The following is a 71,716-nucleotide window of genomic DNA, read 5'->3' as shown; positions in this document are numbered from 1 at the left end:
CAGATCAACTTCGATACTCAATATACAAATTACACATTTACAAGTTACAAATTACACTATAAGTACCATTTCTATACAATATAAAGATGGGGTAAGATACGATAGATACCAGTCTGGATGGATTGTGTACATGCTACATATGGATATAAATAAATAACTCACCACCATCTCCTTTGTCTTACTGACGTTCAGATGGAGGTTGTTTTCCTGACACCACTGGCTCAGGAGCCTCACCTCCTCCAGGTAGAACCCTCTCATCATTGTTGGTGATCAGGCCTATCACTGCTGTGTCGTTGGCAAACTTGATGATGGTGTTGGAGTCATGACTGTATAGTCGTGTGTGTGTATAAGGAGCACAGCAGTGGGGACAGAACAAGGCCCCTATACAATTTTCAATGTTCAATAAATCTTAAAACAGCCCAATAGGTCTGAACAAATAGGTCTTACCACTTTGAAAATCTAATTTCTTCCACCCATATATGTGCTTCAACCTAATTGAGATATGAATGTATAAACTGAGGCTCAATGGCTAATAATTGGCATCGAGCTATAGGGAAAGTGCTTTAAAAAATCAAAAATGAATGATGAAGTAATTATTCTCTTGGACACAGTGTAACAGTGAGGTTAATCACTTTATTTATTTTATTGGATCCTATAAAATGTGCTGTTCCTCCTGCCTCCTTTTGCATAGCAATCCTTTATGTTCATTGTCTCTGTCATCTTGTATGCATCAAAACTAAACACCAATGTAGATTTTATTCTCCACCAACCATATTGGTACATAATATATATATTTTCTTAATTTACATTCAGTTCTAAGTATGCAAGGCTGGGTCATGATTAGTGTCATGGTTATATGCCAACTACAAACAGAGGGACTTCTAAATGTACGTAAAGGACCATGGAGGGTCTCTGAACAGTTGTCTTTTACAGGGCTGAGGTGTCTATGGCGACTGTTGCTCTAGGTGTCTCTGAGCAGTGCTTGGCTGTCTCTTCGCTGCTTCCTTAGGGCTCTCTCCAGTTGAGTCATCACCAGCAGAGGGCCCTCGTACTTATTTGTCTCGATGGTCTTCAGCTTCTCCTGGTAGTCCCTCGGCAACCCATTCTGCTCTGCCCCCATTACCATGACCTACAGTAGGACCAATGAGACAAACAGTATATACTTCATGTTTAAATGTATATGCCTGGGGCATAGAAACATACTTTATCTACCAGACAGTCGCGCTGTTTACCTCAGATAAACAATGAAGGCTGAGAGCTGAAAAGTTGGTTAAATAAATACCTACAACTATTCACTGAAAAGGGATGTGCGGACAGAGTGTTCTTCTTAATTCTATTTTTCTTAATTTCAATACCTCCTTTCCACCAACGTGAATGTAGTTCTGGCTCTGGGTGGTACTGTAAACTGCAAACCTTGTGTAAGAAGTTTGCTTTTCCACAGGCTTGAGAGCCACTTCATTATGTCACTGTGTAGACCCTTTCAATTTGAATCAACCCAACCTCTTGGTCTAAGTAAGCTGCATGGTAAACTGTGTTACTGTATTATTGTTTTGAATATGAACATTCCATGGAATGGTCAATATACCTCTGCTTTTTCATACTGACTATGCTGACTAGCTGAGTTAGACAACTACAGTACCAAGCTGTGTGGCATAACATGACTGTTTCTATATTTTTCTAGCATCATCACTGCTGAAGATACATGTTCCAGAATAGCATCAATGATCACACTGTCTATTATCAGAATAAACCAAATCAAGTCCTGGTCTGTGGTGCCTTTAGCCATGAATGATACAGTTCTGCCCAACACTAGTCACGAATGATGGTCCCAGTTTATAGCTTCAGATGAACAAATTTATTTTTATTTTTTTTACCAACTATTCTAGTAAACTAGTTACTTTATGTATGTAGCTAGCTAGATATTGAAATCTATACATGTTCCATGAAACAATCTGATATTATACGTCACCACTGTTCAGTGAACTGGAATAGGATACATCCTGACTGATTTGACGTGTGTGTTCATTACATAAACTATCCAAATGAATGTTTCTGTGTTCTTGTAGCCGGCAGCCCGAATATGAGGCTTTTTCCAGATGCACCTCAGGGAGGCAAGTGGACATGAAGAGAATAGCCTAAAAAGCCCATAACCGAGTTGCTACTCGTGCCCCCATTGTTCTCGCAACACAAAACAATCTGGGCACGAGAGCAGCCACCAGAAAAAGCACCATAACACTGCTCTGTCTGCCAGCACAGTGGGCCGCAGAAGCTCATTCAGGAGGGCCAGGTCACCCATGCGGCCATCCAAAAGTGACTGGTGACATTTAATTTTTTTTTTTTTTTTTTCAATTTTATTTGGAAGGGACCATGTGCAATTAAAACATAGATGTAAAAACATTGGATGCATCGCACCAGAGTTAGCCTTAGGCTAATTTGCATCTGCAGTCAGTGTGACATGCACATTGCTTTCTATTGCAGGTTTTCAACGCTATTTAGTCTGTTTCACCCCTGTTAATAGATTCAGCTGTATCTCTGTCATTGAGGTATGTACTGTAGAACATCAGTTATAGATACCCTGATTGACTGTAATGTTTGCCAGCGCAAACTTGTTCACTCAAAACCAAAGAAGAAGCCGTAGAGAGAGTAAGATGGAGTATGAGAGAGGTAGAAGAAGGTGAGGGGAGAAGATGGCACGTTACCTTGAGGTACTGTGGAGATGGCGGAGCGTACACACAGCGGTTCATGATGTACGTACGACAGTGGAGCTCCTGACCTTGTGCATGAACAGGCATCTCAACTGGGCTGTAGGCCCCTAATTTCACGCTCTCCTGACTACACACACACACACAAACAGATCAAATGTAAGGGATTAGATGCTGTATGGAGTCACCCATAAACACTTTCAGATAAAACCAACTGTAGAGGAACTTCGGCAATCAACTCTTTCCATCGTTTGGTCATTCCTTCTAAGTCTATGACTACTCAGAATGACCAAGTATCAGTAATGACCAGATTACAGAGGCCAAGCTCTTACCTGTCTAGAGACTCCAGGTCAGACATGTGCAGCCTCCACACCACCCCCCACACCTCTTCCCCTGAGCAGGTCTCGATGGTCGCCACACCCCCATGCCAACGGTCACTGGCCAGGCCCTTGAAGTTCCCAAAAACCAGCTTGTGGTCCTGAAAGGAGTAGTGAGGGAGAAAGAGATGACAGGTGGAAGTCCTCAAGCATTCACACATGTGTTTGTATGTGTCAGAAAGGGAGAGAGAGAGAGAGAGAGAGAGACAGAAAGACAAAGAGAGAGCAAGAGATACAGGATCAACTAATTCCCTGACAAGTATTTAGTCCGATTGGCAAGAAACAAAAACACTGTGTTCCTTCTGACGCCAGGTGGTACCTTGAGCCTGGCTGCTCCGCGCATCACAGCAGAGGGGTTGGTCAGCTGGATTCTCTCCTTCAGCAGGTTGCTGCCATAGGCGAAGTACAGGAAGGTCAAGTTATTCTCCATGCTTTCAGAGGCTCCAGCTAAGGGGAGGATGGAGGAGATGAGCAGGATGAGGAAAGGTGAAAGGAGTCAAGGGTAGGGGAGGAGGAAGAGGAGGAGGGGGAGAACAGAGGCAGGACCACGGTCAGCAGGGCTTGGAGGCGGGGAGCAGAGAGGTAAGGTGAGATCATGGATGGCGGTGTGGCAAATACTTTAAAAACCACAGTGACCCTCCCTTTTATACAGGCTCTCATTCACATGGCATTCTCATGCTAATCTAGTCGCATGTCCTCTGCCTGGGTTGAGTTGAGCCTCCACCAGCACGCTATACCACTGGCTGGGCCTGGGAGACATCTAGTGGCTCAAAAACAAACACGTTGCCCGTGAAGGACAGATGAAACCCATGAAAGGTTTATCGTGGGTTTAAAAACGGCCACGTATTTCGTGTTTCACGCTTATTATTACGCTATCACTGCCTCAGTTGTGCAGGTGAAATTTACCATGAAGTTAAATTGCATAGCCTACATCGACGTGAGACTGTGAAGCTGTGCGAACAGCTGTGGATGTGTCATGTATGTAGGCTACAGCTTACCCTTTCACTTGGTGTCATGACAGCACTTATTCATACCAGACTGCAGAGCAGATGAGTACTAATCCATTCCAGTACTATATATGGTATATTTGCAGCAGTGAGAGTCATGTACAGTATCTCCGGGTTGTAGCCTAATAACCAGGCGTCCTAGTTCGGAGGCGCTTAGATAGCCACGCCCACTCGTGCCTTTCCTGATTAAAACAGAGACTGAGCCCCGCCCCCAATCCACGTGCTCTCGAGTGGAAAAAACCCCGAAAGGACCACCTTCAACCCCCGACTGAATCTGATGATAATTTGGTATGTAGCCTAAATGTAATCTATAATATTTATATTTTCTGTTTATTTTGTATAAGGTTGATATAGGAGAGTACTGTGTTAAACGTACATGCTTGTTCCGTGTTTAAAGGGAATTCTTAAAAGCTTTTTTCATTGAAGCAGCATCATTAGCCTAATTGCCTCTTTATCACTACGTTTAAATACGATTTAATTAATTAAACATGTTGGAAGTTGAAAATAATGTCGGTGTTGATAGGATTGCTACTTTATATCAGATATAAAGATCACGCGGGGTGTGAGGGGAATGTGCGATACACGTGAGGACAAGTGATTAGGTAAACAAACCAAAAAACGTCATCTTTTGTCCTCGTTAGTCTACAGTGTGGCGGGCGGGGGTGATTTAAAACTTCGCTCATTTGGACTCACTAGGGCAGGGGTTACCTCTATATGGGGTCACCCCAGCCTCAATCTCACTAAACCTTGATAAATGTTAAACTGTAGACGCTCCGAAGGCTTGTTATGTCTATATGTGACACCCACGCTATCACTAGATCATTACTGCACACACTGTTCCAAATGCCAATTCGAGCACTTAAGATTGCAATTCCATTGTGATTCGTATGGCCATATACCCATCTATTGATCTGACTCTATACATCTGGATGTTACATTTATCCTATTCATTCATCCATTATAGTTAAAGAACCGACTTTTCTCACATTGGGTCCATATGGGCGATGCAGCTGTTCAGACTGAACTGGCGATTGGGTTAGTTTAGATGACAATTATAAATCTTATAAATCTGGAATAGGCTACCGTTGAATGTTGTTTTCCTGTCTTACATTACATAACCTTTTTGTTGTATCATTTGTATCTGTTACTGTGTGTTTTATCATTCATCTCATCATCCTTTCTCTCCCTCTCTTGTTATGTTCCACAGTTAAAGGGATGTATTCTGGATCCCTACAACATGCTATATATGAAAAGGTGTGTTTTGCATAATATTTAATAGGCATTCATAATTGCATGATCATAACCTGTTAACAACCAAATCAACAGTTTCCCCTGGGGGTCAATAAAGTATCTATCTATCTCCAGTAGCTATAATTATCTATCCAGGGCCATGGATGGTGCTGGCATGTTTTAGCTCTGTCAGGCCCTCACTCCAGCTGAGTGTCTGTCAAGAGGCTTAAACAGTCCCCTATGTTGTCCAGTCTCTCACAGTCCAACAAATGTGCATACTTTGACTTAAATGTAAGGAAGTAAGGAAGTGACTTAAATGTAGGCTACTTTAAAGCCTACTCAAAGGGAGACAAGCATTTCCTCTTAGCCTGATGTATTGAAGAACTCTTTTCTGCCTTTTCAGTCGTAAGCAAGTCATTTCTCAGGTGCATGTTAACCGATCTGTAGTCAAGGTGCTACAAAGATCTTACGCAGTCCAGGATCACCCAGCACCACCTGGTGTGTTCCTCCATTTACCCAGTAAACCACCAGGGTCCACCCAATGGACCAATCCTGCCCCCCTGTTCCTGATCCACCATATTTTGGGAGCTCCCATTTTCCATTGTCTATTACATTACAGTGTTAATTTTGACAGCAAATTATGATTGTTTTAGTCATAGTCTTTTGACTAAAATGCCATTTAGTTTTAGTCATATTTTAGTCATCTGACTTGTTTTAGTTTTAGTCTAGTTTTAGTTGACTAAATACCATTACGATTTTAGTCGACAAAATCTACCATAGATTTAGACAACTCAAATTTAACAGGCTTAGTTCAATCAATCAATCAAGTTGGATTTATATAGCGCCCTTCATGAAACCCAGAGCGCTTTACAGAGTCCAGTATTCATTCAGACAGTCATACCGGTGGTGGTAAGATACATCTGTAGCCACAGCTGCCCTGGGGCAGACTGACAGAAGCGTGGCTGCTTCTGTCAGACAGTTTCATAATGAAGCATTCCTCTCCCCCAGGCTGATGCTAACTGTGTTTGTGCCTGATATAGCAAGCTATAACATTATCATGTCAGCACAAGTCAGCTAGCTAACATCAGGCACAGGCTAGCTAACGTCACGCCAGAGGAGAGGGGCTATGGCGGCGCCAGGTAGCTAACTGTTCGTGTCTTATCCATCTAGCTACAATATAACATTAGACAGCAGCAGTAGTTGCTTAGCTAGCTTACCCAGACTAGCTAACGCTAGATACCCCCGCCAGCCGCCACAAGCATAGTCCCACTTGTTGGTAGCTAACCTGTGCCTAACATTAGCTAGCCACTAACGTTAGCGTTGCAATGATCAGACACTTCAGTTCTCCCCCGCCACAAACCTACGTGAAACACTGGTTTCTTTTAGCTTGTATTGTATTTGAAGTATTTCAGAAACACACCAGCTTGGGTTTAGCTAATACAGTAACGTTAGCCGGGGGTGGGGGGGTGCTTACCTTCTCGTGAATTTCGGGATGACTGTTCTCCAAATGTCGCTTTAAGTTTGTTGTATTTTTGCCAGTCATTTTCACCCCACACGGTTTACAAATGGTTTTGTATTCCTTTGCATCAAATATGAAGTTTATCCAGATGTCTGCTCTCCTCTTTCTCCCGGTGTGTGCGAACGTTGACAAAGACATTTCTGAACTGTGGTAATTTACTGATCAGTTCAGGCGCAGCAGTCGTATGCTGTTAGTTGACTTCCCGCCGGCCGGCAACGGTACTATTCAAATGTGGGCCTACACACAGGCTACCTGTAGGTTGCATCCAACTTCTATTAATACATCCATGATCCAACTACGCACATCCCGAACCTCGACATTCTGATTTGAACTTTTCCCATACGTCCCTCCATAACCATTTTAGTCTAGTTTTTATTTGTTGATGAAAATGTGAATAGATATAGTCATAGTTTTTGTCATCATACATTCATTTTTATTTAGTTATCGTCTCGTGACGATAACCTAAAAAATGTCGTTGACGAATAGTTTTCGTCATAGTTCTCGTCAACGAAATTAACACTGTTACATTACATTACATTACAGTCATTTAGCAGACGCTTTTATCCAAAGTGACTAACAATAATGGCCGGGTTTCCCGAACGAGTTAAGAAGCACTTAACTCCAAAGTACTTTTTGCATGCAAAGGGTTGCTTAAGAAGGGTTCCTTAAGAAGGTTCTTTATCGGGAAACCCGGCCAATTGCATTTAACATAGGAAAAGCCAATGTACTACTACTTGCCAGAACTCATAAGTGCATCTTCTTTCTAAAACAAGTGACTAAGAGCATAATCTACTGCTGAAGGCAAAGTGCAAGAATAGCAATCTAAAATACAGTGCAATACAATACAATGAAATACAATAAGTGCTTAGGAGGGAGGATTGTTGTAGTACTTCTTGAAGAGATGAGTTTTGAGCCTGCGACAAAAGATGGGCAGCGACTCTGCTGTCCTGACATCAGTGGGCAGTTCGTTCCACCACTGCGGGGCCAGGACAGAGAAGAGCCGTGACCGCGTCGATCGACCGCAGGGGCCTCGGAGTGACAGGGCAACCAGTCACCCCGAGGTAGCAGAGCGGTCGGGGGGGTGGGGGTGGGGGGGGGGGGTGTAGGGTTTGACCATGGCGTGGAGGTAGGAGGGGGCTGTTCCTTTCATTGCCCTGTAGGCTAGCGCTAGAGTTTTAAACTGGATGCGAGCCGCTACAGGGAGCCAGTGTAGGGAACGGAGAAGGGAAGTTGTGTGGGAGAACTTTGGGTGGTTGAACACCTGGCGAGCAGCAGCTTTCTGGACAAGTTCCAGCGGTTTAATGGTTGACCCCGGGGCCTCAGCGAGGAGGGAGTTGCAGTAGTCCAGGCGGGAGATGACCAGGGCCTGGATGAGTACCTGCGCCGTTTCATCAGTGAGGAAAGGGTGAATCCTCCTGATGTTGTAGAGCATGAATCTGCAGGAGCGTGTGACGGATGTGACATGTGCGGAAAACGACAGTTGGTCATCCAGGGTCACACCCAGATTCCTCGCAGTCCGAGTCGGGGTCACCACTGTGTCTTCAATGGTGATGGCCAGGTCCCGGTGCGGGCAGCCCTTCCCCGGGAGGAACAGCAGCTCAGTCTTGTCCAGATTGAGCTTGAGGTGATGTGTCTTCATCCACTCCGAGATGTCAGCCAAGCACCCAGCTATGCGTGTCTCCACTTGTGTATCAGAAGGGGGAAATGACAGAACCAGTTGGGTGTCATCGGCATAGCAGTGATAGGAGAAGCTATGCGAGCGAATGACAGAGCCCAGAGATGTAGTGTAGATTGTCTATTGGTATGATTAGTCTATACAATACTTTAATAATAACTCTGTTATTTGACATCACAATATAGTCTACATTTTAATTTCTGTCTTGTTACTGTAATAAAGGTGATGTGGCTTTAGGGATGTAGTACAAGAACATCACCTGTAGATGGCAGTGGTATGCTGTCTTAATGTTATGATTTAATTTTATACAGTGATTATACTTCTGGAAGTGAAACATCATTCATCACGTGTATGTATGTGTTTCACCACACTTGATTGTGGTCATTATAACCTCACTGATGTTGTTATAACTACGGAGTAGGACATTCTATGGTAGCAAACTGAGAGAAGAGCCACTGGAGCACTTGGCAATTGACCTGATGAAGCTGAAGCATTGTCATTCTGCATCTCCAATAAAGGGCTTTAATAGCCGAGTGCTCCAGCAGCTCCTATCTCAGTTTGCTACTTCAGATGTCCCACTCCTGAGAAACACGGGCCTGCCTGCTATAGCTGACGCGCGAGGACATCCTTTTACTCTTGATGTGGTTATAACGTTAAAAGTGTTCTCTGGTGTTGAATGACACAGGCTCAGAGCCATCTCATTGAAAACCACCGTGAGTCTCAGGCAGACTGCCTCTGAGCTGAGCTCCAGCGTGGCGCCTGCCCTTGTTCTTCAAACTGTTGAGAACATGTCGGAACCTCTCTCCCAAAACGAACGACGAGCCTAAACAACTAAACACCACATAGGGAAGGGGTCTGTCACCGTCGCCATGGCGAACATCAGTTCTGGTTGTTTTTTGTCCTCCCCGCCCTCGTGTCCCCTCCCCTGGTCCAGACACAGTGTTCCCATGCAGGTCTGGCCAAGAACAGGACACTCTACAGGGGTTCTGTACTGGCGAAAAGCCCCAAGTATGTAACCCAGGTCTGCACTTGTGGTCCAGCTCATAGTAATGGCTTAATTACCTATTTATCAGAATGAAAGCAATTGGCCAGGGGAGAGAGACCATTTCAATGCTCTTAACAAGTGTTCGTTTTCTAAACTCCCCTCCCTTTTCATGGTGGAGTTGGAGTTGAATTACTCCTTCCTGCTGTCGGCTTTAAAGGGAGAGCGTACATCACTGAGAGAGACCATCCTGCCATGTCACCACAGATCAAGTCACAGCCCCACCGAGAGAGCTCTTATGTAATGGTGTCTTAACGGGCAGTCTGGTACAGCAGTCGTTAATTGTCCATTGTTGACTGCAGAGGAGGGGAGGTGGGTGTGTGGGGGGAAGGGGGGGACTCTGGGGGGACTCTGTTCCTCACAGCAGACGTGGCGGGTGGATGTCAGAACCTGTTAGAGGCGCCGGGCTGAGCGGGTCTTTCTGGATTGTTCTAGTCTGAGACGGGCCCCTGGGTCCCCTGTCGGCCTGTTCTATTTGGGATGTGACCGGTTGAAAGCCCAACGCGGAGCAGCGTTACAGAGGACAAGAATGTTGACCTCCCGCCAATCGGGTCTTGCTAAGTTCCACATCTGTGGCCCCCCCCCCTCCATCGATCCCCCCTCCCAGAGAGGAAGGGGCAGTCCTTCTGTCTGCCTCCGACAATTCTCCTTCTGTGGTCACGCCATTCCCACAGGCCTGGTAACCCCACACCCAGGACCGTTATGAAATCTCAGATAAACACAGCTTACGTGTCAGAGGGGTGTAACTGGGACAAATAGCTGCATTTTGGTGTTCTGTCTGCGGGGTGCAAGTCAAAACAGAATTGTTCTCAATTGTACAGCTGCGCCTCTCAATGTGAGTCATGCCCCCCCTGCCCCCCACCCACCGCCCGCGAGCTCTCCTTATAAACCACCTCTGTCCACAATCCATCCTGCTGTTTACAGGGCCGCTGCTCCGCCACGCTCCCAACGGCCTGCAACAACAAGGCCTCCCAAGGCTCAGAGAGGCCCCCTCGGACCCTCAGGGGCCACTGGTGGCCAGCCCAGGGCAGGCACCACCCGTGGCGACCCGGCTTAGATGTACACCTGTCACCGCACAGCCTCCTCTTCCTCCTCCTCTCCCGCCCAAATGCTCCCCCCCCCCTTCGCCACCCCCTCCATGCCTCCCCCCTAGCCCCGACACACAGTTCCTGCTCATCGTATGGGGTGGATTCAACAAGGGTGGGATGCACAGCGAGCTGGCACACGTGTGCCATTGTGCAATCTCTTCCATCCCCCCTGTTTTATTGAGGGGGACATGACTCGGTGCATCTGGGTAGGTAGGGTCGCACAAGGCAGATTGCTCCTATGGTGGTCAGACAAATAGCTGTGGTACAGCTTTAGCTATTTTAGGAGCAGTGATCTATGAACCGTGGCCCTATGGCACAAATCAATCAATATTCCTGTAGGGGGGGGGTTGGGAGAGCATTTCTTTCCCCCCGTAGTGGACATCAGAATGCAAGCCTGCTGTTAGTTGATCTGCTCCAGAAGTTTAGTATCTTCCGGTTGCGCTAAAAAAATATTTAAAAGAAGATGGCTTGAGCCAGTGTGAGGGACTATGGTGTGTTTGTACCGGACAGGTTTGTGGTGGCCAGTGACTCATGGACAGTGGCCCCCACCTCAGTGGCTAAGAGTCCTGGGCCTCTCCGTGGCGGGCACCTCTGTGCTATAGGAGGTCATGTTTATTTACCTGTGGAGGGGCCGCTTCTACACACCTCTGACTGCAGTGTGAGTAGTCAACGCAGGGCAGGGTCAGAGGCAGTGGACGCAAGGTGAGAGGAACTCGGACGAGCCAAGGTCACTGAGGACGCACTGTCCCTTCTTAACCTGTCACTGTCGCTTCTTAACTTGTCACTGTCCATTCTTAACCTGTCACTGTCTGGTCTCTGCTTTCCTTTAGTTTTCGTTTTCCTCACCCCTCCTCTTTTCTCATCGATTCAGTTATTTTTGTCATTTTTGTATGTTTGTTTTTTCATTTGTCTCCATGTTTTTTTTCCTTTCACTATTTGGCATCTGTATTATTGTAAAATCATGTTGTTCCAGACTTACAACATTGTCACATTTGCCCTTCAGAAGTAATACGTCTGGAGGTTTAAGTTAGAAAATGTATGAAAAATGTAATCTATTGATTTGATTGCAATAAAAGGTGCAATGGCCATGACATCTTGGATCATCATGGAATTGCAGCAGACCAAGTGTTATGCATTGAAATAATCAGCAACAAAAAAATAACAATAATGTATTGAAAATGACAGCAATAGGCTACAGTACTTACACACATTAATCTGATTCTGAAACGTCAACAGATCTTTAACCTGAAGGAGGCCTGGAATGGGCAAAAAATGACTGATACTGTGTCAGTCGAGAGGTTAAGCTTCAGGTTTAAAGTAACAGTTTTAAAGTAACAGTTGGCACATTCATAACATGTTTTAATGCACATATAAGGCTTTATAAAACTCTTTATAAATGTTTATAATGCATGACACCTTATGACAAGTTTTATAAAATATTATAAGTGGTGGAGATAATGTATTATATGTTCTGGGTTACACAGCACATACCAAACTTTAAGCAGTTATAAAGACACAGAGAACTGTTTTAATGTATTCTATGTAGTATAACATTCTCAGTTTCTGAAATTGAATAATGTCGTATAAACATCTATGCTATAGTAGGACTTTGTGAGCTTTAAGTAAAGTAAGTAACAGCCCAGTATAAGGTTATTCCTTCGTCAAAAAGTCCTATTGGATCTTCCAATTTTCCAATACAATCTTATAAGAATTTCTGTCACCTCTATCAGAATCGTATTGAAAAATAATCCCCCTACTGGAAATCTAAAGTAAAGCTATTGTATCCGATAGGAAGTACTTTACTTTAATTATTACAGAAATTATTTCTTGTCACTTTTATAAGAATCGTTTAGGAATCGTACAGGAATGTTGTTGTTTTTTCAGTCTGTAGCTTTTAAATATTGGTGTGTGCCTCGGAATTAGTGGCAGTTAGAAACTCTTCAGATTTTCTGTAAGAAACTGTTCCTTGGCTACAAGTCTTAATAAGATGCCCCAAAAGTACTGTAGATAGGCTCATGTTGGTGATGATGATGACTATCTAGTGCTATCTTTTATCAATATTATTTTAATATATAGAACTAATATCTTTCATACCTTAAAAAATGACTGAGCTTTATTATTTTTTTACCACGGCGCGGCAGCGACGCGAAGTCTATGCTACTATTTCAGTCAATCAAACGCTCATGGACGGACTCACTCATGGACATTATATTAGCGCAGGCGCAGTGCGCCTCATAGCCGTCTCGGTCCCTCTCTCGCGCTTGCGCTTGAGGGTGGATCTGTGCGGGACAAACTCCAACAGCCAGCCACGATAACAAAACTGCCAGCCAGGAGAGTAGCCTACAAAACTTTCCTAGATCAATTAACCTTATATTAGCAGCCAGATAATCGTGGTCATTTAGATACAGTAGGCTATTGCAGCTTCCATTTGTCATTATCCTCAGTCATCATGGCTCGTGCGCTAGGGGCGGGGGAGGAAGCAGGTGCAGCATTGACACATTCCTCAGCAATTGACCCGTCTCACACGTCGTGGTCTATCTGCGATTCATGCTTGTTTTTTTCCTGTCTTCTATATGACCTGCTAGAGACAGCACGAATCTTAATAAAATGCATATAAATACAGGGAATTACCTATAGGCTACATTTCAAAAGAAAATCTGGGCAATGACCCCCAAACTCCCGCTAGAAGAAGTGTCACCCCCAAAGTTAAAATCAAACCTATGCCACTGACCTCTAATGTATCACTGTCGCTGCTCTCAGTTCATTATATCGTCACCTTTTTAAAATAAGGGCTTAAGTCATATTTTCAAGTTTTTGAAAAAACACAGAAAATGAAATGGCCCAAGTCAACATACAGGCATAAGTTGAACCAGGCCATTCTTTTAAGAAGTAATAAGTATATATTATTATTATTATTATTATTATAATTATTATTATTATTATTATTATATTTTCTATTAAATTTGTATAGCTTTGCTTTGCAGTTTGCTTGTTTTCACGTATTTAAACTGTAGGGTTTATTTGTATTGAAGTTGTATTTTGTTCATTATTTATAGGCCCTAATGTAATTCCTTGGCATGGGCTTCATTGCTTTTTTGATCTTTTTGATTTGTTACAGTTAAAAACATCTCTCTTTTATTTAGCTCAAATAGTGAACAAAAGTGTGTTTGTGTGTTTACACCCATTGTCGTGCAGTTGACTTGGTGGGGGGCTCCAGGGGTGAAGCTTGGCTAGGGCACCAAATGTGCTAGGACCGACCCTGGGTGTGATGGTGTCATTATCTGTTTTAGTTAAAAAGTTGTGTGTTTTGAAAAATAAAGACTTGACAAGGCTTTAATCAACATTGTGATTTTTTTCTTATACTTTACTTACAGCCAACAAATACTGCTCATAACACCTCATAATCGTGTTACAATAATACAGTGCTGTCACAAAGTCATGCTGTAGCGTATTATTGATGTTTATAAGACATTATTCCATTTCAGAAACTTAACAATAATTATAATGGAATAATATGATACGTATAGCTCTCTATGTCTCTTTATAACTGGCTAAAGTTTAGTGTGTGCTGTGTAACCCAGGACTCTGAACTTGTAGCTACTATAATACTGTACATCCACCACTTTATATTAATTCATAAACCTTGTTATGTCATATATGATTATAAACATTTCTAAAGAGTTGTATAAAGCATTATAAGTGCATTATAATGTGTTGTAAATGTGCTTATGATGCATTAGACATTACCTTGATAGCTGCCAAACTGTTAAATCAAACATTTACCGGGGCTACGTAAACGCCAGCAATTAAAACGTAAGACCCTCCCTCTACAGCGGACGAGCTCATTAGAATATGCAACGGGCTTTTAAAACTCCGGACTGGGCCCTAGCAAAGGTCTCCAAACGCATATAAACACTTGCCACAGAACGCTTTCATTGGATTTGTTGCTATCCCGACAGGAGCGGCCCTTGGTATCTGTTTGTGGGTTGCTGTCAAGGTGCGGACCAGCAAGTTAACTTGGTTGCGAGGAGCAACGATGGAGAAGGACGGCAGAGCCTCGTGGGATAATCCCATGCAATTTGTCCTGGCATGTGTGTCATATGCAGTTGGACTTGGAAATGTGTGGCGTTTTCCATACCTGTGTCAAATGCACGGAGGAGGTAAGTGATGGCTTTTTATCTATCTGCTAAGGAACAGGTGCTATTGATTCGCCGCTTTCCTTAACTATAGCAGGTGGGTGGTGTCTAGTTCAAGGTTAGCACAGCTCTGTCATCCATTTACAGAAAATATGATTTTACACTATGGGGCCAGAGCACATGGTTAAACATCTCCGAAAACAGAGGTTTTGAATACCGATGTAAAGTATATGCTGTCTTCCCTCTGTCTCAAAAGTCATTGTGCGGGATTTTCAATTCATGCGTAATTACGCACCGATTGGTTTCCGAAATGTTGGCCGCACCAACAGCATCTGTCAGGTTGTTTATTCTAAAGTGTGGACCTGTATAACCTTTACATGCACATTTTAACTGTGCACTCATCAGTCTCTCTCATTGCAATGAAACTATTAATAAATATTCCATTTCAATTATCTCAGCTGATATTGTGGTACTTTTACTATGGTGTGAAACAATGAATCAAGGCCAACAATGGGATGAGGTGGAATTTAGAATAGCATATGTATGGTATCAAATCGTTCTTATTAGTCATATTTGTCAGTCTCCAGCCTGCTTGGGAAAAGGTAGGGATATAATAGTTAAAGGTTCTACCTATTTAAAGTGTTGGTACAGTACCATAATAAACAAATGTAAATGGAGTGTAAGAGAATAGGTTTAACACAGAGTACACTTGGTGACATTGGTACATATTTACTCTGTGTCCTGTAATGGCATGCTGGACTTAGAGTCGGCACATGAACTTGGACAAACATACAGTAAGGGGCCTAAGGTAAGGATGGGTCTTGTTAGCCCCTGGAATGTGGCCTGTATTGTTAAAAGGTCATATGGGATAACATAAACCTGACCTAACTCCATAGATAGGGGTTGAATATCTACATAATGCATGCTGGTCCCTAGTGAAGCTTCATTTGTGGATGAACTTTATTGAGTAGTGTCCAAAAATATTTTTTAAGGTTTTCCTTAACCGCATGCTTTCTTTGTGCAACAACCTGAAGGATCTAGCTAAGATTCACAGTTTTACAGTTAACTGAAGGCTATTTTTTCCAATAATCCCAACAATTCCAACTAATCCTAAAAAGATTGAATTAACTGTGTGAACAGTTTTAAGTGCACTAAGAATCAAATAAACATGCAGCATATTAGCACATTTAAGACATGAACTGTAAGTCTATTGTTTTTCTCCTACAGTATTTCACCAAATGTAGGCCTACCGCCCGGCCATACGTTTCTGACTCTCTATGAAATGTACCAGACAGAAGTAATTACTGTACCTGGAGGGCAGGCTGACCCTGTGTTTGGGTCAGCGAACAATGAGCATGTCCTTCTCTCCCCTTTTACCTGTAATTGTCCCGGACTCCAAACTAGCAGACAGGAAACCAGAGGGGATGTGTTCCATTGCCCTCTCAGCTCATAGGGCCAGTGACAGGGATTCACCAAATATATAAAATTCAATGCTTCTTTTGTGATGGTGGTGGTTTTAAAACCCTAAAAGGGCAAGGAAAGGGCAAGAAAGCTTTATGTAGATGTTTCGCAAAGTGGGACTTGGCTTTTAAAAGCTTACCAAAAAATATAGCTGCAAGCAGCAATGTGGGGGCCAAGCAGGACGCGCAACCAGTGCATCAAAGACAACAAGTAAAATACGCCATAGCCGCGTTCGAATCTCTACTGCGGTTTTGAAAATCAGGCATACGGTTCAGAATAAATGCATTTCCAGCTTTGACAGGTTGGTGGCGCTAGTTTGAGGTGTCGACAGACTTGGTGACAGGGGTCATGGGACCATCCCTGATGAGTGTGCCTAATGTGGTTATGATACATTAAAACGTTACTGAGATATGACCACACTTCCTGTTTGGCGGCTTGGACGCCAAATTCGATTGGCTGTAGCGGGGTAACGCCTTTGACAATCGAACTGAAGACTTTTGTGGATATTGGTCTAGAGAATGTGTACAGCCAGTTTCATGTAGATTGGTGAAAATCCCTAGGAGGACATACATTTTAAGTATTATAAGTTATATAAAGTTTAAATTTTTACACAAAATACATAATGGCGGGAAATCCAATTGGTGGAAAATGACATCATAGGGTGCGATGAACTCGGCATGAGCCAGGGATTCCAACGATACCTCCTTTTTGCAAATCGGTCACACGGGTCAAAAGTTGTGTGCCTAAACGCACTTCCAACTTTGACATGGTGGTGGCGCTAGAGAGTTCAAGCTGTCGCGATGACACTTGCTGACAGGGGTCATGGGACTGTCCCCGATGAGTGTCCCAAATGTGGCTTTGATACATTAATAATTTGCTGAGATATGACCCCATATCCTGTTTGGTGGCTTGGACGCCAAATTTGATTGGCTGTAGCGGGCGAACACTTTCGAGAATCGAAAATTCCTGTAAGACTTTTGTGGACATTGGTCTAGAGAATGTCCTCACCGAGTTTCGTGCAGATTGGTCGAAATTCCTAGGAGGAGATACATTTTAAGTGTTTTTCACAAAATCCAAAATGGCGGGAAATCCAATATGGCGGAAAATGTCATAGGGTGAACTTGGCTTGAGCCAAGGAATCCAACGGTACCTCGTTTTTGAAAATCGACCTTACAGGTCAAAAGTTGCCTGCACAAACGCACCTCCAACTTTGACACATTGGTGGTGCTAGAGGGTTAGAGCTGTGGACATGGGGTCTTGGTGAAAAGACTCAGGGGAAAGATCAAACTTTTTACCATACGGTTCTATGGACTGCCATAGACTCCCATGGCAGAAGAAGAAAGAAGAAAGAAAGAAAGAAAGAAAGAAAGAAAGAAAGAAAGAAAGAAAGAAAGAAAGAAAGAAAGAAAGAAAGAAAGAAAGAAAGAAAGAAAGAAAGAAAGAAAAAGAATAAGAAAAGGTACAAGAACAATGGTGGCCTACGCAGCTTCGCTGCTTGGCCCCCAAAAAGTATTACTGAAGCATTGTCCTCTTTACCTGGGAGGAGCACGTGGTAGATAACATCATATCCCATCATAATCACCACAGGCCCAAAGTCTGCCTCACAAAATAGGTCCCGTAGTTGCAAGGCAAGGCAAGTTTATTTGTATAGCACATTTCAGCAGCAAGGCAATTTAAAGTGCTTTACATGAGACATTAAAAGCATCAAGACAATGTGCAACACATAAAAGGTTGCAGCTACAAGACTAGAATAACTCAATTGGCGGCATTAGCCATTCCTACAGTGAACAGTGTAGAGTGTACAGTATGATCATCTGGAGATCTCTAACAGAAAGCAGAGGTCACAAGAGTGCAGACTTGTCTGTATCAGGAGGCCATGGGAAAAAGGCCCGTCTCAGGTGGAGGGGGTGTGTGAGCAGTTCTCTCTGTGTCATGTTGGGCATGGCGACCTCAGAGGAGGAAGCTAATATGCCTGTATGTCCCTACAGTACTTGCAACCATGCCTGCTTTGTTTAGTTCCTACATAGATGGTCAAATGTCTTGTGCCCATAGGTGGGTTCCTAATCCCCTACCTGATCATGCTGGTGTTGGAGGGTGTGCCCTTGTTCTACATGGAGCTGGCCATTGGTCAGAAGATGCGACTGGGCAGCATTGGAGCATGGAGCGCCATTAACCCCTACCTAGGGGGGGTGGGTGAGTGCTGACAGAAGGGAGTGTACATGGTATACATGTACATGGGTGCACACTGCTACCACATTCCAAATGCGGTAACAAACTCTGTATCTGTTATTGAGTGGTTATTAGCTGTTATCAGTTCTTACGGATATTAAGCAGATATTAAGCTCTTTATTTGCTTGATAGACTTCACTGCTAATGTGAACAAATAATTCAGTAGCATTTGCAGCAAATAACCTTTTTTAATGGCCTGTTTCCTTATTTCAGGTCTTGCCAGTGTTGTGACATCGTTGTATCTGTGTCTCTATTACAATGTCATCAATGCCTGGAGTTTCTGGTACCTCTTCCATTCATTCCAAGTGGGTCTCTCACCAAATTACCTTCATGTCTCACTGAGTGTAGTCTTTCATTTGGCATCTCCAGGAGCTGTCCGTTCTCTCTTTGCTGTCCTGTAACTCGTTCCTTGTTCTCTCTCTCTCTCTCTCTCTCTCTCTCTCTCTCTCTCCCTGTCTCTCCCTCTCTCTCTCTCTCTCTCTCTCTCTCTCCCTGTCTCTCCCTCTCTCTCTCTCTCTCTCTCTCTCTCCATCCCTCCCTCTCTCTCTCTCTCCCCATCTCTCCCTCTCTCTCTCTCTCTCTCTCTCTCTCTCCGTCCCTCCCTCTCTCTCTCCCCGTCTCCCTCTCTCTCTCTCTCTCTCTCTTTCCGTCCCTCCCTCTCTCTCTCCCCGTCTCCCTCTCTCTCTCTCTCTCTCCGTCCCTCTCTCTCTCTCTCTCTCTCTCTGTCTCTTCCTCTCCCTCCCCCTCCCCCTCTCTCTCTCTCTCTCTCTCTCTCTCTCTCTGTCTCTCCCTCCCCCTCCCCCTCCCCCCTCTCTCTCGCTCTCTCTCTCCCCACCCCACCACCACAGTCAAAACTGCCCTGGGCCGAGTGTCCCGTCAACAGCAACCTGACGGGGCCCGTGGAGGAATGTGCGCGCGCCTCCCCCACCGAGTACTTCTTCTACAGGGAGACCCTGGACATCTCCTCGTCCATCGATGAAAACGGCGGCATACACACGGGACAGGCGCTATGCCTCCTGCTGGCCTGGATGATCGTCTACCTGTTCATCGTCAAGGGTGTCAAGTCCACCGGAAAGGTGAGGAATATTTTCAGCCATCCCTCTGATGTAAATAAGTCCCCAGAGACAGGGATGATGGGAAAGGGGAGGGGGGTGTTGTGGCCAATGGCAGATCTACGGGACAGTTACAGTACAGAGCCACTCTAGATCCACAGAATGATTAATATGACTCAATACTAAACCACATGAGAGACTAGAGAGCAAAGTCTCTAGAGCCATACTGTATGCAACGGTGGGAGATTCTAGACAGCATATCAGCTTTCCTCTCTTGAACTGGGGATCTTGGTGATTTACTACTGCAGCTATTGACAAAAGGAGTTTGTCATCACATTGCATAACCGTCAACCACATGGAGGGCTGTTATCTCCTTGGCTCCCTACCTTCAGTGAACAGTGAAAAATATGGTCAATATGGACAATTAAAATAAATAATAATAATAATAATTCCTTGGCTTACTGTATTATGTAACTAAAGTGTGGGAGCCTCTGATGAAGTTCAGCAAGGCTAAAGGTGAAGAACACGGCATCAACCATGTCAAGTCTAAATGGTGCTCGGAATAGATCGTTTTCATTTAATCCAATTTGCTAATCCCAAAGTGGTTTTGGTGGTGATTCGATGCCTTCTAAGTGTTATGATGTGGGGAAAAGTGTGTCAAATCTGTACCAGTAAACAGTAATTAGTACACTACACACATTCATTTTGGACCCCAACCCCCCCGTCTGGCACCCTCTAGGTGGTGTACTTCACAGCCACGTTCCCCTACCTGGTGCTCATCATCTACCTGATCCGGGGGTGCACCCTGCACGGAGCCTTCAACGGGGTCAAGTACATGTTCACGCCAAAGGTATGCTGGGATTTGGGGTTTAAGGGCAAAGGGGAGGAGCTTGTTGTTTGAAGACAAATGCTTTTTGCTGTAGTGCGGCTTCTCTCTGAAGGCAGATGTAACTTGAGACTTGCGGTTAATGTAACATACAGTACACATTTAAGTTGCTATAACAAAGTAGGCATCTATGGCAACACTTTGTTTTATGGAAGGCACACTCTTAGCTAGCTGTCCCAAGAGGGGTGTCGCAGAATGCCTGGTGACGTTAATGAACTGGACTATTGTACCATGAACATTCAATCATGTGTCAGATGTGTGCCTTAGCCAACTCCATTGACTATTGTTGTTGTGTACAGCGCATAGAGTTGGGTACAGCGCATACAGATCTTGGACGACTTACTGACTTACTAGCTTACTAAAAGCTCCTCTTTGTGTGTGTGTGTGTGTGTGTGTGTGTGTGTGTGTGTGTGTGTGTGTGTGTGTGTGTGTGTGTGTGTGTGTGTGTGTGTGTGTGTGTGTTCAGATGGAGCAACTGGCTAACCCGACCACATGGATCAATGCAGCCACCCAGATCTTCTTCTCTCTGGGTCTTGGTTTCGGCTCCCTCATAGCCTTCGCCAGTTACAACCAATACAATAACAACTTTGAGCGCCAGGCCATCATAGTGTCCCTGATCAACAGCGGGACCTCCATCTTTGCTAGCATTGTCACCTTCTCTATCTACGGCTTCAAGGCCACCTTCAACTATGAGAGCTGCCTGGAGAGGTGAGGTTCTCCAGATTGAAGCATGTGTACCATGTTTGTGGTCGGGTGGATGGGTTGGTGGGTCACGGTTTTGATGCGTGGGGGTTATTTTAGTTGAAGTAAGTGACCTGAGTAACGTGCCCTGAAACATGACTTCACCATCTCATTGGGGACTTTGCAGAAGGATTTATTTATTTTTTGCGCTATTAGCCTTTCAGACGAGATCACTTTTGTCAAATTTGAACATTTATATACAAGCGGCATAATATATGCATATGAATTTTGGCGGTGTGCTCTGTCCGGGGGGCCCCCTGCCTTCCACCGGCGTGGAAAGCGCTCCACCGGCGTGGAGCGCGTTAGCAGGGGGAGGCAATCTAGGTGTTCCCCCCCCTCTGGGCCAAGCCCTTGGCCCAGAGAGCCAGGAAGGGGGAACGGCATCTAGCCCCCTGCCTCAATGACGATCAGAGTGGGCCGCGATCGGGAAGACGCTCGGAGGTAACTCAGCCCACTAAGACCGCCAAAGAGTGCCACAGGAGGACTGCTGTACATTATAGTCCCTGGTCCCCACGGGCCGACGCTTCGTGGGTTCCGCGGGAGATACAGCCAGCCTAGTGTCTCTGTGTCCATGGCGCCCACCACGGAAAGCCACAGAGACCAGCTAGCGGCTACTCTGGCATCCACCGGCTGACGCAGGTGGAATACCTGCAAACTACCCCCCAAAAGAACACACCAGCAACTCCGCGGCCCGCATGCGCAGAAGGGTTGACGGAGCGCTCTGACTGATGAGCCAGACAACATTTAATAGTGCACCAGCCACATGACCACCTGAATACGCAGTACCCCCCCAACCCAATGTCACAGTCCACTCATAGCTCTCTGGGCATCCAGAATGTGGAGCAGAACGTAGTGAAGTGAGACCATGCAGAGTCGTATTGTTTTAATGTGGTCTTGGCTAGACCGGCCCTCATGTATCGGGAGGCGGATGACAGGAGGGGCATCAGAGCTTCATTCAGTCCAGAACCGTCTGCCGAAAAAAGGGCAGACCAGGCCGGACGGAGCTCATCCGGGCATAAACGCGGAACTTCTGCAAATTAAACCGGGACAGCGAGTCAGCGATTTCTATTGTCGAGGCCAGGGATGTGCACGGCGCGGAAAATGAAGTTCCCCTGCACGGACAGCCCTGTGAGGCGGCGTATGAATTTGTTGATGAACGGAACGTTCGAACGACCATTGTTGATTATTGTAACTGTGGCCTCGTTGTCGCAGAACAATAAAATACGTTTTCTAGACCACTGAGGTCCCCACAATATTGTAGCGACTACGATGGGATACAGCTCCATGAGCGCCGTGGAGCTGGCTTGGTTAGTTTGTGAGGTCAGTTCGGTAGGCCAAGCGCTAGAAAGCCAGTTAATACCGAATATACCCCCAAAACCCACCGAAGGCGCAGCATCAGTAAACAGCCGGAGGGATGCCGAAGAGTCATAGCCGTCGTTGTAGAAAAATGAAACGCCGTTCCACCCGTCGCACAACTGGGACCAACCGGAGGTCCAAACGACAGCCCTCGTCTAAGCAGACCGGGTCCTGCAACCGCACGACGGACCGGGCCAGCTCGAGCAGCCGGGAAACGAATGAGCGGCCCTGCGGGATGACGCGCATCGCGAAGTTCAGATGCCCGAGCAGTGAGAGCAATTCCCGCTTAGTGATAACCAAACGCTCGCGCGCTTCACGCATGACGCACCGAACCCGATCCAGCTTATCGAGGGGCAGAGAGGCTTGCATTTCCACGCCATCCAGGAGGATGCCGAGAAACTCGAGCTGCGTGAGCGGGCCGATAGTCTTCTCGTCGGACAGAGGGACGCCCAGCCGGGAGAAAACGCCACGCAGGGCCGTGATACAGTGGCCCAGGTCGGCAGAGGGATAATCGACGAGCAGAAAATCGTCCAGCAGGTGGACAACGAACGTAGTCGGCAGTTATTCAGCAGGATCCAGCATAACGCCTCAGCGAGCGAGTCGAAAATCTTGGGGCTGCTCCGACAGCCAAAAGCCAGCCGAACCGGAAAATACATCAGGCCGCGCCACCGGACGCCGAACAAATGCCACTGCGACGGATGAAGGGGCATCACTTTGAACGCGTCCGTGATGTCTGCCTTAGACAGCCACGCACCTCGACCGGCCGCTGTAATTAGCTTAATCGCGTGATCGACCGACGCGTAGCAGAGGGGAAAAAGAAGGCAGGGGCATCAGGCTGTTAACGCTGGGAACCACGTCGTCGTGGGGGGCAGAAAGGTCGATAATCAACCGCTTTTTTACCCGAGTACTTACGAGTAGCAACGCCGAGTGGACTAAAGCGCGCGATAGAAACGGAGACGAGCTATACGGACCGATCATGAAGCCCTTCCTGACCTCCTTCTCCAGCAGCGCGTCCACCACCTCGGGCTCCCGAACAGCAGACAACAGATTTTTTACGTGTGGGAAACAACAGGCAGCCAGGCTAACCCCGCCAGAAAACCATGCACCAGTCCAGACAGCAAATAACCGACAAAACAACGATTTGTCTTTTCTCTTTTCTCTCTCTCCCTTTCTATTATTGACGAACGGAATGGACGAACGATCATAGCTGATAAAATTCACGGTGCACCGTTATTGCAGAAGAGAAGCGTTTCCAAGACCACTGAGGGGCCCCGCAAAATATAACAACGATAGAGAAACTGCACGTCGCGCATAACACCCTATCCATCGTCCAGTCGACAAACCGATCATGTCATGCACGCAGCATTATAATCAGGTGAGTAGTCTTTGAAATAACGCAGAGGGCTAAATGCGAAGAGCGATGCAGGATCCCAACGCAGCGTAAAATGACACATCCGACATTGAAGCGTGACCAGCGCAGCATACATCCCTTTTACATTTAGAAAGAAAAGCCCGTAAACCCTGCCCCAAACACCGCGGAGGAGCAGGCGACGAACGGAAATGGTGGAAGGAATAAGCACCGCGTTAAACCAAAACAGCCAGGATAGTCGCGCACACGCAGCAGGAACCTTGACGAACGCCAGCTAGTTAGCAACGAGCAGTATGCCTGTCATGCAGCCAGCGAATCCACGAACGAGCCGCGAGGGGAGGACTTAGATGAACCAAATACATAGAGAATCCACATAGCACGTCCACGCCCGAAACTGCAAACATTTCAATGGTGAATGCACCCGGCGAACATCGACAGTTGAGTAATGCGGCAGACGAGGCATGGACAACCTCCGACATCAGCGGGCCATGAATGAAACCCAGTGACCGGCGCGTAGCAATGCTTAAACGGACTCCAACGCAAGCTATGCGAGCAACTGAACCATACGCAAGTATGGCACGACGGTGCTACAGGAAGACGGGCACCTCGGCCTCGGAAACCGGCGCTCCACGACGCCACTAAACGGACCCCCAAACCACGGACCGGAGAGACGACGCGGGCAGAGAGGAACGCAAGAGCAGAGAACGCGGAAGCAGCGAGGACACCGCGGGCAGCAGGCAGCAAACGCACCAAATCACAATATGAGCACGGAACGCGAGCAAGACGCGGAGCAGCGAGCGCGCAGACACGAGCAATAGCAGGAATGGCAGCGGACGCCAGAGCAGAGAACGCGGAAGCAGCGAGCATGCAATGCACAACCAGCAGTAAAGGCAAGCGCGAACAATGACATGTTTTGACAGCTTAAATACATGCGCTCTAGTGAGCTGACCAATGCTATGACAGCTACAGTCAGCTGGTGCTGCGTCATGCGTGACTGATTAACCTCTGCTGACCCCCCCGGCCGTGACGTACGTGCCTCGGCTGAATTTGCGTCGGAGACTTCATTTATGATCATGTGCTGATATGGTGTGAGAATGACACTTTAAATGACTGGTATACTGTAGTAGGGTCTAGAACCTCACTTTTGTGACCATCCTCTGGCTAATGTGTTTTGATGATTTGAGATCTATCAACCTTTTTTTTATGTAGCCACCAGCCCCCTCCCAAAAATCCCATCATTTTTTGCCAGAGGGCCAAATCCAAAATACCTGCTGGCTCCATCTTGAAAATTTTACTTTTGAACCAGAGCACCTAGAATCCTGTATGAAGACACTTTTTCAAATAAGTCTACCATGAGGTATCAGATTCTGAAGTCAGTTTGACATTATGACATCATTTTGACACAGAAACCCAAGATGGCCACCATCCAGTAGAGTGAAAACATAACCTTTGTACGAGAAGGTAAGGTGTTTGGGGTTTGTTAAATCAAAGCATGTGTTGTTCTATGTTATATGAACCTGAAACCTAGAGACTATAATTTCCCTGATTGGCTCAGTATTGAGCTACAGTTGTTCTGCAGGCGTACCCTCGGCTACAATGGAAGTCAGTGGGGCCAATGAGATGTTGGAAAAAGTCCCAGCTCAGATTGTCGCGTGTCCGCAAATAACCCTATGGAACCAGCAAATAAACATAACAGTGTGTGACGATGAGCACTACGAGCGCTACAAGGGGAGTGAGCTAGGAGATGTACTCATGGCAAGAGGAGTTATTGCCGAGGGCTCCGTCAATCATCATCTGAGAGGCGAGCATTACAGGCAAGGCAAGTTTATTTGTCTAGCACATTTCAGCAACAAGGCAATTCAAAGTGCTGTACATGAGACATTAAAAGCATCAAGACAAAGTGCAACACATAAAAGGTCATATAAAACGAAACGATTAGAAGTGGAGGATGCGTTGCTTGAGGCTCATGTATGAGACGCTCATGAGTCAGCTGGTAAAGGGAAGGCTCTGGCTGATGAGACGAGGGAGAACCTTGAGATTCTGAGAGATACCAGTCAGATACCAGTCTCTCCCTGCTGCTCATGCAGCATTGGAGGATGATGCTGACCTCGAGAGTCTCCTCACCAACCTCTTTATCGAAGGTGGTGGCCAGTGACATGGCAGACTGCTGGGGGGACTTCCTGTCCATGACAGATGCGCTCATGCAGAATGTGCACACAGTCCATATCTGCAACTGGGATGAGTGTCAGGGGGTGGGATGAGTGTCAGCTCTCTGCGCGCCATACTGCCATAGATGGTATGGGAGGCGGCTGCCTGACCTCTGGGCAATACTGACAGCCCTCCCTGCTCATCAGCAGTCCTTCGTAATGACTTCACTCAGTCCATTACAGGCAAACCCTTCTCCAACATGGCCTGGGACGTGTGGATCGCGTGCACCATGAACAAGGGTTAGCAAAATGAAGTCTGGCTGGTTCTCCATCCTCCAGAATGAGGAACAGCCGCTGGTGCACTCCAGAAATGTGAACACGCCCATGCCTGCCTCTGATGAGCTCATTGCGGACTTCAACTCAGCCCGTGCTGTGGGAGAGGAGAAGTTGACCAGCTTCTTGCGAGACCGGATGTTCAGTAAGAATACCTCCCTCCATGTACCCGTTTCTCTGAGCAAATGCTTAACGTTTGCCAAGGGGCCATGCACGGAGAAGCCCAAGGAGGAACTAGTCCTCCATGGGAACAGTGAAAACAAGCACCAGGGGAATGCTATGCCATGCCAAGCATGTAAAAATAATCAGATTATGATATATTTCACAGTAGAGCATATTGAGACTGATAATATTACACCCTGTGCTTCCAGTCTCTGAAAAGCACATTTATCATAGTTATTCCAAGCATTTACAGGTGCCCTATTGACTTCCATTGTAACTCACTGAGAGCCTGCATGAAAAACTGCACCCACTGTAGCTCAATACTGGAACAATCAGTGAAATTATAGTCTCTATGTTTCAGGTTCATGGTAGACAGACCACAAATAGGGCTAAATGTCCAAAATAGCACACTATTTATAATATAAAATACACAATTTCCGTGCCTTAATATCGATTTTAATGAACTCTTCCAAGAAAGGTAGTTCCTAAAACTATCACGTTGCAGAGTTTCAAAACGACGAACAATGAGCCCTAATAGCAGCCAAAACTTAGCAACCTAGCTAGCCATGAACGAAGTGGAGCCTACCTTTGCTGTGCAACTGCGAGTTGCAAAAGTGGTGACGATAAACCAGGGTAGGCTACAGGGCAGTATAGAACAACTCAAAATTGACATTTCCATTTTTCTTTAAGAGAAACTGTAATGTAACCAACAGACGGTTGGTTATGCAATGGAACTAGCATTTTGACAGGCAGAGATAATTGGCGCAGTAATATTGAGCATAGAACGGTAAAGAGGCTTTGCCCATGGTATATCGTGAATATTCAACGGCTCTTAACCAATCAGATTGCGAGGTCGGAACTACTCGTTGTATAATTCTAATTTTCTTAATTTTTCACAGAAGCTGACAGTTGATGCTGACAGACGTAGTGGAGCCAATGGGTTACATGAAAAAGTGTCTTCATACATGATTCTAGGTGCTTGGTTCAAAATTAAATTTTTCAAGATGGCGCCAGCAGGAATTTTGGATTTGGCCCTGTCGCTACCCGATCTGCAGCTCTACCCGATTTGCAGTGCGCATGCGCTGCAAATGGACAGTCCGATAGTCAATGGACAGTCCGATAGTCTTCTCTCTCAGTTTAGCTCCAATGTTAAAGAACGACAGTCCTTGTAGTTTGTACGAATGGACTCGCCGTATTTAGCCACTAGTAGACAGCACATGCGCACTGCAAATCGGGTAGATGCTGCAAATCAGGTAGTGACAGGCCCCCTGAAAAAAAAAAAAAAAGCTGGGATTTTTGTCAGGGGGCTGGGGGCTAAATTTTTAATAAAAGGTCCATAGAACTCAATTGAAAATCAAAACATGTTAGCCAGAGGATGGTCATAAAAGTGAGGTCTAGACCCTACTAATAAGTCAGTAAGTAAGTAACTACATTATTTGTGGTGGAAACAGTTCAGGTTGTGATGCTAGCATGTTAACATAGGCTGTTGTCATAGGTGATGATAAGACACCGCAGAACGAACCACAATGGAAAATCACATATGGCTAATGATTCAAAAGATCAGTTATTGCTTAGCTATCTCTCATCACATATTTGTAAAGCATGTTCAGCTATACGTGTTTATAACGTTGAGTGCCTTTCTTATCTGAAAGGCACTCAAAGCTGAGGCTTATATTATAAGTTCTGTTTAAGATTGTGATGAAGGCTAGCAACCTTGAAAAGCCTCCACAAAACAAGGGAAAGTGGGCTGTAATCTGGGCAGCTTTCCAGCTTCCACGTAAGGTACAGTAAGGCACATAAGGTCTAGTAGTGTTCTCTGTTCTGTCACGTCACCCTCTCAGTTAGGTGACACCTGGGTGTGCCACTATATGTGTGCCATCCACAGCACTATGCTAGAGCAGTGACTAAGCTCCCAACCCATGCTATGATGAAGCAAAATCCATCCACCACCCTCCTTCTCCAACTCTCCTTCTACAAGGAAGCCATTGTATCCTTTACTGGAACAAAAGCCCATCAAAGGTCTTCCAGCATAGAAACAACACAGCACTCTCCAAGTATGAGCTCAATATATTCAGGATGTTATGATCTGACATGATCTGAATGAGGCTGCTATGATTTGACGTTATCTGAAGCTGCTTTTTATGACTGGGTTCGGGTGTATTTGGGTGTATTTATTTGAGAAAAGTCATGGACAATGTCTCTAACTATTAACAAGCAAAGTAGATGAACTAGGAATGCAACTCTTCTGACTTGCTGTATTAGGCCAATACTGGCCTTGACTGAAACCTTGATGCAATAAAAAAAAAAAAGTGAGAAATTCAACGGCATCAAAGCAAAGAAAGACTGTCAGCTTTCATGTGACTGGGTTTTCTCCTCCTCCAGAATCCGTCTGTTGCTCCTCAACACCTTTGATCTGGCAGAGGACACCATCAACATGGAGAACGTCAACTACTGGATGACTGAGCTGAACCGGACCCACCCAGAGCAGTTTGCCAGCTTGGCGGACGGGTTGGAGCCCTGCGACCTGGAGGCTGAACTAGAGACAGTAATGTCCTCCCTCAACCTTTCTGTAGCTTCCTCCAGTAACATGTGAGACATGTGAGGTCTTTAACAAGGCTTTATTCCAAATCAACCCACGAGAACTGGGTGTAAAAACAATGAGAACAGAAAAAAAAATACAATAATGATTCAAACAGACACAATAAGCTAACTTAACATTGTAAAATGTTAACACATCAAAACAGCTAATTTTATAGAAATATAACATACCTTGTAGGCTGCCTAATAAAACTAGGGGCTAAATTATTGACCATCTTCTTTCCTCTATTTAGTATGATTAAAATTCTTCCTTTGACTGTCTTATTTCGTTTTGGTATATTCAATCCGAATACACAATCAAACTGACACAAGGTAACCAACACTACTGCTATTTTAATTTGATACTTTGATACTAGCAAGGGCTGTTTACTTTATTAATTATAAGCAGCAAAGATTAGTACCACCTCTGGACCACAGACTGGACCACAATACATTCTACTGACATGAGGCAGTTACACTTTCATCTCTGTCCTCTTGGCAGACGGTCATTAAACCGCTGTGCTACACAGTGACAGTATATGTTACTGTGCTGAGGAATCCATTTGAGATCTGATACTACTGGACAAATTAGATTAGAATGTGGTAATGACGTTGTCCACCAGTACTCATGACACTTGACCTGCAATAAACCCTTACTTACAGTGACAGTACAGTAAGACACATGGGTGATAATAAGATTTACCCATCACTTATGACCTCTAGCCATCCACAGAGATGTCCTTGGCTTTCTGCCAAATGCTATTGTAAGAGGAGATTATCCCAAATGTCTCTTCGTGTGGGTTTAATCAAGGCAGGCGGACAACCGGACTTGAATGCAGTTATGTTTCTTTATATCACAAAAAGCCGGGCACTCGTATCCACATGTCCGTCTCACATTTTTCTCCCTTCCTTTTTCCTTTTCCCCGCACATGCGCACAAGTCATCCCCCAAAATTACCATTCAATACTAACAGGAATTGTCATCCAATATAACAACACAACTCAGTCCCACACTATCATTATCTGTACAAAATAAATGCATTTCACAGTGAGACACTGAAAACAATACATCATCTCCCACCGTAACATAAATCTTCACAGAATCTTTCAGTGATGGTACAGTACCTATGTCATCTTTATTTGGCTCCTGACAGTCGAGGTGGTGGTGAGTTTTGGAAGGTGCTATTGTTCTGGTTAGGAACTAGAAAGTACATTTCCTGGAGAAAATGTGAGGTGGGCTAGCTGCCGCAGCCGGACGCATCACCTACTGCTAATACTAGCCTACTGTAACTAACTATTGTAATATACTATACACTACGATACTACTACTGTAATACAACTACTGTTAATACTACTATAACTACTATAAATATAAAAACGACTATAAATACTACCGCTTGTACTACTAGTACTAGTAGAAGAAAATAGGAGTATACAACTTTTAATTCAAGCAGGCTAATGAATGAATGAATGAACTATGAGGCCCATATCAGGATATAGAGTAGATTTTCGATTCCTGAGGAATCTTAAAGGAGTAGTAAAGGGAAAATGCATGTTTAGCCATGTTTTAAGGTTGCTTATGATCATATACAATGGTTCAGATCAAAACGTTGACAAAACTAGCACTTTTGAGAAAGTCTGATAATTGCTCTACCACATTAAGGTCATACAATGGATGTGGGTGGGCACCTTGAAAAATCATTCAAAAACATGTTAAACTCTCAATTTCAAAGACAAGAAGCTCACCGAGGGGGTAATTGGTGTCCGTTGGTGTTCTGACATCAAATTCGTACGCAAAATATGAATCCTGTAGGGTTTTATTGATCATTTTATGAAATCCATTGACTTGTATTGAAGCAACCTGTAGATGTGTAGATCAATCCACAGAGGGGATTCAGGAAGCGGAACTACTTACGGTAGCTATTGTTATTGTTTATGTTGCTAGGCTACCTAGTTTGCGGAAGTTTACACACATATGTGCTGCTAAATAGTTCTAGGCTAAATATTTAAAAAAAAGCCTTTCCAGATGAACTAGAATCTTACTTTACGGCGAATTATGTCAGAATGCCAACTAACACCTCGGTGAGTTTCTTGTCTTTGAAATTGAGAGTTTAACATGTTTTTTTGAATGGTTCTTCAAGGTGCCCACCCACATCCATTGTATGCCCAAAACGGTGGTAGAGCAATTATCAGACTTTCTCAAAAGTGCTAGTTTTGTCAACATTTTGATCTGAACCATTGTATATGATCATAAGTAACCTTAAAACAGGGCTAAACATGCATTTTCCCTTTACTACTCCTTTAACCCATTCCTCATGGGCAATGGCCTCCAGTTCAGTAATATTCTTGGGTGTGCATTTTGCAACTGCATTCTTCAAATCCCACCAGAGATTTTCTATGGGGTTCAAGTCAGGCAACTGTGATGGCCACTCTAGAATCTTCCATCTCTTCTTCTGAAACCAAGCCTTGGTGGACTTTGAGGTTTGCTTGGAATCGTTGTCCTGTTGGAAGGTCCAACGACGCCCAAGCTTCAGCTTCATCACAGATGGCATGACATTTCTCCCTAAGATGTCCTGATACTTGTCCTGATGTCCTGAATCCATCGTCTCCCCCACACGCTGCAGGTTTCCAGTGCCAGAGGCAGCCAAGCAGCCCCAGAGCATCACTGAGCCACTGCCATGCTTCACTGAAGGCAGGGTATTCTTTTCAGCATATATGCTTCATTCTTATAGGTATACAGGTACTGCATTTGTAATGCGCTCCCCATCCAGTTGTTACACTGGCCCAGAGCGCAGCCCGAAAGGGAGAGGAAAGATTGCACAAAAAGGGAGGACAGTACACAAGGACAGTCTAGCACTCAAGCACACAGTGTGGGGGAAAAAAAACTCACACAAACAACTCTCACACACAACACAACAGCAAGTGAACCTAGGAGTCCGTTATGGTGAACAAATGGGTTTTTAACAATCCTTTAAAAGTCCCTACGGTGGGAGCAGACTTGATTCTTCTTCCTCCAGGCCTACCGCTGATCCATAGGCCCGAAAAGTTCCAGTTTTGTTTGAGCATATTGGAGCTGACTTTTCTTGTGCTTCTGGGTCAGTAGTGGTGTACGTCTTGGAGTCCGGGCATAGAGCCCTTCAGTGGTCAGTATGCGCCTTACTGTGCAAACTGAAGCCGTCTGGGGAGGCAGAGAGAGCCGTCTCATTATAGGTCAGATAACGTATGAATTTGTAATTAGCAACTCAAAAGTAAGAGTGGAGCGCCATTCGTTTGAATGGTGAGCATGGTTGTCATGCATGGTCATAGCCTATCACTAACTTGAAAACTATACTTTTATGAAATGTGTCAATATTTGCAAATCACCAACTGCCACCACTCTAAAAACATCACATTCATTCCACCAGCAATTTCAATGGTATAAAAACTAACAATAAAACTTAAATTACTAAAACAAAAACTATTAAAAAAATAGGCGCCTAAAAATCTGAATGGATCCCCAAAACAGCTAAACATCCTGAACACTTTGAGTTTGAATGAAGTTTGAATGAAGTTTCTAGCACAAAGTAGGCTATGAAGAAAAGGGACAAAACATTTTTGCAAGCAAGCCCACCTACTACCGTGGTACAGGGTTCTCTGGGATTTGCTAGTGCGGCAAAGCTGGAATGAAATAGACGTACAGTAAGTTACCTAACTCTAATGGAACCAGACGAATCAGTCATGGAAAACTGAAGAGAAATAAAGCAAAACAGATACAAAACATCTCTCTCCCTTTCTCCCTCCCTCCCTCCCTCCCTCCTTCCCTCTCTCTCTCTCTCTCTCTCTGGCCAGGCTGTGGAGGGTAGCGGACTGGCTTTCATCGTCTACAGCGAGGCCATTACGAACATGCCGGTGTCCCAGTTCTGGTCGGTCCTCTATTTCTTCATGCTGCTGCTGCTGGGGATGGGCAGCATGCTGGGGAACGTCACCGCCATCATCACGCCCCTCCGGGACTTCAAGATCCTGTCCCAGAACATCAGCAACGAGACCTTCAACGGTGAGAGAGGCGCATGGAGTCGACTCGGCTCTAGAGGGGAGCAGTATGCTTGACTGATGTACAGTATACTATCAATGTAAAATGACTATATGTGCTACAACAAGGGAATGTCCCCATTGGGGATTATTCAAGTATTCTATCAATCTATATCTAAAATAATAATAATAACAATCTATCTGGATAATTTCAAAACAGCCCCAATATTTCTCACTGCCCACCCCCATAATATCCTATAGCCAGTCCTGGTTGGGGAGGCAGAGGGGAGGGTGTTGGGTCAGGGAGGGTTGAGGATAAATGTGCTTGCTCCATTACGGTAGTCTACGGTAAGCACACCTCAAACGTGATGTGCTGTTTTGGTGCGTTGTGGTGCTGTGTTTTCCAGGTGTGGTGTGTTTGTTCTGTCTGCTGCTTGGCCTGGGCTTCACCACTCGCTCTGGGAACTACTGGTTCACCATGTTTAACGACTACGGAGCCACCTTCTCCCTCCTCTTTATCGTGCTCGTCGAGATTATAATCGTCAGCTACATCTACGGCATTAGGAGGTGTGTGTGTGTGTGTGTTTCACAGTGCCTACAGCATGACTATCACAATGTTAGCGCATGATCCGAAGTGGAGACTTTGGTCTTTTGTCTCATGTATCATTTTCTAAACCTTTCAAGCTTGCAGCGCTCTGAATAACATGATTAACAAAATTTATTTTTATTTTGTAAAAAAAATTGCACAGAAAATCAGTCAAGTTAAAAAAAAAAAACTTTCTGACAAAGTGTAATTTGAAACTAGAATATGTGTCCCTGCAGTGTCAGAGCTACATAAAACCAGCACTGTAGTAACATTGGCCTTTTATCTTGTGTATTATGTATCACTCATTTTGGAGGCTTTGAAAGGCCCCCAAATGATTAATTCTCTGACCCCTCCACAGATTTGAGAAGGACATTGAGGACATGCTAGGTAAGCGGCCCAACTGGTACTGGAAGATCATGTGGGTCGCGGTCAGCCCAGTCCTCCTCATCGCCCTCTTCATCTTCTACATCATCAACTACATCCGGGGAGGCACACCAACCTACCAGGCCTGGGACAAAGACCTGGTACTCGCCACCTTAACTTGAAGCTCAGTATCGCCCATTATCACTCACTGTATGACTAAGCAATAACCCCGTTTTTATTCAATTTAATTAAAATCTTTCTTTAGCCAGGGAAGCCCATTGTGACCAGGGTCTCATTCACAATGGCGCCCTGGTTACAGCAATCAGCAAATAAGCAATACAAAAGATTTTCCTGTCTCGCCAAGAGTTGAACCCTCCCTCCTTTCCTACAAAGGTCACTGTGGGGTTCTTGGGAGTGTGAATGAGTTCATGACCAGCCTAAAGCACTGTCTTTTAAACAAGGTTGGCTTTCTGCCAAATCTTGCTTGTCTGGAGCTAGTTTACATAAGTCATCTGTCCTCAGGTCCTGTCCTCAAGTCTTGCATAGCCAGACCTATCTCTACTGTCAGCATTCACGTAGTCTGGATTGGCCGACTACATCACGCCACTGATTGGGCAGTAATAAAACGAATGATAAGGCTTATCCCCAAAACGTACATCCATTGAGTCAGCCTATCTGTTCTGTGTCGTTTCCCCCAGGGTAAGTCTGTAGTGGTGGAGTATCCTCCCTACGCCCAGGCCTTCATCGGCCTCCTGCTGGTCTCCTCCGTCAGCTGCATGCCTCTGTACGCCCTGTATGTCTACTGCAAGAAAAGGGGGCGCACAGACAGGAAGAGAGGGTGCACCGTCAGCTCTGTGTCTGCGTAGGGGGCAGCATGCCAGGCAGAGCTGAGTCCGGGGCACCTGACCCGCCAACCGAGGCCCACCACTCATCTCACCAGAGGTCGTCCCTCAGCACGGAGGACATCCACCACGGGCTCACCCAAGTCAAACGCCTCTCTCTCTCTCTCCGGTGCCGGACTTACCCACCAGTGCCCATATGGTAACTGACAGGTCTGTTTATAGATCTAGTCCTCTTTTGACATATGTCACTCGCTGGGTGATGGTGATTTTGACCTTTCTGTATTCTGATCATTACTATCAGTATTATTCTAGGGATTCTGAGCAGGGCTTAGAAACACAAAATCCAAAAGAAAATACACACGTTGAAGAGTGACCAATGCATCCCTCAGTGGTTCATTTGGGTTGTATTTTTAGCTGTCAGCACCAGATTTGTCCAACATGTCTGGCGTCCATTTTGGGGGGCCTTTAAGCACCCATAGAAAATCACATTTGTAAAATGTAATGTTTATTACATTTCATTCTTATTCAGTATTTTATACATTAGTTTACTAAATGATCATAATATGAGTCTGTACTGTAAATCACTTAATGAGTTGTAAAATGTCTAGAAATACTAGACAGATGTTCAAACAGTTATTTACACAGCCTTGAATTGGTGACACATTAAATGCAGAGCAGCAGTGCATACAGTACAATGAGGTGAACGCATTTGGCATGACGGCTAAAGGTCTCACAGGCCTTTTCTCTATGTTTCTCTGTTGTGTGAGAGTAGGGATACTGTGTCCTAAAGGGGCCTTTTCCTCCCTGGGTACTGTAGTAGTTTTTTACTGCATCTAAAGGGCTTCCATAGAATCTCTTATTCTGTCCCTCACATGTGACTTAGAGTGTAGTACGCCCTTGCAACTATGAGCTGTACATATTCTTAAATAAATGTTAGTAGGCCCACTCTATAAAGCTAATACTTGGAAAGCTATAGCTATGTGGTACTGTGCCAAACATGTTTTGATATTGGCAGAAATGTGAATATGAACCATCTTAATCATTTACAATATTGTGAAAAAAATCTGTAAATAGATTTTTTATGCTTTATGCTGGTTTGTATTTGACAGTAATAAGGATGTATATATATGTGTATACTTTATTTTACAGTCCAGAAGTTGAAAGGTGCTTACCATGAAATTAGATGTTTTCAATTATTTCTGGTACTCATTTCAAATAAATGAACACCATTTTGTTAACACCTAGTGCAAAATGATACATACAATGCTTGTGCCAATGAATCCCAAAGAAGTCTGCTTCTTGTGGTTACGATTTCATTATACCCCTCTCAGGTTATACCTGGTGAATAGCAGACTGTAAAATGAAGTGTCACCCTATCACATCTACTTTTTAACTATTTTAAATGTGCAAATTTATTTTGTATCTTTTCTATAGTGAGAACTGAAGGCATTTGAACCATGAAGGGCTTGTTGCACCTTGTTGAAAAAAAAAAACTGAAGGCTCGTTGAACCGTTTGTAAGTGTACAAGATCCACAGATATTGGAATACAGTAGCCTAAAGACATGCCGTATACTATTGTAGTCTGCCAGGTAAACCACACGTGAGTACAGGAAACATGGAAACACTTTGGTTTTTGAAAGGCTATGGACTGGCTTCATAAGTACCATCAAATGGATAAACTTAAGGCTTTCCAATTACATTGGATACTTAACAATTACTGCATTAAATACTGCAGGTTGTGTGAAGTGAAGCACTTACAGTACTGTTGTTATTGTTGTTGTGTCTAAGACATCAGAATATAGTTGTTTTTTTCCTTCAGCCTGGTGACCCAGACAGAGACTGGAGTTATGAAGGTAGAATTAAAAGTAGCCACTTGGAATAAGAAAATATGTTAAATGAATCCTAACACAGTCCACATCCATCACACTCCTTTCTTTAGTTGACAACCACAAACTCCACCCTCTGTACATTTGGAATAATCAGTGTAGATGAAGTAGCTATGTATATTTTTGATATGTTTTTTGTTTTCTTATCTGTACGGAAATAAATAAAAAAGCCTTTAGTACTAACTGGTAATGACTATGGTCTATTCTATGAAATAGCTGGCTCAGCAGAGCTCTTCGCCTGGTCTGGGATCAGTATAATGTAGTGCTGGACTACCGTACTTGTCGAGACTGCATTGAGAAAAGGTGCCGTGTCTTTAGACTGGAGCGGTCTGAAAAACATCCGCTAGCTGTCCAATATTGACTCTTTACACCACTATAAAGTGCTGAGAGTGGACATGCTTCAGACAGACTGTAGCCTACCCCTACCAGCACATTCCACATCCCTGTAGGAATCTCTAACTAAAGAGGAAACTCATACTGAAAAACACTTGTGGTCACTAGTTCAAACATGTTTAAATATATGTAGTCTATATTTTCTCATATTCCTCTTGACATTTTTTTTTCAATTAGTATTTTTATATTAAGCCTATATACTTTTTTAAATCTGCTTTAAACTAAAAACTATACATGATAAAATTGCTAAACATCCAATGGTTATATCAAATTGTCCAATAGTCAACCGAATATGCCAGCGTTGGACAGAGGAGCAATTAGAAACACGCTAGCTTTATTTCGATACCATATTGCATTGATCATCCACTGTGCCATTCATTTAAAAACAACAGTACAGTTGTACAGTGCTTGACCAAGACTTAAGCATTCCTTCCTCATTAATGCCACGGCACTTGCATGGGAATGAACGTCTCGCTAATTGGATCGCCCACCCCAGCCGCCTGACCCAGCCAGCGCCTCACCCCTGCCTCTCCAGGATAATCAGCTGTGGCATGTTAAGCCTGTTTTTTCCTCGTCAGATGTCTGGCTGAAACCAAAGCCAGCAAACAATTATGACATTTCCCTGTTATGAATGTCAAAGGACATTAACAACAAACTTCAGCAGAGGCAAGTTTCACAACCAGGGTTCGATAACATGCAGCTCTCACGTACTGCGATACATTCCATCAATATCAGCACAGAAAACTGGCAATATACTTAGGGTACTTTGGGAGAACAAAACTAAATCAGTTCCCTTACCCAAATCTATTACAGATTAAATAAATTCATGCATTGACAGATGTCTGTGTAGTGTTGGCAAGAGTGTTTGATGGAGAGAATGGTGACGCTGAGCACAGGCTTACAGGAGCAGCAAGGCCCGGTCAGAGCGTGCAGTGTCGTATACACCTTCCACACTTGGCTATCGGTCCAATGTTCCGATTGCTTTCTGATCGGGGAAAGACTGGCTTGTATTTGGCTAGTATGTAGAGAATCTAGGGAGCAGTGCAGGAAACTTGGCACCATAATTTATTACACCTTCCCAAAACAATAATAAGAAATCATGTGATAAATGACCATCAACAGCAATCAATCAACCAATGAAATGCGAAGCAGGTGAAAACAACGAACACATACAGTACCTGACAGGAATAATGTATTGCTTCAGTGTGTAACTGGAACGACAGACAACTATAAATCCTGTTTTGGGTTGTGCACAAGACTCGAATAAAGAGGTGTGGTACTGTAGGCCCACCTTCATTAAACAAGCTAGGGAAGCTTAGGGGACTAACTAGGTTTACAGCACAGATAGTAAAACGGTAAGACTGCATGAGCATTGCAATCATCATCAGATGGAATCATCTATTGGACCACTTCTCCAGTGAAAGGAGACATCTTACTGTCATGTTGGACCACTAGATCTGGATTGGAAAGACACATAGGCAAGTTCAATTCAACAATAGTAACATAATTACAATAATTATTATATAATTACTATTTTTTTGTTGTTGTTCAATACATTCTCAGATCAGAAGGTACTGCTCTGGCAGTAACTAAGTACCAGAGAGGAATTGATACTGTCTTCTGTTAATGATTATGTACATATACACCCCTCTCTCTCTCTCTCTTTCTCTCTGTCTGTCTGTCTGTCTGTATGACAACACCAAGCCCGGTGGAAGGCAGTCCAGCCTGATCCAGTCGCAGCGCTAGCTAAATGAATTCTCCCGACAATAATTAAGTGAGAGAAGAAAAGTCAAATAAAGACAGGGATAGAGATACGTAGAGAAACAAGTAGAGAGAGAGAGAGAGAGAGAGATGAGGAATAAAAGGTGCAGAGATGTTGGGGACGTGCCAGCGGTCAGTCACAGTCCAGGTTCCCCCCACATAACGCAACACTGCGACCCACTGGAGGCCAGACTCCTCTGGCTGGGTGAGCTGAGCACTCACTGGCATTTCAGTCCTGGACTGTAGCTCCCAGTCCTACTGGACGATGAGATGATTGTTCCCATTTAACAGGTGTGTCATTATTAGCAGAGCGGTGGCTTTGACAGCCTACTGGTCAGGGGCCGGGCCTTACCTGCCTACCTACTTATTAGACTGGGGGGGGGGGGCTCATCTTTCAGACAGCCAAGTCGGACCTTTAGTTGATTCAACTTATGCTCGGTCCCTGACTCTTTCTGTCATCAAGCTCAGTGTTGGGGGAGGGGGGGGGGGCAGAGATCTCATTGGAACCAGTCTGTGTAGTACGATGAAGTACTAGCATGCTAGGTTCGCGCTCTGTACAGTGCTACTCGGGAACGGTTGTTACCAGACATTAAAAACAGCCTGCGACCTCAATCTCTCCAGCCACTGGACAGTTACCCGGGACCACTCAGGCGGCTGCTGGCCAACCACGGCACAGCCTTCCTCCCAAGACACTGTGGCGTGGCTCCCCATCAACCAATCAGGTCAGAGATCTAGTGTGGTAACAGGACAGGGCTACGGTATGAGGTTGGCATGGCAACAAATAACATACAAAGGCAAAAGACAGATAAACCGTCGTTTTCGCTCCGGATGGAGCTGTGGAGTCACGGAAAATGGAACGTTCCGCCGTCCGTTTGAACGAGTTCGGCGGGCGAGCCGTGGAACCGGGTGACGTCAGAAAGATAAAAACCACTAAGGCTCGGGCCTGTACAGTAAAAGGGATGGACGCAGTGAGGCCCGTCCTCAACAGTGTGTGCCGACCGTGTGGACAGCAGCAGGCCAGTGCGCAGCAAAGTCTCTGGGCTTCCCAGCAAAATGTCCGACACGTGACCTTCCTCTCGCCCCGCCCTCGCGCTCCTTCCTCTCTCCTCCTTCCTCTCTCCACCCTCCTCCTGCTGTGGGGTCAGTACAGGCTCCAGGCCCGCTGGTGCTGGGGGTAGAGCTGTGATGAAGAGGAGGATGAAGAGAAAGAGAGGTCCGCGGGGCCCAGCTGCTTTCCACACGCACACGTTCAGTCCATCTTCTCCTTCTGCACCAGCTTGGGGGCGTCGACAAAGTCGCGCCCGTTGAAGAGGATCACGCCCCCGGTGACCACGCTGGCCGAGCCCCAGAACAGCACGTAGGCCAGGGTCTCCGTCCACGTGTCGCCTGGAGGAGGAGAGGAGGGGGAGGGGGTCAGGGCTGACGTCATTCTGAGTACCCAGAAGCTCTCGCTACGGCAAGAGCTCCTGGGAACAAGCTATGACATTCGTGAACACCAATGAGAATCCGATCGGATTTTCAACCGGATGCTGATTGGCCCGCGCAGGTCGTGGGCTGTGCGGAGAGGCTGACTTGGCCTCTGATTGGTCACTGACCGCAGATTTCCACTTTTTCAAGTATTGCTAACGAGTCCTGCACTCATACGACCTGTCGTTAGCATATCTGGCACACAATGTGCGATTTACTTGGACTTTGTTCGACATTAACTCTCACTTTACAGAGGTTTACAGAGGTTTCATTACACATACTGTAAATGGTAAATGGACTGCACTTATATAGCGCTTTTCCACCTTAGTGGCACTGAAATCGCTTTGGCGCTAGCTGCCATGCAAGGTGCTAACCTGCTCATTGGGAGCAATTTGGGGTTAGGTGTCTTGCTCAAGGACACTTCGACATGTGGGCAGTCGGAGCTGGGATTCGAACCGCTGACCCTTCGATCACTGAATGACCCGCTCTACCAACTGAGCTACAGCCGCCCCTGTAGGTGCAGATATACTACCGTTTGCAAGTGCAGAGTAAACAGCGCCCTGTGCAGTCCACAGAGAGCGTGCGCTGTGCATCTTCACACTGTGCTCCTTCACACTGTGCATCTTCACACTGTGCACCTTCACACTGTGCACCTTCACACTGTGCACCTTCACACTGTGCACCTTCACACTGTGCTCCTTCACACTGTGCACCTTCACACTGTGCACCTTCACACTGTGCACCTTCACACTGTGCTCCTTCACACTGTGCACCTTCACACTGTGCACCTTCACACTGTGCACCGGCACCCATAGTTTTTCATTTAGTCCCGACTATGTGCTCCTGATGAAATAATGTTCAAACGGAGCTGGATTTGAAAGGTAGACTAATGCGCTGGCTCTAGTCCAGACTAGGCTGACGTCAACATCTATCTGTTGCGATAGATGCCTGATGCAGTTGTGAGTGTGGGCGCGCCCGCGTGTGAGTGTGTACACGCGAGGGTAGAGAGAGGGGTCTTACCGGCCATGAGCAGGCAGATGATGCACATGGAGAAGGCTACCACCATGATGATGGGCAACTGGAGGAGAGAGATCAGACGGTCAGACACTTCACACACACACACACGCACACATGCGCACACGCGCGAGCGCACACGCACACACACACCTCACACAGACACAGACACACACACGCACACACAGGCACACACGGGCACACACGGGCACACACGGGCACACACGGGCACACACGGGCACACAGGCTGAGCAACACCGTGGCCCTATTGGATCTCACCGTCAGGAACTTCCAGTCTTTGGGCTCGTGGAGGGGCGTGGTCATGTCCGACTCTTCGATGGCGTAGTTGCCAAGGAACAGATCGATGGAGTCCTATGAGTGGAAGGAGGGGGGCGGGGTTATAATAAAGAGCGAACTCACATTGGCCTCTTCGTAGGGCGCAGTGAACACAAAAAGGAAAACAGACAAGTACAAGACATACACACAGACAGACACAGACAGACACACACACACACAAACACACACAAACACCTGTCTGAAACCATCTGAGAAGTTGTTTTTGTAGTATCGGATCATGGAGTTCCAGCCGTCCATCACCAGGCCCCACTGGGTCCTCTTCCCTGTCCTGTGGAGACGCAGAGAGGAGGAGCACAGACACAACCAGTCACTAAATCTCTTTCTCTTTCTAGATTTCGATTATTGGGGTAATGATTTGATTTCAAAACGATTTTCGATTATTGACGATTATCGATGTGATAAATTATACATTTCAATGACTTTTCCACCATTTATAAATACACCCCAAGCGCAGAATTATTGGACTTCTGTAGGACCACCAGCAAACATACAATTTGACAACAAAATGTCTGGAACTTGTGTGTAAAAAACGGATTGAAAACCAAAATGGGTGAAAATGTGAAAGAATCCACCCTAAAAAAAAAGTATCTGGGAAAGTATCTGGGGAAAAAAAGGTTTTGGTAACACTTTACAATAAGGGTACATTAATAAGCATTAGTTAATGCATTATTAAGCATTAAGTAACTAATGTCTCTATAAACCATTTACTGTTATTCATGTTAACTAAGGTTAACTCACCTAACCCTAACCCTAACCTTAACTAAGGTATTAACATTAGTAACGTAACCTAACCCTAAATAAGCATTAGTTAACAGTTAACTAATGTTTTTGTGACCCTTATTGTAAAGTGTGACCAAGATTTTTATGAATAGAATCACGATTTTTCCCACCACCTCTACTGTTTTAGTGTGTGTTCTTGTAGCCTGCTCGTTAGTTACACAGGGATAACCAGCGCTGTGAGGTCTCTCTCCCCGGTGAGACACAGGGATAACCAGCGCTGTGAGGTCTCTCTCCCCGGTGAGACACAGGGATAACCAGCGCTGTGAGGTCTCTCTCCCCGGTGAGACACAGGGATAACCAGCGCTGTGAGGTCTCTCTCCCCGGTGAGACACAGGGATAACCAGCGCTGTGAGGTCTCTCTCCCCGGTGAGACACAGGGATAACCAGCGCTGTGAGGTCTCTCTCCCCGGTGAGACACAGGGATAACCAGCGCTGTGAGGTCTCTCTCCCCGGTGAGACACAGGGATAACCAGCGCTGTGAGGTCTCTCTCCCCGGTGAGACACAGGGATAACCAGCGCTAAGAGGTCTCTCTCCCCGGTGAGACACAGGGATAACCAGCGCTGTGAGGTCTCTCTCCCTGGTGAGATACAGGGATAACCAGCGCTGTGAGGTCTCTCTCCCCGGTGAGACACAGGGATAACCAGCGCTGTGAGGTCTCTCTCCCCGGTGAGACACAGGGATAACCAGCGCTGTGAGGTCTCTCTCCCCGGTGAGACACAGGGATAACCAGCGCTGTGAGGTCTCTCTCCCCGGTGAGACACAGAGATAACCAGCGCTGTGAGGTCTCTCTCCCCGGTGAGACACAGGGATAACCAGCGCTGTGAGGTCTCTCTCCCCGGTGAGACACAGGGATAACCAGCGCTGTGAGGTCTCTCTCCCCGGTGAGACACGGGGATAACCAGCGCTGTGAGGTCTCTCTCCCCGGTGAGACACAGGGATAACCAGCGCTAAGAGGTCTCTCTCCCCGGTGAGACACAGGGATAACCAGCGCTGTGAGGTCTCTCTCCCCGGTGAGACACGGGGATAACCAGCGCTGTGAGGTCTCTCTCCCCGGTGAGACACAGGGATAACCAGCGCTGTGAGGTCTCTCTCCCCGGTGAGACACAGGGATAACCAGCGCTGTGAGGTCTCTCTCCCTGGTGAGATACAGGGATAACCAGCGCTGTGAGGTCTCTCTCCCCGGTGAGACACAGGGATAACCAGCGCTGTGAGGTCTCTCTCCCTGGTGAGACACAGGGATAACCAGCGCTGTGAGGTCTCTCTCCCCGGTGAGACACAGGGATAACCAGCGCTGTGAGGTCTCTCTCCCCGGTGAGACACAGGGATAACCAGCGCTAAGAGGTCTCTCTCCCCGGTGAGACACAGGGATAACCAGCGCTGTGAGGTCTCTCTCCCCGGTGAGACACAGGGATAACCAGCGCTAAGAGGTCTCTCTCCCCGGTGAGACACAGGGATAACCAGCGCTGTGAGGTCTCTCTCCCCGGTGAGACACAGAGATAACCAGCGCTGTGAGGTCTCTCTCCCCGGTGAGACACAGGGATAACCAGCGCTAAGAGGTCTCTCTCCCCGGTGAGACACAGGGATAACCAGCGCTGTGAGGTCTCTCTCCCCGGTGAGACACAGAGATAACCAGCGCTGTGAGGTCTCTCTCCCCGGTGAGACACAGAGATAACCAGCGCTGTGAGGTCTCTCTCCCCGGTGAGACACAGGGATAACCAGCGCTGTGAGGTCTCTCTCCCCGGTGAGACACAGGCAGACAAGCTCACCTTGTGAAGTCCGTCTTTAAGGCCCCAGTGCCAGCGTACTGCTTGGCACACGCGTTGGCGTTGTCTGCCCAGGCTGTGTGGGGGGAGGGAGAGAGAGAGAGAGAGAGAGAGAGAGAGAGAGAGAGAGAGAGAGAGAGAGAGAGAGAGGGCAAGATGGAGAGTGGAAGGCAGAGAGAGTAAATGATCTGACTGTTAAGAGGCCATGAGGATCATGATACTAACGGAACATGGCCGCTGCAGAGCGCGGGGTCTGGCTAGGAAGGGGGGGGGGGATCACTTCACCATTCTTGTAGATCTTCTCAAAGTCCGCCTGGTCTTCGATCCTCTGGCCCACGCGGAGGACTCCCATCCTCTGTGGGGAGACACACCAGACACGCTAAGGTGAGGACGAGGGCGTGCTCTCACGGTCCGGCGGGCAGCAAACAGGACCACCCCCCCCCCCTCTCCCCCGCAGGCTCTGGCTAAACCAAGATGGCTTCCACCGACAGCAGCACCATTTACCATTTATAGGAGCTGAGACCTGAGGCGATAGCAGAGGTCTAATAACAAGGTCAATGTTTTCCCCTATCGCCTCAGGTGTCAGTGACCAGCTTGACCTCCGATTCGCAGCACAAACATGTAAACAACAACCAGACCGGTGGTGCTGAGAGGTGTTGAGACTTGAGACCCCAACTACTTGAGGAGGGGATTTATGAGACTTGCCATAAAACACAAAGCTCTTTTACAGCCCTGTGGTCAGATACCTTTAAACAACAGTGTGCACATATTCAAAGTCCAACGTCAGAAAGACCCACTCAGAGAAAGAGAGAAAGAGAGAGAGAGAGAGACAGAGAGACAGAGAGACAGAGAGACAGAGAGACAGAGAGACAGAGAGAGAGAGAGCGCTTCTCCCCTGGGGTTGTTGTTCCCAGCTGTCAGACAATGGTTACGAAAGACCAGTTCTGGTCATCGTTTGAGACCAAATGTAGGCCAAAACTAGACACGAGGCTAATCACACGACAAGGGGCTATGTTCGGTCAGACTCGAGTTAAGAGGTGTTTGCCTTCATACTCTTCTCCGCTCCCTCATAAATCACCCTTTTAACTGTAGGTTTAACAGCTCGTTGGAGGGAGAAGCTACTCTATCACTATTTGACCTGTTTTTACAGAACAGTAAAGAATACATCAAGGAAACGCAAGAGGACCCCCTCCCCACCCGGGGGGGGGGTAGCGCGTCTGAATGCGTTGGGAGCGGCAGCCAGCAGTACAGTAGTAGCGCCGGCGCCGGTGGAGAACCTAGGGAAAACGGGACCGCCCCGTACGCCGCCATCTGGCGAGGCCGCACCTCCAGCTGGGACTGCAGCGAGCGGCGCGCCAGCAGGCTCTGGATGACGTTGGTCCGGTCCAGACAGTCCATGCAGTTGCTGCGGAACATGCCGTCCTGCTGCACCTGCACCTTCCCATCGACGTCCACCAGGAAGTACCTGGCGACGGCGGAAGAGAGACGCGGCGGTGAGACACACAGGCCGAGCTTTTGACGGACGCGTAATGGAACCGCGGAGCGTAGAGACGCTTCCCTGTGTGCCGATGGCTGCGTTTCCAATCGCATACTTCGACTTTTTACTAGCAGTACGTACTACAGCTGCCCCAAGAAAGTATGTACTTTGCACGCAGTACGCATACAATATATATATATATACATATCGCTTTTGTCATAACAGTGCGCCTTGAAATTTGACCACATCCGTCGCTGTCCATAAAGCGACATTCGTCCGCAGCTGTCGTAACTCACACATGACATCATTTACGTTGCGCACAGGATTGTGGGTCAGAACAGTCTGCTGGCTTGCATACTGAAAAATATGACCGGATGTAGTAGGACATACTGGTATTTCTGCCATACTGCATGTGGCATACTATGTATCGGGACATGCTACATTCTTTTTTTTGGCATACTGTGCAGTATGGAAGTATGCGATTCGGAACGCGGCCCAAGACAGCTCCCGTTGCACACTTACCCAAACTCTTCCTGCATCTCAGCGACCATGTCCACCAAGATCTGCAGCCGGTGCCACCTCATCTGACTGCACTCCTTATGGAAGTCAAACGCTATGTAGCTAGAGAGGGAGAGAGAGAGAGAGAGTGAGAGAGAGTGAGAGAGAGAGAGAGAGAGAGAGAGAGAGAGAGACAGACAATTGAGAGTGAAAAGAGAGTGAAACATTGAACAATAACATTGAAAACAGATTCTCTGAGTCTTGTCTCAACGCCAGACCCATGAGAGTTCTTTCGCTGATACACTACATAAGCTACACTAACTATGCTACTGCATGCTGCAGATCTCTCTATGGCTCTGGGACACTTCATGCAAAAATCTGGTGTTCAAATCCTGGCAATTCATTGGTAGCGCCGGAATCTCGGCGACACCAATCAGTAACAACTTTCGCAATCAGGAATTCCCCCCCATAGATATACCCCACCCATCTAACCTGGGCTAGCGTCTCTCATTTGCTGCTACGACCTGTCACTCCTAATTTTGACCCGTCGAAGAAAAAACGATGAAGAATTCCAGTATGTTTAAAAAAATCATCACTGCAATTCTACTGAAGCTAAACAGAACGATGAGGACGGCTTACTTGACCATGCCATTGCCCAGACTGGACACCATCTTAGCAAAGGCCAGTTCCAGTGGCTTTTCAGAGCCTTTCTGGTTGATCTGTGAGAATAGAAAAAGACACGGAGTGATGACACCTGAAAGCACACCTCAAATGCTCTACTAAAGTTGCGTGAACATCTTCATTTAAACAGTGTGCACTGTGTGGATCAGGCATCACCTGCTGGTCCTCACCAGATTTAAAATCACTTGCTTTCCATACAGGATGATCTGGGAGTCAAAATGCCTCTGGAAGCCATCCAGCTGGAAGACCAGAACAGGATTCAGGATCACTGCTACAACATTTGACAACCAACACTGGCCTACAACAGGATAATTCTCTTGTCAATCATCATGAAAAGAAAGCTTACGTGATTGACAGTTTTGCTGAACTGAGGTTTTGGTTTGTACTTGAGATTCGGCCTTTGGGACCAGTAGAAGGGAATCGACCCTCGAGTCTGTGAATAACAAGAGAGGAAGAACACTCTGTGAGAAACATGGACGACAGTAACATTCATCTACCCACTCATCCATCAATCATCAATGACATGACTTTCCTCACACATCCCCCTGAAAGACTTGACCATCAAGTAGATGTTGGGTGCTTTGGCGCGTTGTGGAAAACTACCAACAGCCGGGGTCTATCGCACAAAGACTCCAGTAAGAGTGTGAAGTTGAGGTCTCAGGGTAACTAGAGACCCACAGAGGAACAAGCCTGACATAGTTACCAGAGGTGCCAAATTCCTGCCTTGAGGGATCGGAAAGCTACTGGAACGGCCACGTTCCACCCAGAATCTCGAAGACTCTTAAGCTTATAAGGGTGTTGTCAGGTGGGCCTAGACACTCAGCGACCAGCCGTCCACGTCGTAGACTTTCTTTAGCCTGTCATGTTACACTACATGTCTTGACCTCCTCCCCTCAACGCAAATATACCACTGAGGTGCTGGTTGGTGTCTGTCTCACCTGTACAAATGAGGCTTTGCCACCGTTGTACTGCACGATCTGCTCCGTCTCCACAAAGTTAGCAGCATGGCCCTCAGAGTCGATGCCTGGGAGGGGGGGTCGAGAAACGCAACACACACAAAAATTACATTTATGAAAAAATATCTGAGGTGTGGAAAGTAGTGGAGGGGAGGAATAAAATTGTCATATTGCGCGTTTGCCTGATCTGAATAGTTGTGTGTGCTTTATGTTGGGCTCACACTACAGGATTTTGGGGCCGATTTATCCCTGATTCACCCTCCCGACAATCGGAGGAGAACTGGCTGGAACGTTGGTCAGTACCGATGTTCGGCCCAGAAGATCTTGTAATGTGAGGGGTTTACAGATCCAATCTTAAACCTCCCGATCGGCTTGCAGACCCATTGGGGCGGCCCCGATAATATCAAACATGTTTTTATTATATTTAAGATTATTACGTCACTACTTTACAAGCGAGACCAGTGGTTTGTTGCTCCCTTGGACGCGATAACATCCTGTAGTGTGTGATGAGCCGTTATTTTCAAATCTTGTCGTGTGTGCTTGTTTGAGATTCACGAGAAGAACATCTGTTAAGATTCTCCTTATATGCGTGATGCAACCTGATTTAGAAATCGGTTAGGATTTTAAATATCCTGTAGTGTGAGCCCAGCATCCATTAGTGGATCCCGCTGTCGTTGCAAATGTCCTGCCATTAACGATCCCCAGACTGAGGAGCTGGATCGAGCCCAAACACACTTAAGGTGTGCGGCTGACTAATCAGTTCTCCTCGTCCGGTGATAAAAAGCCGAAGCCGGCGTAGTCACCTCGGACGTAGTAGCGAACCCCGGCCCTGAAACAGCTCCTCCTGGAGATGATGTCCCACTCAAAGATCTTCCCGTTGATGCAGCACGACTTCATGATGATGACTGGACAACAATGCGCGGGTCAAGGACTGAACCTTCAGGGTTACATTTCTACTCATTGTTATGCACTGAATGAAGCTGTCGATTCAACAGACCGGTCTGATCTGGCCAATAACACCGTTATGAATCTCATCCATCAAATGAACTCATCCATCAAATGAACTCATCCATAAAATGGGCCCCTGAGGAAGCACCTGGGAAAAAAACAGCCATATACCTAAAAAAAATAAACTCCTGAATGTGAGACAGGATGGTACAGGACGGACTGGTACACTGACTGATGCCTATCAAAGATTATGAAAAAATGATAAGTGGCATGATGACATAATAAGATAGCTCTCTGGCAGTCATTTGTCTGTGGCTCCTTCACATGTACAGCCTAAACGCTTTTCAACAGCATTTTTCTGACTGACTCAGAATCCAATGGAGTCATCCATTCTTAGGAACTTCATCAAGGTATATCAAAACTTCTAATACCTCATATCTCATACCACATATCTAGTATCTCATACCAAATACACAAGCACACGCGCGCGCACGCGCGCGCACACACACACACACACACACACACACACACACACACACACACTACTGCCTGAAGCTGTGATTTGTTTCCTCCTTTCCAAGTATTCAGCAGTTTACTGATCTCCAGCTCCCCCTAGTGTCGTAATGAGCAAACAGCAGGTCTAGGTTTGGAGTAAAGCTGTTCCACAGCACCACACTACTGCTAAAAGAAGACTGGGAGGAACAAATAGGCCTTGACAGGGAGAAAAGCTTAAACTGAACAGGTTTTCACTGAATTATTAAAATAAACTGCATTCCAGAGGTTGTTGAACACAAGCTGCTTAGTGAAATAAACTAATCTGGATTATCTAACAGTTTTAAAATCAACCACTCTGCATTACTCAAGACAACTAAACAGAGTTGAAGGCAAATACACTATGAACCTGGAATTTGACATAAACTGTAGTTATGGAAAGAAGACTTCTTATTTCAACAATAGAGTTACAGTAGAGTTTCAGCCCAATGCTGGGTTTAACTACTGCAAATAGCCACTTACTGTCCCCATATCTCACAGAGGCATTCATACTGTACAGGAAATATCAAAAAGAGTTTCCTGCTTGTGAGCATTGGAGAGGAAAGTGTGTTCATCTGGTTTTGGCACCAACCAGAAAGGATACAGCCATGGACAACTGGGTATGCAAACTTGTGTAGCTGTAATTCAAAGGAAAAGAGTTGTCAGTCTAGCATGACTTTGCTACTGGGGCATTAGTTCACTGAAATTCCGTTCACTTAATGACATTGGCCGGGTTTCCCGAACGCGTTAAGAAGCACTTAACTCCAAAGTACTTCTTAACTCCCATGCAAAGGGTTGCTTAAGAAGGGTTCCTTAAGAAGGTTCTTTATCGGGAAACCCGGCCATTGCCTGTTGTTTCTTACCTCTGGCTGTGCCATGAATTCTCTCAAGAGGTGACCGTTCCACACAAACCGTGGATCTGCCTAGAGAGAGAGAGAGAGAGAGAGAAAGAGAGAGAGAGAGAAAGAAGAAAGAGACAACGGGAAGGAGAGAGAGGGAACATCTATCATGCTGACAGTTGCTGCAAATATTATGCTGTCTAAAAAGGCCTCTGCAAACTCACTCCTGCACTTCATCATCATCATCATCAGTTTTCTTACAGCATCAGTCCGAACACCTAGTGGATACAATTACACGTAGATAAAGAGAACTGACAGGAGCTCCCATGAGACTCCCTTTACCCCCCGTCTCCCTCATGTCTCTCACCCTCTCCAACAGGCTCATTTCTTGGAACTCCGGGCTGGTGTTCGCCAGACGCTGCAGGGAGTGGGTTAGGTCGTAGTCCGTGGCAAAGTAGAAGCCGTCTGTGTTGAGCACACTGTTGATCATGGACAGGAAGGCCTTGTTGTCTTGCATCTGACAGGGAGGGTGATGGGTCAAATGTTAGGTGACTGACTGAGATGGTATCATTTAGGAGGTCGTGGAGCACAAGAAAGTATTACAATAGAAAATGTTTTTTTAATCATGTACAAGAAGACAAACAGTACTAACTGGTCAAATGACTATTCAGTCGATCTTGCCAAAAGTACCAAACTACATACACTTGCCTCAAATCGAGGACCCAACAAGAGTTTCATTGACATAACTTCGGTCTGAAAGCGCCTCTTGTTCTGTCTGTGAGTGGTAATCTTGTTCGCTGTAGCCTGCTTCGCTGTATCCAAACAACCACCACCACACTATCTGGGACAGGCTGGTCTCACAGGAATAACAATAAAACAGAGCATCCTATGTGAGATCAGATGCAGAGTGTTCTCCCTCCATAATGCTGGTCTCTGCCGCAAATCTCTTCAGATTCCTGACGAGTATCAGTAAAACCCTGGCTGCTTTCCTGTCTCCTCTTCCTCAAATATCCATATCCAACAGTCACTATTACCATAATGAGGATTCACGGTTTCAACCCTCTCATGTCAAGGCTACAGCGAACAAGATTACCACTCACAGACAGAACAAGAGGCGCTTTCAGACCGAAGTTATGTCCAGAGGAGTCAGAGTAGAGGTGGGTAGCGAGGGACCTAGTTCAGCTCCCGTTCATACCTGGTTGTCTGTCAGGTGTAGTACTGTCTTCTTGTATGAGATGACTTCAAAGTCCAAAGCCTTCCACACAGCGTGTCCAAGCAGGTCACCCACTTTCCTCTTCTTGGTGATAACGATGAGGTACATGCCTGGGTGGGAAAGGGGGGGGGGGGTCAAGAGAAACAGCTGTCACTCAAACAGTGTGAATTGAATCGAATGGGGTGTGTTGTGATTTAAAACAAACAAGCAAACAAACAAAAAACACAATCTACCAACACCGGACTCAATGAACATGTTCATGCTGAGACAGAGATTAACTGAACCTACCTGCCACCAGCCGGATGGTTCCCATGATGCCACATATCGGCCGGGTAACAGCAGAGGGAGGGATGTCTTCCCTCACTGAGGGCAGAGATGGAAAACACAACATCAGCAGCAGCATCACCTTACCCCTGCGTCCGTCAGCGTCTGAATCAACCATCAACCACCAGACGCTAATGACATTAATCCATTGTAATTAATGACAGCGGCTCCACTGCGGCCGTTGCATCGCATCCAACGTTAGAGAATCGCCGAGGTTCATTTCTTGATTTTTGACGGACGCTGACAGTTGATTCTGACGGACACAGCGGAGCCATGGGGATAGCTAGATTCTATGATTTCCACTGGCTTCAGTCAATATCTGTTTGGGCAGCCAGCAAAGACCTTACATGTACAGTATGTTGCAAGAACACAATCAAATCACAAAATAAGTACCTGTGAGGGTCATTTCTGTGGACACCCTATCAATAGCAAGGACATCATGGGAGCCATCATCACTAGCCTCAATGTAAAACTTCTCAGGGGCTGTGTGCCTATAGGGAGAGGGCAGGAGAAAGTCAGTGACGGGATCGTGATGACAGACATATTTATTGTTAGGTTAGATTTGTTGACACTACCTGTACATATATAGCAGGGCGCAGGGATATTCCACCTTTACAAAATAAGATGACGTTAAGCGTGTATAGACATGGAATATCACTGAACCCCGAAGAGGTCTAATGTTACTTGAAATTACATTCCGTCAGAGTAAAGCTAATTTATCTTGACGTTAGCTGGCTAGCTCGCATTAACGTTATCTAAGCCGGTAGCTAGCTAGCCTACGCAATCGACACTGGCTAGACCGGCTTTTAATGCAACTAGTTAGCTAAATTAGCTATCCAAGTTTTGTATCCTCAACCCAAGTTCACGCTAGTTACTTCAGCTTGATAGTCAATGCAGCACTGTATGGTGAATTAGCTAGCTAGCTAACGTTAGCGCTAATGCCATAAGGACCCCCAGTTAGCCTCCTAGCTAGCTAGCACTAGCTACTAGCTTGCATGTTTGCTGCTGGCTGGGACAGCAACTCTACTGTTCATCGGAGGTTATTAACAAGCCAGTTTTAAGTATAATGTAAAATGTGAATAAATACATATAAATATAAATAAAACACGTAGTTGCTATGATTAAAAGTATTAAAGACTTACAGGTTGAAGCTCGTAAAGGCGGATGCCATCTTTGCTTCAGCGTCTGTCTGACCCCAGTGACGTGTCATTGAAAGCTAGTTAGCTAACGAGCTAACGTTGGCCAAGCTGGCTTGCAAGTAAAAAAAAATACAATAAAATAAATAAATAAACATGTGGACTTTTTTTATGAATATAAATGACAATTATTTTCCAACAAGCATACAAGTGTCATAAGACGATCACATATAAAAGAGGGGGAAATAAAAAGACAATAAAAAACTAGAAAATTGCATTTCCTGCAGAAAATGCGTGTGAATGCTGAGCAGCTGAACGGAATAGCAAAAGCATTGCTGAAAATGCATGAATGTGAAAAATCTGAAATGTCAAATGCATCACACCTGAATGGTTGAAAATCCTGGAAGCTGAAAAGCCTGGAAGCTGAAAAACCTTGAAGCTTAGCTGAAATGTGAAACTGGCAGAATTGGAACTGCATTACCTAAAGAAGCTAAGAACTTAAATACTTTTAAACTTTTCAACCTGAGTAGTTTAAACCTTGAACTGAATCTTTAGCTTGAAAGATGAGCAATAGAGTAATACTGTCAAAGCTGAAAGATGGAATGAATGATGGAATGTATGGCTTAAAAGCTTGGAAGCCTGTTGGGACAGTACAGTGACCACTGGGCAATCTCTATGTACCAGACGGTGAAGAGCGTGTGTCTCTACACCATATGGGCTGAGTTCTGTGGTCCATGGCGTGGATAGTGGCGTGGTGAAAAGACTCCGCCCCCTTGGGTCAGAGCTGGTCGGGGGCAGTGCAATGACCTCTGGGCAGTGTCCTTGCATCCACTGGTGAAGACCGTGTGTCTCTAGCTCACTCAGGGGCTTAGTTGTGGGGTCTGAGGCGTGGTGGCGAGACTCCACCCCCTTGGGTCAGAGCCAGTAGTGAACAGTGTAGGTCACACTGGGCTACATACCTACCTTCACCAATAAAGACCGTGTGTCTCCAGCCCACTCAAGGACTGAGTTATGGTGTCCATAGCATGTTCAGTGGCATGGTGGTGAGACTCTGCACCCTTGGGTCATAGCCTGTCTTTGACAGTGTAGGCCGTGCCGGGCTACCCACCTGCCTTCAACAGTGAAGACTGTGTGTCTCTAGCCACCTCAGAGGCTGTGTTGTGAGGTCTGTGGCGTGGATAGTGGCGTGATGGCGAGACTCCGCCCCCTCCGGTCAGAGCAGGTCGAGGGCAGTGCATTGACATCCGGGCAATCTTCATGCACCCAACAGTGAAGACCGTGTGTCTGTAGCTCACTCAGGGGCTGAGATGTGGGGTCAGTGGCGTGGATAGTGGCGTGGTGGCGAGACTCCGCCCCCTTGGGTCATAGCCGTTCTTGGACAGTGTAGGCCGTGCCAGGCTAACCACCTGCCTTCACCAGTGAAGACCGTGTGTCTCTAGCCACCTCAGAGGCTGTGTTGTGAGGTCGGTGGCGTGGATAGTGGCGTGATGGCGACACTCCGCCCCCTCGGGTCAGAGCCGGTTGAGGACAGTGTACTGCTCCCTGGGCCACCCACATGCAACCAACTGTGAAAACTGCATCTTTAGCCAGCTCAGGGTCTGAGATGTGGGGACGGTGGCGTGGATAGTGGCGTGGTGGCGAGACTCCGCCCCCTCAGGTCAGAGGTTGTGGGGGACAGGTCAGTGATTGCCAGGCCATCCCCATGCACCCCTCATTGGAGACCATGTGTCTATAGCCCACTCCGGGGCCGAGCAGTAGCTGTGGAGGTGTTGTATGGAAGTTGAGGTTAGAAGCAGTAGCAGTGAAAAGCAGTACGTGTTTGTTATAAGTACTGCTAGTACTACACTCAAAAATAGATTAGACCAAAAAAAAGCTGAATATTTTAAAAAGTATGAAAGTTATTAAAAATCTGAAAGATATCCCATAAAGACCTTAACAAGCTGAACATTTTGATAGTTGAATGGTTTCTGTAGCTCAAAGTATGAAGGAGTTGAAGGCTGAAGAAGGTTTCAAAACTCCCCCATTAACTTCAATTCAATTTTTTTTTTTGAAAAAGTTGAATATTTTAAAAAGTATCAAAGGTATAACAAATCTGAAAGGATTCCGCGCATGTCCTTAACAAGCTGAACATTTACTTGAATGGTTTAAGTGGCTCAAAGTATGAAGGAGCTACAGAGAGCCAAAAAACGTACGGAAGAAGAAGTAAAAAAAAAAATAAAGAACTGGATAACAATAGTGTGAATTCTCTAAAGCAGGGGTGTCAAACTCAAATACACAGTGGGCCAAAATTTTAAACTTGAACAAAGTCGCGGGCCAACATTGAACAAATGAATATTTTAATATGGACCCAAACAAGTTTTGCTTTAACATTGAATATGGAACAAGCAACGCTTATTACCATACAATATATAACTTAATAGTGCAGACATGCAAAATCGAATTTCAAATAAAAAACACATCAATGTTATTCATTTATAAAATAAAATTTAAATAAAAATCGTATGCCTCTTTTCTATTTGCAGCCTTCTGATTTAAATATCAAAATAAACTTTTTTCACAGGCTATTAAATTTAAAAATAAAATAACAATAATAAATGAATCATGTCCAGGTCCTTGTACTTGTCGTGGTGTTTCGTTTCATAGTGTCGTCTAATGTTGTACTCCTTAGTTATAGCCACGTTGGCTCCACAAACAAGGCAAACAGGTCTATCTTTTACATATGTAAACAGATATTCTGCCTCCCACCTGTCCAGAAAGCTTCTGTTTTCTGTCTTTCTTTTCGCCATTTTAAAGAAGGGGTAACACGGTTACAGTTGTAGTATGAGATTGCTATGACTACTGTCACAGAAGAGAGGCCGTTTCTGGGTCCTGTCTTGATTGACGCGCCAAAACCACAGCAGAGCATTATGGGATTTGTAGTATTAGCGGTGAATGCGCTGTATAATACTGGCGGGCCAGCTCTAGTAGTCATTTGGTATTGCCTCGCGGGCCAAATATAATTACACTGCGGGCCAAATTTGGCCCGCGGGCCAGAGTTTGACACCCATGCTCTAAAGCATGCATTTCCTGCAGAAAATGCGTGTGAATGCTGAGAAGCTGAACGGAATAGCACAAGCATTGCTGAAAATGCATGAATGTGAAAAATCTGAAATGTCAAATGCATCACACCTGAAAAGCTGAAAATCCTTGAAGCTGAAAAGCCTGGAAGCTGAAAAACCTTGAAGCTTAGCTGAACTGTGAAACTGGCAGAATTGGAAGCTGAAGTGCATCACATAAAGAAGCTAAGAACTTAAATACATTGCTACAAAAGCTGGAAGATAAACTGTTAAACTGTAATGATGGAATGTATTGCTAAAAAGATTGGAAGTTGAAAAACCTGGAAGCTGAAATGTGAAACTGGCAGGATTGGAAGCTGAATTGCATTGCCTAAAGAAGCTAAAAACTTAAATACATTGCTACAAAAGCTGGAAGATAAACTGTAATACTGTCAAAGCTGGAACATGGAATAAATGATGGAATATATTGCTAAAAAGCTTGTAGGCTGGAAAACCTGGAAGCTTAGCTGAAATGTGAAACTGGCAGAATTGGAACTGCATTACCTAAAGAAGCTAAGAACTGAAATACTTTTAAACTTTTCAACCTGAGTAGTTTAAGCCTTTCTTTAGCTTGAAAGATGAGCAATAGAGTAATACTGTCAAAGCTGATGGAATACATGATGAAATGTATAGCTTAAAAGCTTGGAAGCCTGTCGGGGACATTACAGTGACCTGTGGGCAATCTCTATGCACCAGATGGTGAAGACCATGTGTCTCTAGCCCACATGGCCTGAGTTCTGTGGTTCATGGCATGGATAGTGGTGTGGTGTAAAGACTCCTCCCCCTTGGGTCAGAGCTGGTCGGGGAGAGTGCATTGACCTCTGGGCAGTCTCCTTGTACCCACTGGTGAAGACCGTGTGTCTCTAGCTCACTCAAGGGCTGAGTTGTGGGGTCTGTGGCGTGGATAGTGGCGTGGTGGTGAAACTCCGCCTCCTTGGGTCACAACCCTTCAGGGACAGTACAGTGACCTCTTGGCAATCTCCATGCACCAACCTATGAAGACCATGTGTCTCTAGCCCACTCAAGGGCTGAGTTGTGGTGTCAGTGGCGTGGTGGCGAGACTCCGCCCCCATGGACAGTATAGGCCGCGCAGGGCTACCCACCTGCCTTCACCAGTGAAGACTGTGTGTCTCTAGCCACCTCAGAGGCTATGTTGTGAGGTCCTTGGCGTGGTATTGGCGTGGTGGCGAGACTCCGCCCCCTTGGGTCAGAGCCGGTAGTGAACAGTGTAGGCCGCGCCGGGTTACCCACCTTCCTTCCCCAGTGAAGACGGTGTGTCTCTAGCTGCCTCAGAGGGTGTTTTGTGAGGTCCGTGGCGTGTTAGTGGCGTGATGGTGAGACTCAGCCCCCTTGGGTCAGAGCCAGTCTTGGACAGTGTACGCCCCTCTGGGCCTCCCACCTGACCCCACCTGTGAAGACCATGTGTCTCTAGCCCACTCAAGGGCTGAGTTGTGGTGTCCGTGGCGTGGTGGCAAGACTCCGCCCCCTCGGGTCAGAGCCGGTCATGGACAGTGTAGGCCACCACGGGCTACCTACCTGCCTTCACCAGTGAAGACCGTGTGTCTCTAGACACCTCAGAAGCTGTGTTGTGAGGTCCGTGGCGTGTTAGTGGCGTGGTGGCGAGACTCCTCCCCCTGGGGTCAGAGCCAGTCGGGGGCAGTGCACTGACATCCGGGCAATCTCCATGCACCCACCAGTGAAGACCGTGTGTCTGTAGCTCACTCAGGGTCTTAGTTGTGGTGTCTGTGGCGTGGATAGTGAGACTACGCCCCCTTGGGTCATAGCCGGTCTTGGACAGTGTAGGTCGCGCCGGGCTACCCACCTGCTTTTACCAGTGAAGACTGTGTGTCTCTAGCCGCCTCAGAGGCTGTGTTGTGAGGTCCGTGGCGTGGATAGTGGCGTGATGGCGAGACTCCGCCCCCTCCGGTCAGAGCAGGTCGGGGGCAGTGCAGTGACATCCGGGCAATCTCCATGCACCCAACAGTGAAGACCGTGTGTCTGTAGCTCACTCAGGGGCCGAGATGTGGGGACAGTGGCGTGGATAGTGGCGTGGTGACGAGACTCCGCCCCCTCGAGTCAGAGCCATTCGTGGACACTGTAGGCCGTGCCGTGCTACCCACCTGCCTTCACCAGTGAAGACCGTGTGTCTCTAGCCACCTCAGAGGCTGTGTTGTGGTGTCTGTGGCGTGGATAGTGGCGTGGTGGCGAGACTCCGCCCCCTTGGGTCAGAGCCAGTAGTGAACAGTGTAGGCTGCGCCGGGCTACCCACCTGCCTTCACCAGTGAAGATCGTGTGTCTCTAGCCACCTCAGAGGCTGTTTTGTGAGGTCCGTGGCGTGGTAGTGGCGTGATTGCGAGACTCCGCCCCCTCAGGTCAGAGCAGGTCGAGGGCAGTGCATTGACATCCGGGCAATCTTCATGCACCCAACAGTGAAGACCGTGTGTCTGTAGCTCACTCAGGGGCTGAGATGTGTGGACAGTGGCGTGGATAGTGGCGTGGTGACTAGACTCCGCCCCATCGGGTCAGAGCCGGTCGAGGACAGTCTACTGCTCCCCGGGCCACACACATGCACCCAACCGTGAAAACTGCGTCTTATTAATAATAAGATTAATAAAATAAGACTCCACCCCCTCAGATCAGACGTTGTTGGGGGCAGGTCAGTGATTGCCAGGCCATCCCCATGCACCCCTCATTTGAGACCATGTGTCTATAGCCCACTCCGGGGCCGAGCAGTAGCTGTAGAGGTGTTGTATGGAAGTTCAGGTTAGAAGCAGTAGCAGTGAAAAGCAGTACGTGTTTGTTATAAGTACTGCTAGTACTACACTCAAAAATAGATTAGACCACTCATCATAACTCATAGTTTTATTGAGTTCAATAGCTGAAAGAGGAGAAAAGATATTAATATGAGTTTGCAGCCTGAAAAAGAGTGTCATTCTGAATATTTATTATAAGGAAGGTAGGAAGGAAGCTAGGAAGGAAGGAAGGAAGGAAGGAAGGATGGAATGAAGGAACATGAATGCTACCACAGTAGTCATAAAAGGGTGCCTGTACAGAGAGCCTGCGCGTGTCCCCAAATTCAAATCTCAACTGACACTGTGAGCATCCTCTCATTCACTTCAATGGAAAGGCATGCCGGCTTCAGACAGCTCTCTCTCAAAAAGTATAAAGGCTACAGCTTAGCTATTGACACCGTAGGAATCCTGAGAATTTGCTGAACATTTCTATGTATAATTGTCCGTGTAGATTAAAAACTGTAGGCATGGCGACGAGTTAGAAAAAGGGTAAAATTGCAAAATTAGCAGCTCAAAAGTCAGTGTGGGCCAATACGTTTCAATGAAGAGCGCAGTTGCCAAACAAATCGTCATACAGCGAAAACTATAAGTCACACGGCTCAGAAACTTACATTGTACGAATCAGCACAGTTGTGTGAACGTTTTAATGTAGAATATGTGTATGAGCTGTTAAAACTGTAGGAGCGACAGCAGTTTACAAAACGTGTAGATGTTTTCAAAACACAGGCTGCCACACTCTAAATACTGAACATTCCACACATCCACTTCAATGTTAAAAAAGGTCCAAAACAAACTTAAATTACATAAAAACTATAAGGAATTTAAAAAATCTGAATAGATTGTTTACTCAGCTAAAGGTCCTGAATATTTTAAACTTCGAAGGAGGTTTCTAGCAGAAAAAATGAAGGAGGAGATAGGTTTCAAAGCTGAAGAGGATTTCAAGGTCCGCCCATAGACTTCCATTGTAAAAAAAATATTGAAAAAGCTGAATATTTTAAAAAGTATGAAATATATTAAAAATCTGAAAGAAGTCCCATCGTGTCCATAAAAAGAGAAACATTTTGATATTTGAATGGTTTCTGTAGCTCAAAGTATGAGGGAGTTAAGGAGAGCCAAAGTATGTACGGAAGGAAAAAAGAGAGGTGTCAATTCTAATACTAGAAAATTGCATTTCCTGCAGAAAATGCGTGTGAATGCTGAGCAGCTGAACGGAATAGCAAAAGCATTGCTGAAAATGCATGAATGTGAAAAATCTGAAATGTCAAATGCATCACACCTGAATGGTTGAAAATCCTGGAAGCTGAAAAGCCTGGAAGCTGAAAAACCTTGAAGCTTAGCTGAACTGTGAAACTGGCAGAACTGGAAGCTGAAGTGCATTACATAAAGAAGCTAAGAACTTAAATACATTGCTACAAAAGCTGGAAGATAAACTGTTACACTGTAATGATGGAATGTATTGCTAAAAAGATTAGAAGCTGAAAAACCTGGAAGCTGAAATGTGAAACTGGCAGAATTGGAAGCTGAATTGCATTGCCTAAAAAAGCTAAAAACTTAAATACATTGCTACAAAAGCTGGAAGATAAACTGTAATACTGTCAAAGCTGGAACATGGAATAAATTATGGAATATATTGCTAAAAAGCTTGTAGGCTGGAAAACCTGGAAGCTTAGCTGAAATGTGAAACTGGCAGAATTGGAACTGCATTACCTGTAGAAGCTAAGAACTTAAATACTTTTAAACTTTTCAACCTGAGTAGTTTAAGCCTTGAACTGAGCCTTTAACTTGAAAGATGAGCTATAGAGTAATACTGTCAAAGCTGAAAGATGGAATAAATTATGGAATGTATAGCTTAAAAGCTTGGAAGCCTGTCGGGGACAGTACAGTGATCTCTGGGCAATCTCTATGCACCAGATATTGAAGAACGTGTCTCTAGCTCACTCAGGGACTGAGTTGTGGGGTCTGTGGCGTGGATAGTGGCAAGGTGGCAAGACTCCTTGGGTCACAACCCGTCGGGGACAGTACAGTGACCTCTTGGCAAATTCCATGCACCCTCCAGCGAAGACAATGTGTCTCTAGCCGCTTTAGAGGCTGTGTTGTGAGGTCCGTGGCGTGATAGTGGTGTGGTGGCAAACTCCGCCCCCTTGGGTCAGAGCCAATCGTGAACAGTGTAGGACGTGCCGGGCTACCCACCTGCCTTCACCAGTGAACACCGTGTGTCTCTAGCCACCTCAGAGGCTGGGTTGTGAGGTCCGTGGCGTGGTAGTGGCATGGTGGTGAGACCCCGCCCCCTTGGGTCAGAGCTGGTCATGGACAGTATAGGCCGCACTGGGCTACCCACCTGCCTTCACCAGTGAAGACCGTGTGTCTCTAGCCACCTCAGAGGCTGTGTTGTGAGGTCTGTGGCGTGGATAGTGGCGTGATTGCGAGACTCCGCCCCCTCGGGTCAGAGCCGGTTGTGGACAGTGTAGGCCGCACCGGACTACCCACCTGCCTTCACCAGTGACGACCGTGTGTCTCTAGCCACCTCAGAGGCTGTGTTGTGAGGTCCGAGGCGTGGTAGTGGCGTGGTGGCGAGACTCCGCCCCCTCGGGTCAGAGCCAGTCGTGGACAGTGTAGACCGCACCGGACTACCCACCTGCCTTCACCAGTGACGACCGTGTGTCTCTAGCCACCTCAGAGGCTGTGTTGTGAGGTCCGAGGCGTGGTAGTGGCGTGGTGGCGAGACTCCGCCCCCTCGGGTCAGAGCCAGTCGTGGACAGTGTAGACCGCACCGGGTTACCCACCTGCCTTCACCAGTGAAGACCGTGTGTCTCTAGCTGCCTCAGAGGCTGTGTTGTGAGGTGCGTGGCGTATTAGTGGCATGATGGCGAGACTCCGCCCCCTTGGGTCCGAGCCGGTCTTGGACAGTGTACGCTGCTCTGGGCCTCCCACCTGCCCCCACCGGCAATGACCCTGTGACCACAGGGGCTGAGATGTGGGGACAGTGGCGTGGATAGTGGCGTGGAGACGAGACTCCGCCCCCTCAGGTCAGAGCTGGTCGAGGAGAGTGTACTGCTCCCCGGGCCACCCACATGCACCCAACCGTGAAAACTGCATCTTTAGCCAACTCAGGGTCTGAGATGTTGGGACGGTGGCGTGGATAGTGGCGTGGTGGCAAGATTCCGCCCCCTCAGGTCAGAGGTTGTGGGGGGCAGGTCAGTGATTGCCAGGCCATCCCCATGCACCCCTCATCCCACCATGTGTCTATAGCCCACTCCGGGGCCGAGCAGTAGATGTGGAGGTGTTGTATGGAAGTTGAGGTTAGAAGCAGTAGTAGTGAAAAGCAGTAGGTGTTTGTTATAAGTACTGCTAGTACTACACTCAAAATTGGATTAGACCACTCATCATAACTCATAGTTTTATTGAGTTCAATAGCTGAAAGAGGAGAAAATATATTAATATGAGTTTACAGCCTGAAAAAGTGTCATTCTGAATATTTCTTTGAATATAAGTAAGGAAGGAAGGAAGGAAAGAAGGATGGATGAAAGGAAGGAAGGATGGAAGGAAGGAAGGATGGAAGGATGGAAGAAAGGAATATGAATGCTGCCACAGTAGTCATAAAAGGGTGCCTGTACAGAGAGAGCGCGTGTCCCCAAATTCAAATCTCAACTGACACTGTGAGCATCCTCTCATTCACTTCAATGGAAAGGCATGCCGGCTTCAGACAGCTCTCCCTCAAAAAGTATGAAGGTCACAGCCTAGATATTGACACCCTATGAATCCTGAGAAAATGCTGAACATTTGTATATATAATTGTCCGTGTAGCTTAAAAACTGTAGCCATGGCGACGAGTTAGAAAAAGTGTAAAAATGCAAAATGAGCAGCTCAAAAGTCAGAGTGTGGGCCAATACGTTTCAATGAGGAGCGCAGTTGCCGAACGAAACGTCATAGAGCAAAAACTATAAGTCACACGGCTTAGAGACTTAGATTGTACGAATCAGCCCAGTTGTGTGAACGTTTTAATGTAGAATATGTGTATGAGCTGTTAAAACTGTAGGAGCAACAGCAGTTTACAAAACGTGTAGATGTTTTCAAAATACGAGCTGCTACACTCTAGAAACTGAACATTCCACACATCCACTTCAATGTTAAAAAGGGTCCCAAACAAACTTAAATTACATAAAAACTATAAGGAATTTCAAAAATCTGAATGGTTAGTTTACTCACATAAAGGTCCTGAACATTTTAAACTTTGAAGGAGGTTTCTAGCACAAAAAATGAAGGAGGAGATAGGTTTCAAAGCTGATGAGGGGTTTCAAGGTCTGCCCATAGACTTCCATTATAAAAAAATGTTGAAAAAAGCTGAATATTTTAAAAATTATGAAAGTTATTAAAAATCTGAAATATATCCCATAAAGACCTTAACAAGCTGAACATTTTGATAATCGAATGGTTTCTGTAGCTCAAAGTATGAAGGAGTTGAAGGCTGAAGAAGATTTCAAAACTCCCCCATTGACTTCCATTCAAAAAAATTGTTGAAAAAGTTGAATATTTTAAAAAGTATAAAAGGTATAAAAAATCTGAAAGTATTCCGCGCATGTCCTTAACAAGCTGAACATTTTGATACTTGAATGGTTTAAGTGGCTCAAAGTATGAAGGAGCTACAGAGAGCCAAAAAACGTACGGAAGAAGAAGTAAAAAAAATAAAGAACTGGATAACAATAGTGTGAATGCTCTAAAGCATTCACACTAATAAAGATAAAAAAGGTAGAGGAGTAGAATAGTTTCAAAGCCTTCTTGAACTGTCATTGCCAAAGCAACATGTATAGTAGGCCAGGGCCAGACATTTTGCCTCACTCATCTATGTAAATCTCAATCTCTCAAATCTCGTTTTTTTGCATTTTGATTTGAATTGATAAACAGTTAAACGTTACTTGGTGGCCTGAGGATTTATTTTTACTTTTGTTTTTTTTGTCCGTAAATCCCGCCACCCCGTCGGTCGAAATGAGCGCTCCCCCAAGGACCATGGTATAATTCGCACACTGAGTACCTATATCTCCCTCTCTATATTATTGATATTGTCTCGCTTAAAGATTTCCATTGTTTCAGCCCTTCTTAAGTTCTCTGGCAAGGTGTTCCAGAGGTTGGGGGCATAGAAACTGAAAGCTGCCTCTCCGTGTCTCTTGTCCTGGCTTTTGGAACTGTTAGGAGTTCAGTAGGTCTACCTGAGGACCTGAGTGGTCTGTTGGGCATGTACCTGACAAGCATGTCTGAAATGTATTCAGGTGCACGACTGTGGAGAGATTTATAGACTAATAAAATAATTTTGAAGTCTATTCTAAAACTGACAGGTAACCTATCTCCGTACCCCCCACCCCCCCACCCTCTCTCTCATTATGAGTTGGAGTTGTACAAGGAGGACCTCCTCTATCTGAGCCTGCTCTGCTGGTGGTGAACAAGATGGACCTGCCTGATGCAGAGGACCGAATGGCAGAGCTGCAAGAACAACTGCAAAACCCCGATGGTAACCGCTCTGTCACCACCTAGCCTCACGACGTCATCTGGATGCAGATGCACAGGAAAGGGGTTCCTTTGGATGTTAGAGTTCTGTTTTCGTTTTTGTTCTTGTACTCCAGAACATAATTACTGTGTTCTGTTTTGTGTTCCTGCCGCAGCAGTTTGCCCACCTGTTGCCTGAAGACATAGTTCCTAAGAACAACATGCTCTTCAAACACGTTCCTATCTCCGCGACCACCGAATTGGGCATCAAACACCCGAAGACCTGCATCCGACAATCACTGGACGAGGAGGCTACCGTGGTAACAGAATCCCTGCACCATGATAGGCTACAGGCGGAGTCGGGGAATCACAGCCTAGAACACACCTAACGTTGCATCATGGGGCTCTGCCCCCCAGCCTGAACATGGTGTGTGTACAGTTGCTGCCTTATCAGTGCTTGAGTTGTCTGGACCACTTCTCTGGACAGATTGGGACATTTGTGTCACAACAGCCCAGGACATCATTCCCCAGACTGCGTAGACTCTCATGAGGAATCAGTCATGAAGGCACGTTGAGGCCGGGATGGGAAGGCGTTCTCCCAGCCTAGGGGCACGTGTTGGGAGGGCAGTGTGCAGCACTTGGCCGTCTCTATGGTTACAAGGCTACGCTATGGGAGGGGCCTACAGGACGCTAGGACATACTGTTGTCTTTCCCCACGGAGGAATTGACTTGCTTAATGAACTGCAGGTCATTCATTGTATGAACTGTCTAATAAATGGCGACTTTTTGTCTACATTGTATACTGTGTGCAGCAGAGATTTCAACTAGGCGCTCGAGTGAGTAAAACAAAAGCGCTCGGGTGTTTTAAAACAAAAGTCATCAGGTGTTCTTGGAACTTGGGAAAAGGCCAGCTAAAACAAAAGCTAGGCTGCCAGGCACTCAGGAAGGAGGAATAAAAAGCCTTTATGCATTTATTGTGGCACAGCTACATACTAAAGGGTGCCATCTTTGGCATCTTTTATGATCAATAGCCGTGCTGCAATAAAGGCTTTTTAAATGCTTTTTAAACTATTCCTCCTTCCTGATAGCTTTTTGAGTGCTTGACACCCTGCCTGTTATTTTATACTGTGTATTCATTCATTGCCAAATAAAACTTGCATGACAACAAACATCTGAGGAAGGAAATATAAATGTTTACTGACACAGACATATCGATGAAAGTTTTATTTTATATTAAATATATTACAATACTGAATGACATAAGAGGAAAAAAAATATGGTCAAGTCTATGTACAGCATTACAGCAAAAGAAAAGATGGCAACATATGTGGATTTAATACGGGTATATCCAGGTATGGGGGTTAAGGTTGCAGTCGTAGTAGTATACCAGAGTGTCTATATGCCTGCTAGAGAGCGGACAGGATGGGACCAGCAGGGCGGGAGAGGTCCGAGAACCCCCCGCAGGCTACAGCTGTGTGGATGGAGTGCTCCGTAGCATTGATACATTCAAGTCTGTGTCTGGCCATCCTCCTTGCCACGTGGTGAAGGCCGTTTGTCAGTGCAGTTCTGTTGCGTTATGTCAGTTCAGAGATGTGAAAGGCAGTGGGACACGAGCCTGGCGCTCTGGTTAGAGATGAACAGGTCTCTCTAGGCCTGAAGCCTAAACATCAGGTGGACCAGACCGGACTGGACCGCAACCATCTCAACCCTCATGGTCCCACCCCTTGCCAAATATCATGCAACATCTTCAAAATATAGCACAGGACAATGTCTATGACACACCGGTAAAAGGTCATAGCTTGTTGTAGCACAGTAAGATGTTCAAAATATTGCTTGAGAGATACGAACCAATGCTTCTTCGGAAAATTCCAAGGAAACTATCAGGTAGGCTACTAAACACCAGCCAATGCCTTATATTAACACAAGAGTGAAGAATAGAGCTCTGGTCTTAAGGGCAAATCATGAGCTCATCTGCACAGATCTCTATAGCATTTATACCCCATGCTGCCATAGCTGCGTCCCATCCTCATACCTTAGAAGCCATACAGATCTGCACATGCTAGACTAATGACGCCTTGGAACAGCCCCAGATGGGTGTGCTTTGAAAACTCAGATAACAACACATCTCCATTCAACCCATCAATGCACATAATCACAATAATGCACTTAATTACTGTCTGAATAACTGCTGTACATAATGCTGAGAAAAATGTGAACATTAGAAAGGTACTTAAGAGTTAAAAAATAAAAAGTATACTTGTCATACAGTAGCAATATTAATCCAGTATTGTGATGATTTTAATATCTATACAGTCATGGTGCATACAGTAGAAAATGAAAGTCAACACATAAAACACACACATAAAAGCATAAGCAATTAACGACACACAGGAGGCCTAAGGGCAAAACCATACCCACTGAGCAGGGGGAGTCATGACGTGTTACAGTAACTCTGTACAGAGATCTGGGATAAGCCACCCTGATATCTTACCGTGTGTGTGTGTGAGGGTGGGTGGCACAAAACTGACCCCAGGTCCATGTTAAACGTCAACATTCTATTACTATGTGAAACCTGAATTGTCAGTCACTTCAGACCCACATTCGGTTCCAGAGGCCATTCATTTATTGAAACGATTGCATTCATTGATTAAGTCAAAAACCAATGTGTGATCAGTTCACTATCACAATGGTATTATACCTGTGGTGTAAAAAAAAAAATCCACGAAGAAAACAGCGACTGGAAATGAAAGAAATCAACTTTCAATGACAAGCTTATTTCCCATTACGGCATACTAGAGGACAGAGATACTGTCATTCTGCAGGTCTTAACAAGCTCAAACAGCAAGCACTATACAGCATGTTTAATCGTTTAGAGAGAAATATTATGAAAACAAAACAAATTATAATGCACATTTTGACCCACATTTTCCATTTCCTCATTGTATAATATAGCTATTGTATAATATAGCTAATATCACCTTCAGGTCATGTCAGAGACTAGACCTGCGTCAGTAGTTTTTGATATTTCTGTATCCTTTCATTCAGTAACAGTACATCCACACAAAGTAAAGCAGGCAGGAGCATTGCTTAACGCTATTCGAGCGAGGTTGCTCAAACTCCTCTCACTTCTAAAACAACGACACCTGCATGAATGAACACATGAAAAGTCAATTACTGTATTCACATCTAAATCTATGTCAGAATCTCCTCCCTTCTCTGCAGCGGGGGCATGGGCCCATTCAAATATGCAACTTTGTTAAGAGGACACTCAACCATGTTCAATCCAACATATCTAATTGATGTAATAAAATTACGACATTCTTAACTTGACTTTAACAATTACAACTGGTGGTGTTCTTGCAAAAAATGGAACAAAAAGACACCATTACATTCTGCTGCGGATGACAAGAAAAGCTGCAGGGTTCACACAGCCACACGGGAGAAACGAGAGTTCAAAGTTCAGAGAGAGAGAAAAGAAAACAGGCCTAGCGGACAGAGAAGAGAAACACAGGAACGAGTGCAGGGTCTCTACACAGACCTACAGAGGCCCAGTCTGTCTACAACAACACACACACACACAGCAGGAGGGAGGAGAGGAGAGAGAGAGCGCCCCACTCCTTTACCTCTTTGGAAGTAAAAAAAGAAAAACACATTTCACTCTGTGTCTTTAAGCTGTACATATTTACACACACAAACAATTCGGGGTAGAACCCAGCAGGGTGAAAGAGAACGAGGGGGGGGGGGTGATTTGGGTCCGTGTCATGAGATGTTGGCTATAAGCATGTGTCACAACAGTACACGTCTCTGACAGAGCCTACGAGGGAGAAAATAGCTTGAAAGCCTACGTATGAAATCACTATCCCCTGCATGCAGTCCATACAGATCAGACCACGCCATTTCTGATCTACTGAACAATAGGTGGGGTTCGCTGATAAACAGGGTCGTCTCATGCATACAGTGTTGGTTGTCCTACAGTGATTTTTGCGTGCTTGAAAAATGGTAAAGAAATCCAGCGGTGCAATAGGGCGACCTGTCCCTGGTCCCGCCCCCACAGGGTGGAGGAGCACCAATCATCTTAGAGCACTTGCGCTAGGGGGGGTCAGGGCCTGAAGAGAGAGGTCAGTAAGTTTGGGGTACGGGTGGATACGGGTGGATGGGGGTGGTGGGGGGGGGGGTGTTCACAGTCCTGTAGGAGAGGCCCGAGCATTCTGGAGCTCTGCAGAGACTCAGCTCCAGCTGGTCTGGAACTGGTCTGGACGTGGTCTGGACCTGGTCTGGAGCTGTTGTAAAGGTGAGCTCCTCTGGTTCGGGTGGAGGCCCAGCATGGGGATGCCTTGCTGGTCACTGCAAAGGTGCACGGCAGGGTTCGGAGGCCCCTCCCACACACTCACTCACACACGCTTCCTCCTCTTCGGTGTGCCAACCAGGTGCTCTCTCTTTTTTTTTCTTCTCATTTTGTGTTAATTTTGTTTTTGTTTTGTTTTTGTTTCGTAGAAAAGCAGACGAAAATGGAGTTCTTAAGTACTTTTGCAGAGTAGATAAGATGACTGTTATATTGAAGTCTCCCACAGCTGCAGAGGGTGAGAAGTGAAATGGGACAGAGAAAAAGATATGAATCGAATGATAGAAGGTGAGTGGGGCAGAAAGAGAGGTTCTGTACATCTGTGCATTAGGAATGTGGTAATCTAGGTGACGTTGTGTAAGGTGGAGCTGCATACAGTACAGAACAGTAGGCCTACAAGCTACAGTACGCGTCGTTGTTGTTGTTGTTGCTTACCCTTGCACTCTGCCTGTTGGCCTTCCTCTGATCGTCCGGGAGGGGGGGCATGGGGTAGGGGTATCTGCGGCTAGACGCAATGGACCCCGTGGAGGAGGTAGGGGACTTGGCAGGGGACAGCGTCCTGGAAGAACAAGGAGACGATATCACTCCAGCTGCTGTGTGGTTTCACGCGCACTTCCTGCGTCAGGTGTAGGATGGACTTGCCCCAAGACACTGGTCTTCTATCATAATAACTATCAGCTCCGCCCCCGTGATAGTCAAGCATGATTTTTCCATGTCATGTTTACAGGCAACCTCCAAACCTAGCCCCTCTACATGTTCAGTTCACACAGTCCCAGGAGACGTTGCCCTAAAAGTGCAAAATATCAAGACTCAGAATGGAGACAAGAATAACTGAAGTGAACTGGAATAAGTAATAGCATAAAATAAGTCAATTTAATGATAACTCTGACCATAGTTATGCCTTTAGGTCAACGTCTGCCTGGGTCAGAGCAGGACAGCCTGAACATACAGTGCTGGTCTGGGCACAGTCACATCTACCTCCCATGGACAAGCATCCACCTGACACCGACATCATCAACCTGCGACTACAACACTGGATCAGCACCACAGTAGGTACAGGTTACCTTAAGTCAATTCAGAGCCAGCTGTAGCAAGATTCAGGTTAGAGTATTCAAGTATTAAAGAGACTAGAGGCAGCCTCTACATGGTATGCTCTGGCGTGAGCTACGATGGCAGCGTGATGGTGCATGTGTGACTGTGTTTAACCGTCTGTCTGGGTGTTGTTCTGGCCAGTGGAGATGCAGAGGGTATGATGGGGTGAATGTGAACAGACCAGACAGGTGGGCAAAAATATTTAGGAGGGGAGTCGGGGAGCAAGACAAGCACCAAGCATAGTGATGTCAGAGCACAGGAGCAGGAAATTACATCACAACAGGCACATAGACACATCGAGACAAACGCCATCAGCTCGAGCAGGACACAAAAGTAGGCCACATGAAACGCATATGCATTCACACACAAACACACATACTTTCACACTCAATAACAGAAATAAGACATGTAAACATTGAATGAGAGCACGGCCAAAAGCAAAGGAGTTTAGAGGAGAACTAATATTCCTTTTGAAATCATGTCATTATGTCATATACAGTTAAAGAGCTACACATGTTACAACTTTACTGTAATCGATAGAAAACAGAACACAGAACCGATGGTTCAGTTAGCTCTTTTCTTGCCTCGGGGGTACCCCCCTTTGCCTCAATCAGTACTGTAGTACTAATAGTTCTGTGCATAAAAGGCACCACATGAGAGCGTAGTACCCAGAATCTGGGGGGGGGGGGGGGGGAGCTGCGGTACAGGAGATGAGCTGAGGTAATACCTAAGGTAAGGTCCAGTGTTTTTATTCACATCTTCTACCCATTTAGTTACATCACAATGCTCTGTTTTGATGCGAGGGGTTAAATACCTGCAAGGGGGGGGGGGGGGGTGGAAGGACACAACAACAGGAAGGGGGGGGGGGTAGGAGGGCAGAGGAAGTGAGAAAGAAGGAGAATGAAGAGGAAGTAGGATGGAGTTGAGGATGAAGAGGAGGGAGGAAGAGAGGGAGAGGAGATATTTTTTAGGACAGCAGAGCACAGCAAAGACATTCTGAAAACACACCACCAAGATGCAAGTGAGAGGATGATGACAAGATGGCGGACTGGCCTGAGAGCTAAGGTGAGCTCACTGTGAACATCAGCGCTTCAGCGCAGTGGGCTTAGTCTGTGTGAATGCATCTGTGTGGGAGGGTCAGTTGCATATTGGTTGGGTGTCATATCGTTCCAAGCAGTGAGGTTGACGCGTTTCAGTGTCATGCTTACAAGGAGAATAGTCACACTGCAAACGACTTCATATGCCAAGACCATAAAACCCAAAACAAACAAACAACACGCAACAGGCTGAGAAGTAAATAATGCCACGCCATCTAGCTGTGTTATGTTCATTCACAGGAAGTATATGTGCAAATGCTTGTACTGTAGTTGGTCATGCTAGAAAGGACAGAAGTATGGTGCCTTCCTGGTCACTAATCCATTCTAATCTAACCTTAATAATGAACTAACCGAAACCTTGAAGCTCACAGACTAATGGTTTGTCAGTTGCAACAGTAACAATAACTTTGGTCTGTTCCAGCACAGCCAGACAATGCAGTTAGTTCCTACCTAGTTTCACCATACCAGACAATCGGAAATCTCCTCCTACCAATCGTCTGGAGATTTCTACATTCAAGATAGTCACTAGAACAGCTGCCAACAAACCTACACCTAATACTTTGGACTGGTTCAAACCTGTACAAACATACGCCCTAAAGACTTTGGACTGGTTCTGCAATGCAGGTTTTTTTTTGTACTCTCAAATAGTTTCCATCCACTCTCCGCTATGGAATCTGGATGAATGTCCTCAGTCTCTAGTGGAGCGAAGCGTTTAGAGACTGACTTGTGAGTCTAGTCCCACATGCATTCTAGAATGCCATTCACTTTCCAGGACAGCAAAATAGTCAAAAACTAGAAAGGGGGCTCAAAAAGCACAGGCCTCCACACATTAATGCATTTTATTGGTGTAACTGAGTTGAAATGGTTGAATTCACGCCTCAGTAATATGTAATAGCCAACCACAGGAT

General features: G+C 45.9%; 4 protein-coding genes across 5 annotated transcripts in view; 1 reads left to right on the top strand and 3 right to left on the bottom strand.

The window, feature by feature from the left end:
• Positions 1–3,509, bottom strand: part of ggctb (gamma-glutamylcyclotransferase b) — a gene marked incomplete at its 5' end in the record, with an annotated part of 14,605 nt that extends 11,096 nt beyond the window's left edge. Inside the window, 4 exons of the mRNA XM_084442426.1 lie at positions 983–1,129; positions 2,700–2,832; positions 3,035–3,180; positions 3,399–3,509. Coding sequence (XP_084298552.1) covers positions 983–1,129; positions 2,700–2,832; positions 3,035–3,180; positions 3,399–3,509 — 537 coding nt within the window. The remainder of the gene's footprint in view (positions 1–982; positions 1,130–2,699; positions 2,833–3,034; positions 3,181–3,398) is intronic.
• An 11,167-nt stretch (positions 3,510–14,676) lies between these two features.
• slc6a20 (solute carrier family 6 member 20) lies at positions 14,677–34,911 on the top strand (the record flags this gene model as incomplete). Its single annotated transcript, XM_084442425.1, has 11 exons — positions 14,677–14,800; positions 18,290–18,430; positions 18,680–18,771; positions 19,315–19,542; positions 20,258–20,368; positions 20,871–21,112; positions 28,895–29,057; positions 32,917–33,121; positions 33,504–33,663; positions 34,041–34,206; positions 34,744–34,911. The coding sequence occupies 11 exons, from the start codon at positions 14,677–14,679 to the stop codon at positions 34,909–34,911; spliced, it is 1,800 nt and encodes a 599-aa protein (XP_084298551.1).
• A 2,588-nt stretch (positions 34,912–37,499) lies between these two features.
• sacm1lb (SAC1 like phosphatidylinositide phosphatase b) lies at positions 37,500–52,957 on the bottom strand. Of its 2 annotated transcripts, XR_014630565.1 has the most exons (21): positions 52,919–52,957; positions 52,170–52,267; positions 51,741–51,815; positions 51,435–51,562; positions 50,607–50,756; positions 50,264–50,323; positions 50,005–50,038; positions 48,725–48,826; positions 47,904–47,989; positions 47,312–47,398; positions 47,136–47,204; positions 46,924–47,003; positions 46,309–46,407; positions 45,636–45,774; positions 44,595–44,664; positions 44,313–44,385; positions 41,940–42,033; positions 41,688–41,780; positions 41,415–41,472; positions 38,069–40,313; positions 37,500–37,752 (listed from the first exon to the last, which is right to left on the bottom strand). XR_014630565.1 is itself a non-coding variant. In XM_084442305.1 (20 exons), exons 1-20 carry the CDS (start codon positions 52,945–52,947, stop codon positions 40,177–40,179), a joined length of 1,761 nt encoding a protein of 586 aa, XP_084298431.1. In that variant the 5' UTR covers positions 52,948–52,957; the 3' UTR covers positions 37,500–40,176. The 2 variants fall into 2 exon arrangements, 1 of the variants encoding a protein (XP_084298431.1); XM_084442305.1 differs by having other exon boundaries at positions 37,500–40,313.
• A 15,870-nt stretch (positions 52,958–68,827) lies between these two features.
• Positions 68,828–71,716, bottom strand: part of adam22 (ADAM metallopeptidase domain 22) — a gene marked incomplete at both ends in the record, with an annotated part of 58,955 nt that continues 56,066 nt past the window's right edge. The window contains 2 exons of the mRNA XM_084442423.1: positions 68,828–68,848; positions 69,055–69,178. Coding sequence (XP_084298549.1) covers positions 68,828–68,848; positions 69,055–69,178 — 145 coding nt within the window. The remainder of the gene's footprint in view (positions 68,849–69,054; positions 69,179–71,716) is intronic.

Source organism: Borostomias antarcticus, assembly GCF_949987555.1.
Source record: "Borostomias antarcticus genome assembly, chromosome: 8".
NCBI classification, from domain to species: Eukaryota; Metazoa; Chordata; class Actinopteri; order Stomiiformes; family Stomiidae; genus Borostomias; species Borostomias antarcticus.
This window is presented reverse-complemented; position numbering and strand designations above follow the sequence as displayed.

Excerpts from the sequence above, each read along its gene's own strand:
- sacm1lb (XM_084442305.1), bottom strand. The coding sequence starts at position 52,947 with ATGGCATCCGCCTTTACGAGCTTCAACCT. Across the intron at positions 50,757-51,434 it reads TACACCTGACAGACAACCAG|ATGCAAGACAACAAGGCCTT; the intron begins GTATGAACGGGA and ends CCTCCCTGTCAG. Across the intron at positions 42,034-44,312 it reads TTAAAGACGGACTTCACAAG|GACAGGGAAGAGGACCCAGT; the intron begins GTGAGCTTGTCT and ends GCGTCTCCACAG.